At 44.5% G+C, this 71,659-nt stretch overlaps 4 protein-coding genes across 5 annotated transcripts; 1 reads left to right on the top strand and 3 right to left on the bottom strand.

Moving 5' to 3' along the window:
- Positions 1 to 13,577: 13,577 nt before the first annotated feature.
- Positions 13,578 to 17,207, bottom strand: LOC127337140 (pyruvate kinase, cytosolic isozyme). Its single transcript, XM_051364027.2, has 3 exons — positions 16,759 to 17,207; positions 15,303 to 15,764; positions 13,578 to 14,737 (listed from the first exon to the last, which is right to left on the bottom strand). The coding sequence occupies exons 1-3, from the start codon at positions 17,032 to 17,034 to the stop codon at positions 13,925 to 13,927; spliced, it is 1,551 nt and encodes a 516-aa protein (XP_051219987.1). The 5' UTR covers positions 17,035 to 17,207; the 3' UTR covers positions 13,578 to 13,924.
- A 7,546-nt stretch (positions 17,208 to 24,753) lies between these two features.
- Positions 24,754 to 25,824, top strand: LOC127337139 (uncharacterized). Its single transcript, XM_051364025.2, has one exon. It carries the CDS (start codon positions 24,820 to 24,822, stop codon positions 25,504 to 25,506), a length of 687 nt encoding a protein of 228 aa, XP_051219985.1. The 5' UTR covers positions 24,754 to 24,819; the 3' UTR covers positions 25,507 to 25,824.
- A 187-nt stretch (positions 25,825 to 26,011) lies between these two features.
- On the bottom strand, positions 26,012 to 34,177 carry LOC127337138 (katanin p80 WD40 repeat-containing subunit B1 homolog KTN80.4). 2 transcript variants are annotated; one of them, XM_051364024.2, is made up of 18 exons: positions 33,927 to 34,177; positions 33,362 to 33,492; positions 32,763 to 32,880; positions 32,429 to 32,655; positions 32,163 to 32,265; positions 31,427 to 31,497; positions 30,810 to 30,884; positions 30,577 to 30,720; positions 30,291 to 30,480; positions 29,291 to 30,175; positions 28,777 to 28,833; positions 28,589 to 28,704; positions 28,260 to 28,382; positions 27,382 to 27,456; positions 27,180 to 27,292; positions 26,940 to 27,059; positions 26,789 to 26,857; positions 26,012 to 26,674 (listed from the first exon to the last, which is right to left on the bottom strand). In XM_051364024.2, exons 1-18 carry the CDS (start codon positions 33,958 to 33,960, stop codon positions 26,608 to 26,610), a joined length of 2,718 nt encoding a protein of 905 aa, XP_051219984.1. In that variant the 5' UTR covers positions 33,961 to 34,177; the 3' UTR covers positions 26,012 to 26,607. The 2 variants fall into 2 exon arrangements, with proteins under 2 accessions (XP_051219984.1, XP_051219983.1); XM_051364023.2 differs by having other exon boundaries at positions 29,291 to 30,193; positions 33,927 to 34,175.
- A 20,841-nt stretch (positions 34,178 to 55,018) lies between these two features.
- On the bottom strand, positions 55,019 to 55,812 carry LOC139835907 (uncharacterized). The gene is made up of 2 exons (XM_071825805.1): positions 55,422 to 55,812; positions 55,019 to 55,128 (listed from the first exon to the last, which is right to left on the bottom strand). The coding sequence occupies exons 1-2, from the start codon at positions 55,810 to 55,812 to the stop codon at positions 55,019 to 55,021; spliced, it is 501 nt and encodes a 166-aa protein (XP_071681906.1).
- Between the last annotated feature and the right edge of the window lie 15,847 nt (positions 55,813 to 71,659).

Below are 71,659 nucleotides of genomic sequence, written 5' to 3'. Positions count from 1 at the left end.
AATTGATTTGAGCAGGATTAAGCACTGAAGTTTTACAGCAATGTCGACATATTCACTGGTTCATCGGCAAAATCAGCATAAGTAGTCTGGACATTTCAACAATTAACAGCAACTCCACACCAACAAATCCTAGTAAAAGTAGTTCACGATTTCACCACCATAGCTTACTGATCAGAACTTATATTTCCTAGTTTTGATTCAAACATTATTCGCGAAAGCACTACTGATATTTGATTTTAAGGTCTACACAATTACAACAACAAATTATCACAGGTTGTAGTAGAAAAAACATTGGTTTTACTTAATGCTTTCAGGATAGCAACATTCATTAGCAATGCTACGATTGTGGTCTTCACTAAAAAAAAGTTGGTGTATTCATCCGAAATTTGCAACAGCTCATCAAGAATTTCAGAAACACAACCGAAATCATCCACAGAACCATATACACATGAAAAAAATAAAATAAAACAGGGAAACGGCTTTGGACACACAAGGAAATGAGTACATGGGCCAAACTCTATACGGTAACACTATTAAAAAGATTGTATTCAAACTCCTAACCTCTGTTGGACAAGGCGACGCCTAGGCACCGCTTAAGCACGCTTAGGCCCTAGGCGATGGATAAACGCCTCGCCTAGGGCATAAGCGGAAGTCTAGGCAGTCTAACCAAGAAATTATCTTCCACAATAAGAAATCATGTCATACTTCACGATCGAGCTAGATGAGCAATATTATAAAGGTAGTTATTACAAATTTACACATCTACATGCTATAAATTAATGTTTATTCACATATAATAACAAATATACACACTTGATGGTATAAACTATGCCCGCCTAGGCTGCGCCTAGGCCGCTTAAGCATCACCTAGGCACTAGGCGAATGCCAACCGCCTCGCTTACGCCTAGCGCTTTTTCCAACCTTGCTCCTAACTAAAGGAAAATAGCCTTTAGCCCAGATCGTGAGACCTAAGAAACGTCCGGGATTACGAGGTATGTGTAGCTTGTCCGCCATATCGCTGCCCTCAATTAGATATCTCTTTTATTTCATCCTAATTTACTCCTTTATTTATGTAGTACAAGTTTTTTTATACTTTTTTATAACCACTAGTATTACTAAATCATTCTTTTGCATACACGATTAAGAACAATTTTAACTAGCTAGTAAATATTTATTAGTATGAAAATTTAACTGGCTAGTAAATTTCCCATGTTACCTAGCAAAATTAAGAATGATTTATAACTAAATATAAAAAATCAGTGCTTATTTTTCTATACTTTTACCATTTGTTGTCTTAAATACACATTTGCCAAAAATAAACAAGTTTCCGTCCAATACAATTCGATTGTTCTCAAGTTTACTCCGCTACTTTTAACTAGACTAAATTCTCCAAATATAAGTAAAGTTGCAAGTAAGACAAATCATGAATCTACCCAGATTAATGGGTAGCATCTAAGTATTATATGTTTTATTCATTTTAGTTCTTGTAGTTTCCTTATACTAGAGGATTCTAGAGCATATATAAGTCTAATAAATATCTTAATACAAGTTTATAGAGTACAATTATTTAGTTAATGTGTCATTATAAAAGTGTGTGTGCGCACAACATATCGTGCCATTTTTCCTTGGTCAAGCTCTTTTTATGGTGATTGCACGTAACCTAGGTTCTGTGTGGTTCTATCAAGTCTGAATTTTTCTGACCGTTGATAAAATCAGTGATTAGTTTTGTGTAATTCCTACGATGCTTCAGTAATTCAAAACATGTGTTAGAGGGGTCAAAAGTGATGAACAACCATCATCAAATTCAAACCATTGCATATTGCTTTAAGATGTGTATTGCTTGTTGCTTTAAAATTGGTGCAGTTTCATCAGATGCTTCGGCCTTTCAAAAGGAGCTAGTCTTTTTATAATTTTTGTAAAATATATTAGATGTTCCGGTCCTGCAGATTTTGGTTCTGGTCCCACACTTTTGGTTCATCAATTTGGTTCAATCTATTTAACACTATTAGATTGGGGTGGCTAGACGGTTATTAAAAATGCCAATGACTATAAAAGTTGTATAGTTCATAACCAGTTGAACTCACAACTCAGATTCACATATTGAACATGTAGATTCTCCCATCGCCCGCAACTACAAATTCCATGTTCAAGTCCATAAAACAAAGATGCATCGATCGAGACAAGCAAAATCAGAGTTTAAAATATGAAGCAAGTTACAAAATGTAGGTTGCTACTTCATCATAAAAAGAATCATAATGATGGAATATTTGCATTAATACATCATCAAGAAAGATCAGAGATATGTCATGTCTTGTTTCCTTGAGAACCCACTTTTTATTCACTCTTTGAGGCAATGTCATCAAGGAATTGAACTTGTGATCATCTGAAACAAGAACGTCATAAGAACTTGTTGAAATATTGGGCCCACACTTAGTAGCCCATAATAGATTTCAGATTTTCCCTATAAATCTCAAAGCCCACATAGTGGTAGCCTTGTGAGTTTGAGCCCAAGTTGGTGGCAGCTCACTAGGGAGTGGCAAGAGGTGGGAAGTTTAGTCCCACATGGAAAGTTGGGAGGAAGTTAGACCACCTTATAAGGTGGGTTGTTCCACCACTAGTAAGTGAGTAAGAATAGGAGTGGTTCACGCGCGCTCCTCCTCCTCCTCGCTCGCTCGTCTCGTCTCGTCACGACGCGCGCCGCGCTCGTGGTGAGTGGATTGAGTCTAACCGACTCGAAACGTGCGTGCGACGTGGACGTGGGCGTGGCCCACGTTGCCTAGGGTTTCCTGAGCCTATATAATCTCTTGCCCGGCTACCGCAGAAACATATCTAATACACGAGTTAGGGTTTTGCCACCTCTCTCTGCTTGCGCCGCCATCGTAGCCTACTCCATCCCGCACGCCGACGTGCATCGGCAAACGGGAGAGCAGGTCTCCGGAACCGCTCGTCCTTGCGATCCTGTATGGGAGAGGGCGAATTAGGTTTTTGGGAAGCGCTCTGCGCGACTGCTCAAGCTCTTCATCACGGGTCGTCTTCCGTCCAAGTCGGGCGGTGCTGCCTACCGTCGTCTTCAACGCCGTCTACTCCGACCCGTCGTCCCTGTCGTCAACAACGTTGTCATCAACAACGTTACTGCTGCGACATCATCTACTACACCTCCACCGCCACCTCCACCAGATCGGTACGTGCGACATATCTCGATCTGTTTAGAGATGGATGCTTTACCGTTTGCGCTGCTGCTGCTCATGTTGATCAATGCATCTAGTATGTTCGAGTTTCACATGTTACTAGTTGCTGTCATCATGTTTTATATTCAGGAATTAATCATGAAAATTGTGCCTAATTATCCAACAATCCAAAAACCTAATTGTAGGTAATTTCCTGAGTTAACAATGGCTGGTTTTGCTGATGCACTGAGGCCGGATAAGTTTACCGGTGTGCACTTTAAGAGGTGGCAGGTTAAGGCCACGCTCTGGCTTACTCATCTAAAAGTATTCGAAGTTAGTAATGGTTTACCTGAAGGAACTATATCTGACCAAGATCAGAACAAGTTCAAGGAAAACAATACTCTCTTCATCGGATGCGTTCTGAGTATTCTTGCTGATCGTCTGTGTGATGTGTACATGCACATAACAGATGGTAAAGAGCTCTGGGATGCACTGAATACTAAATTCGGTGCAACCGATGCGGCGATGAAGCGTACATCATGGAGAGCTTTCATGACATCAGGATGGTGAACAACCGTTCTGTAGTCGAACAAGCTCATGAGATACAGTGCATTGCGAAAGAGCTTGAACTCCTTAAGTGTGCCTTACCTGACAAGTTTGTGGCTGGATGCATCATTGCTAAGTTGCCCCCTTCATGGAGGAACTTTGCCACAACTCTCAAACACAAGAGACAGGAGATATCGGTTGAAAATCTGATAGCGTCTCTTGATGTTGAGGAGAAAGCTCGGGCTAAGGATACTACTGAGAAAGGAGAGGGTCAGTCTAGTGCCAACATGGTGCAGAAGAAACCCTACAGCAAGAATAAAGGGAATAACAAGCCCTCCTTCAATAAGCCTATGAAGACTACAACCTTCAAGAAGAAGAAGATGATAAACAAAGCAGATCTGAGCTGCTTTACCTGTGGAGAAACTGGCCACTTTTCTAAGGACTGTCCAGAGAGGGCAGACCGCAAGAAAAAGGCGAGGCAAGTCAACACGGTGACCGCTAGCAATGCTGATGGGTACGGTAATCTTTTTACTGTTCTTTCGGTATTTCAATCTCCATGTTGGTGGATTGATACAGGTGCTAATGTTCATGTGTGTGCTGACATATCCATGTTCACTTCTTACCAGGTCGCCCGGGATTCTTCCGTCTTGATGGGGAATGGGTCACATGCTTCTGTTCGTGGTGTTGGCACGGTAGATCTGAAGTTCACTTCGGGGAAGATCGTGCAGCTGAGGAACGTGCAGCATGTCCCTACTATGAACACGAATCTCGTTAGCGGCTCCCTTCTATGCAGAGATGGGTTTAAGGTTGTTTTAGAGTCAAATAAAGTAGTTGTTTCCAAGTTTGGATAATTTATTGGTAAAGGCTATGAGTGCGGAGGCTTGTTCCGCTTTTCGCTTTCGGATTTCAGTAATAAGTCTGTGAACCATATTTGTGGCAATGTTAGTGATGATACCAGTGTTTGGCATTCTCGTTTATGTCACATTAATTTTGGTTTAATGTCTCGGCTATCCAGTTTGAGTTTAATTCCGAATTTCACCATTGCCAAAGGTTCTAAGTGCCATAGTTGTGTGCAATCAAAGCAACCTCGGAAGCCTCACAAGGCGGCCGAGGAGAGAAACTTGGCACCTCTAGAACTCATACATTCTGATCTATGCGAGATGAATGGTGTGTTGACAAAAGGTGGAAAGAGATATTTCATGACATTGATTGATGATGCGACTAGATTTTGCTATGTTTATTTGTTGCGAACTAAAGATGAAGCTTTAGACTACTTTAAAATTTATAAGGCCGAAGTTGAAAATCAACTAGAGAGAAAGATAAAGCGTCTTAGGTCGGATCGTGGTGGTGAATATTTTCCTAAGATCTTTGATGAATTCTGTGAGGAACATGGCATTATTCATGAGAGGACGCCTCCCTATTCGCCCCAATCAAACGGGGTTGCCGAGAGGAAAAACCGCACGCTGACTGACTTGGTGAATTCCATGTTAGCCACTGCTGGTTTATCAAAGGCATGGTGGGGGGAGGCTTTATTGACTTCATGTCATGTCCTGAATAGAGTTCCTAACAAGAATAAAGATAAAACCCCTTACGAGGAGTGGGCTGGGAGAAAACCATCACTTTCGTATTTGCGCACATGGGGATGTTTGGCGAAAGTCAATATTCCAATTACTAAGAAGCGCAAACTCGGACCAAAGACAGTGGATTGTATCTTTCTAGGTTATGCTCCGCGGAGTGTAGGCTATAGATTTTTAGTAGTTCAATCCGAGGTACCTGATATGCATGTTGATACTATTATGGAATCTCGTGATGCAACATTTTTTGAGAATATGTTTCCTATGAAAGATATGCATAGCATTGCTAGAATTTCTACTGAGATAATTCCTGAGTCTAGTCCATCTAATGAGTATTTTGAACAATCATATGAGAATGTTACTGAGAAGGATGACAATGAAGCTCCTAAACGGAGCAAGAGACGGAGGATTGAAAAATCCTTTGGTGATGATTTCGTTGTGTACCTTGTGGATGATACTCCCACGTCCATTGCAGATGCATATGCATCTCCAGATGCAGATGACTGGAAAGAAGCTATCCATAATGAGATGGACTCGATTCTTTCTAATGGAACTTGGGAGCTATCAGAACGACCCCATGGATGCAAGCCTGTGGGCTGCAAATGGGTGTTCAAGAGGAAGCTAAGGCCTGATGGTACTATTGAAAAGTACAAGGCGCGGCTTGTAGCTAAAGGCTACACACAGAGAGAAGGCGAAGATTACTTCGACACCTATTCACCTGTCGCTAGACTTACCACCATTCGAGTACTACTGTCCATGGCTGCCTCATATGGTCTTATCGTTCATCAAATGGACGTTAAGACAGCTTTTCTTAATGGAGAGTTGGAAGAGGAAATCTATATGGATCAGCCTGATGGATTTGTAGTAAAAGGTGAAGAAAGAAAGGTGTGCAAGTTGCTGAAATCTTTATATGGCCTAAAACAAGCACCTAAGCAATGGCATGAGAAGTTTGACAGAACTCTAACTTCTGTAGGCTTTGTTGTCAATGAGGCTGACAAGTGCGTTTACTATCGCCATGGTGGAGGCGAAGGTGTTATACTGTGTTTGTATGTGGATGATATTCTGATATTTGGTACAAACATGAAAGTAATACACGAGGTCAAGTCTTTCTTGTCAAAGTGTTTTGATATGAAAGATCTGGGAGAAGCTGATGTGATTCTGAACATCAAGCTTATTAAGAACGAGAGTGGGATTACTCTAACGCAATCCCATTATGTTGAGAAGATCCTGAGCCGGTTCGGCTATATTGATAGCAAGTCTTCTCCAACACCTTATGATCCCAGTGTGACATTACGCAAGAACCGGAGGATTGCCATAGATCAATTGAGATATTCTCAGATCGTTGGCCCACTCATGTACTTAGCGAGCGCGACTAGACCTGACATCTCTTTTGCTGTTAGCAAGTTGAGTAGGTTCATGTCAAACCCGGGTACTGATCATTGGCATGCACTTGATAGAGTCATGCGCTACCTATGTGGTACAATGAGTTATGGGATTCACTATTCAGGGCACCCAGCTGTGCTTGAAGGATATAGTGATTCAAATTGGATCTCTGATGTAGCTGATCTCTACGCCACTAATGGGTATGTATTTACCTTTGGAGGTGGCGCAGTGTCATGGAGATCTTGCAAGCAAACCATATTGACGAGGTCAACTATGGAAGCAGAACTTACTGCTTTGGACACAACCACTGTTGAATCAGAATGGTTGCGTGAGCTCTTGATGGACTTGCCTGTGGTTGAAAAACCTGTACCGGCAATCCTTTTGAATTGTGACAATCAAACTGTAATTGTCAAAGTGAACAATTCTAAGGATAACGCGAAGTCATCAAGACACGTCAAGAGACGTTTGAAGTCTGTCAGGAAATTGCGAAACTCCGGAGTAATAACTGTTACATATATTCAAACAGACAAAAACCTGGCAGATCCCTTTACAAAGGGACTATCACGTAATGTGATAGAAAGTGCATCGAGGGAGATGGGTTTGAGACCCGTTGATGTTACACCATAGTGGTAACCCAACCTTTGTGATCGGAGATCCCGTGAATTAGGACCTGGGAGGAACAAACTAGTGGTTTAATTGAGGAGAGTGTTATGTAACCATCTCTATGTGAAGATGCACAACTCTTAATTGCTGTAAGACAGGTTGGCAACAAGCCTTAATGTGTTTATGTTGGCTATTTTAGCAAAGATGCTGTCCTACAGAGTATTCTTGAAATAACACACCTATATGAGTCCGATTGTTAAACGTCGCAATCTATGAGATTTTGGTGATCTCTAGTAAACTCATGAAGAGACCACGAAGTATGACGCATATGCTTCACCCGCGGGGTAGGCTACTGGCAGCCATGTACTGGTTATGACTTTGAGTGAAACCCTGTTCACGCAAAACTTGCAATTCAAGGCTTAGTCCATTGTTCAAGTGTGAATGGATGTAGCTTAAGGTTCTAGGCGGAAGTTCAACTTAACAGTCTCCGCTAAAACACTGGTATATAAACAAGCAGCGAGTTTTGGTAAATCTCTAAATGGGGATTTGAGATCTGGTGGGGGATTGTTGAAATATTGGGCCCACACTTAGTGGCCCATAATAGATTTCAGATTTTCCCTATAAATCTCAAAGCCCACATAGTGGTAGCCTTGTGAGTTTGAGCCCAAGTTGGTGGCAGCTCACTAGGGAGTGGCAAGAGGTGGGAAGTTTAGTCCCACATGGAAAGTTGGGAGGAAGTTAGACCACCTTATAAGGTGGGTTGTTCCACCACTAGTAAGTGAGTAAGAATAGGAGTGGTTCACGCGCGCTCCTCCTCCTCCTCGCTCGCTCGTCTCGACTCGTCACGACGCGACGCGACGCGCGCCGCGCTCGTGGTGAGTGGATTGAGCCTCGAGCCGAGACTTTCCTTTCTTTTTGCAGTTCAGGAAAACGAACAGAGTCCTAGATGGACGCGTCGCAGTTAGTCGGTTCGGGTCGCTCCCGGACCGTGGGCTATCTGTAAAACGTGGGCGTGGCCCACGACATATCTAATACACGAGTTAGGGTTTTGCCACCTCTCTCTGCTTGCGCCGCCATCGTAGCCTACTCCATCCCGCACGCCGACGTGCATCGGCAAACGGGAGAGCAGGTACCGCTCGTCCTTGCGATCCTGTACGGGAGAGGGCGAATTAGGTTTTTGGGAAGCGCTCTGCGCGACTGCTCAAGCTCTTCATCACGGGTCGTCTTCCGTCCAAGTCGGGCGGTGCTGCCTACCGTCTACTCCGACCCGTCGTCCCTGTCGTCAACAACGTTGTCATCAACAACGTTACTGCTGCGACATCATCTGCTACACCTCCACCGCCACCTCCACCAGATCGGTACGTGCGACATATCTCGATCTGTTTAGAGATGGATGCTTTACCGTTTGCGCTGCTGCTGCTCATGTTGATCAATGCATCTAGTATGTTCGAGTTTCACATGTTAGTAGTTGCTGTCATCATGTTTTATATTCAGGAATTAATCATGGAAATTGTGCCTAATTATCCAACAGAACTTAGCAAGGTGGTTTATATGCATTCAATGAACTAAGCTCACAATGTGCTTAGTTATGTAGCACCTCCATTCAATGAGTGCCATTTTTATGTTGTATATAAACAAAATGTTGTATATAAACTCTAGTGAGCAACTGTTAAAGGAGATAAATTGATTCAAGCGGAGGATGCGTAATGATTCTTGAGATTCAGCAAAAAAACACTGCTAAGATACATAAATACTTATATTCAGACATCACCAGGTGAGACACTGCACTTGCTTTCAACAAAGGCGGTATTCTTCTTTTTTGCAGGCAAAACTAGATCTTTATTAAGCAATCGGGCTTACAAGGCACGAAGCGGACTTTTGGCTCTCGGGTGCAACGCACCCCCATAGACCCAAAAAAATTATAGTAATTTAAAAAAGTTAAAAAATTTGAATCTTCCTAGAAATCAAGGATGATCAAGTTTGTAGTTGTAAAAACAATGTTTGGAAACGAAATAATTCCCATGATCTCCAGGGCAAAAAAACAAAATTATGACGAACATGAAGTGAATAGTACCTGGTCATGGGGTGTTTCGAGTTTGAATTTTTTAAAACTTTTTTTAATATTTTTTTATTTTTTTTCAAGTATAGGGGTGCGTTGCACCCGAGAGCCAATCTGTATTTCCCTTACAAGGTACCCCAATTCTAGCTCCTGAAGAAACACAAGCTAGGCCAGAACTGAACGGGAAAAGATATTAGCGCTCTGCCCTTGCCCAGTTAGCAAGACAATGACTAACCCTAACCTGAATAAAATCCACTTTTACAAAGTTGCAAACACGAGTAGAACTAGCTAAATTCTTAATCCCTATGATAACATGCACAAAGGCCAATCGGTCTTGTGATGGATCATTCAAAGCTGACACAAGTTGTGCGCAATTAGAATCAATGAGTATTGGTAGCTAACAATGCTGGATGGCGAGGTCGAAACCTTCGGAGCAAGCCAATATAATTCGGCTTCCAAAGCTTCCTCACAAGAATTAGAAAACCGGCGAGCTGAAAAGATAACTTGACATGTATCAGTACCACTCCGGTTCTGCTGTGCCATCCTCCACACGGAAAGAACCATCTACTGTTAACTTGACCTAGCTAGTCGGGGGCTTAACCAAATGCACATCCGGCTGTTTCTCCTTGATTGGAATAAACCTCGCTTGAGGACCTAGGAAGAGTAATGGTTATATACCTTCGAAAATCGGCTCCATAGAGAGCTAATTAATATCACGAAGTGTTTTTACGTAGCTGCACAAAAACCTTTTAGACCCCATTTGTTACTTCATTCCTTGCATAGTTGCATGTCAAGCCCTCCAGGTCACCGACAGTATCTACCATATTGCTTGGGATTTCCATCACTATCGTTATTAGAGCATCTCTAGCAGAGCCCGTAAACATGCAAATTGTAAAACGCGAGTTCAGGCCACTAAACTCGTGTTTACGGGTCGAAAAAGTGCCAGCACAGATCAGAACCCGTAAACTAAAACTGTAAAAAAGCATATTCCTAAATATGCCATTTGACCCACATGTCAGTCTTTTTTTTTCTTTTTTCCTTCCTTCCTTCTTCTTCCTCTCGCCACAAGCGTGCGTCGCCGCCCGCCGCCCAGCGTCGCGCCGCCCGATGCTGGGCCCCCCGCCGCCCCGCGCCGCCCCGCCCCACCCCACGCTTCGCCGCGCCGCCGCTTCTACGCCGGCCGTCGCCGCTTCGCTTCGTGTCGGCCGTGCGCCGCCCCGCCACCGCTCCCCCGCATCGGCCTCGCGCCGCCCCGACGCTGGCCCCACGCCGGCCGCCGCTGGACCCGGGTAAACCCAAAAGAAGGGTCTAGCTTCTAGTCCGCAACAGCATAAGCCCAAAAGAAGGGTCTAGCTTCGATAGTCCGCTTATTTCTACCGTGAAGCCCAAATTGTACATGAATCCAGAATCGGTCGGCGACCTCCTTCTGTAGAGATTCCCGAGCTTCTCTAGAATAGGCCGAAGTGGTATCCACATGTGCCCTTATTGTTGCTAGTAATTACAGAAGATTGCCACCGCATTGCTTGGTGGCCATTGCTCACAAGGAAAGACAGACAGAGAATTGGGGAAAGAAGAGACGTCAGGGGAGGAAGATGAGATGAGATGGGACACGCGTCGCGGCGCTGAAGCGGATGATGGAAAAAAGCGCTGAAACGCAAGGGAAGGGAGCGTTTTACTTTCCTTGTGCGTCGGAAAAATCCGTTTCCGAGTTCAAATTGAATTGGAATCGAGCCTGTGGGTCGCTACCTAAGTTGGCTTACCAAGCTTAAGCTGGTCGACGCGTTTCCGAGTTCTTCGAATCTCGCCTGTGGGAAGTTAATTGGCTTACCAAGTTTAAGCCGATCGACGCGTTTCCGAGTTCTACTCGAAATCGAATTGCCAAGTTTAAGCCGATCGATGGAGTTGTAACCACCAAGTCGGTCGGTCGATCGGTCTATATTCCTATTTATACGCGCGACACAACAAGCCTCACAGGCAAATCGATCCAACCAGTTGGACCCCAAGCTTTCTAGCTAACACGCAGCAAAGCGCAGCTGAGAGAGAAGGATTACCAATGGCGAACGCGGTGCCCAACTGGCGTCTAACGGGGCAAGGTCTGCAGCTGGGGAGTGCCAAGGAAGTCGCCAGAGAGCTGGATGTTGTGCTCAAAGGGAGCTATGTCGACGCGGTTGATGGGCCAAGCGGCTTCCACGAGCTCCATGGAAGCGAAGATCACGTCATTGTACACAACGCAGCTGCGGCAAAAGATTTCATCAAGTTCGCCAATTTTCAGAGATTTGCGGATGTCTGCATGGTGGGTGAAGCCCAACGGAACGGCGGCACGCTCGTGGTGGTGATAATGCCTTACTCTGACCTCAATTCATGCAGACAACTCCAGGAGTTGGATCCGGCTGCTGCCCATTACGGGTACGCGAGGATCGAACTGGCCAACTCCGACATGTTGCTCTGGAAGCACCGTGCCTCCAATGCCCTCAAGGACGAAGTGGCAAAGTGTGGCACCCTGAACACAAGGTTGGATGGCGTGGTTCGCGAGCTATTCCCCGCCAACAAGTACCGGAAGCACGCCCTTCCTCTCGGCGAAGACCGCAGAATAGCCAAGGAGCGCTTGCTCAAAGCTCATCTCGATGCTAAGAAATATGGCGACGCCCACCAACTAATGCTGCTCATTGACAGGCCAAGCCATGATGCTATTTTCCGCGCCGCGGGGTGCTACGACCCATGCCTCCGTAGCACGACTAACACAGCTCCGCGGAAACTCCAGTCAGCCGCCAATCTGGAGGCGTACAAGGTACAGCTCCAAGGCAGGCTTGGAACAACAGTACTGCACGCCTACCCTGAACAGTCGGACGTTCTTAACCTGGAAGCACAGTACAAATACAAGAGAGATATGGCCGATGCACGTCGACAGATACAGGACATCATTGATACAGCACAGGAGGAGATTACCCGTATTAGCCAGACGCTGCTGGCAATGGGGGATCAGCCCAGCCTTCTTGGATGTGGGATCTGATTCATCCGATTGATTGATCACCTTAGACTATTAGTATTACTAGTAGTACTCGTAGTATAATATTATTAGACTCCTGCTAGTCCCTAGTTATCAGACATTGTATTATCTACATTATTTATTAAGATCTTATCATGTCGTCATGTAGTATACAAGTAAGTTAACCGTATACATTTATCACAAACGTTCCTACATAGCCATCTGCCACTGTTGCCGTATATCTCGTCAACCCTCTTTTTTTTCTTCTTTCCGGAATTCACGCAAAAAAATTCATTCCCGACAATCGCTAAATGAAACGACAGGTTTGTCAATTGCCGGAAAACGCTCGGCCTCGGCATACATTTGCTCGGCATAACGCACAAAAACTTGTGGCAAACAAAAATGCTCGGCAAACACGGTGTATGCCCTCCAGGATCATATGGTGCTCGGCAAAATTAGGCGACGGAGGAGTCAATAGCATAAAAACTACATTCCGACCAAGAAAAGCATACCAGATTAACTACAGCTCACAACTCAACCCCGAAAAAATAAGATAAAGGAGGAAGAGGATCTTCCCATACTAAGTACAGCTCGCATGCACCAATCGAACACGGTGCATCATCTGCAGCTTATATTTCAAGAAGAGTAAAGCCTCTATGATGCAAGGATAATTGCAATATGGTACTGAACCACTGTCAGGGCACTATGGTACTTAACCAGAACACAGATGATATCATAGTAAACTAATTCGATGGAAATTGGTAACGAAATGTTTGCCAACATACGAAACACAAGTAAACCACAGGGATTTAGTTATGTTCGATGAATAGTCCTTGCATTGGTTTGCACTAGTAGGAAACAGAACTTGTTGCTGCATGTCTTAGAGACTGCAGGTACTAGCCGCGCCATTCCGTCAGCAAGCAGGAAGAGACGGTCGTGAGATCAATAAAGGATACGTGCTCACCGGCGTGCTGCAGCCGTGGTAAGGGGGTCGGTCAGCAGCAGCAGTTTGAGGATGGCATCGACAGCACCGTCATCGCCTTCTGCGGAGAGCACCAGCGTCACAGCAGCGGCCGCCAGAGCCAGGAGTGCCTGGACCAGATCACCGGGCTGTGACCGGGAGAAGGCGCGCAAGGGCGCTTTTTGTTTGGACAACGGCATAGCTTCAGCATCAAGATGGTGTAGCCAACTGTTCGATTCATGCGGTTTGTTATAGGACTTGTAATCCTAGAACACACGTCTCACAAATATGAAGCCACTAATCAAAACACATCTCAACGCTCTGCTGGAAGCATACCGACGAAGATTCCAATCTTATTCTGGTACATACTGACATAGCTACCAAACGAGTACTGACTGAGTACCTTCAGAATACAAACAACGCAGAAGCTAGGAGAAAATTTGCGCAGGCATGAAACGGAACCACCTGTCAAATAAATACTACAGGGCATCAACGGTAAAAAGAGCTCTATATATAACGGGAGTCCTCCCTCCTAATTTACCAGCTCGGATCTATGCAACAAACTGCAAGGTAGAAGATTAACAAGCAACGAAGTTTTTCCACAGCAAGGAAGTACCGTGGGCACCGAGTCACCGTCCCTGATGATCACTTCACGGTGCAGATCTTGATGACAGAAGCTACGCCGATGCGGTGCAGGACGACGACGGAGTCGCCGGCCTTGCACAGCTGCTTCTGCACAGCCGACTTCAGAGCAGCCTGAAGGATCTCGTCCGTCGACTCTGAGTCGGTGGCCTTGGCAGAGCCCTCGGCGAGGAGTGGGATCAGGCCTCTGTAAATCAGGCTGTCCCTCGCCGGGCCCTCGGAGCTGACGGTCCAGTCGAAGGAGTCGGTCGTCAGCACCGGGACGACCACGGAGAGGATCGGGACCCTGGGACGGTACTTTGCGACCAGTTTGGCCGTGGTGCCACCACGAGTCAGGACGACGATCAGAGTAGCTCTTGCCTTGTTGGCAGTTCGCACAGCCGAGGATGCAAGAGACTCCAATGGGCTCATCGGAAGGGGCGCGGCCTTGATCATCTCTTTGAAGACAGCGTCGTTGTCCAGGGAAGACTCTGCCTCGACGCAGATACGAGCCATGATCTTCACAGCCACCTCAGGGTACGCTCCAGCAGCGCTTTCACCACTGAGCATGACACAGTCAGTTCCATCAAGCACGGCATTTGCAACATCAGTAGCCTCAGCACGAGTTGGCCTAGGAGACTTGATCATTGATTCAAGCATCTGCGTAGCTGTAACAACAGGCTTGCCAGCGAGGTTGCACTTGTAAATCATCATTTTCTGTGCAAGGAATATCTTCTCAACTGGAATCTCCATTCCAAGATCACCTCGGGCAACCATAAAGGCATCGGTTTCCCTCAAAATTTCATCAAAGTTTACAATGCCCTCTTGGTTCTCAACCTACACATTCAAGAAAGAAGCCAGATCAATAAGACCATTACTAACACACTTAAAAGCAAGCACATATATACAGAACAGATTTTGTCACCATAGCAGTCTAAAGCATTTCATAGCAAATTCGCAAGATTATCTGAACAACTTCACAGTATCAGGCAAAAAATAAGGAAGCATTGGCAGGGGAGATGCAGGCGAAAAGAGGCAAAGCTCGCTTTATGTTCTTCAAGGAAAGCACATAGAAGAGACTAATTCTGTTTTCTGCCTAATATAGCATAGGATAGACTATAATGTCGTTTACAAACAGGAACAGAAACAGGGCAGAGATGAAGAGTCAAATAGTTCATGGGTTCCAGAATTCTAGTGTGTCAAGTATCAACAAAGAGCTTGAGGGCAAAGCACTAAGGCGGCTCAATGAACAAATGAAGAAAAATCATCTATGGATTGGCCTGGTACTTAACTAAACATGCAGAAACATTTCATCATGGCAGAGAATATCAAAGGTTTTAGCTAACTATTGATAGGGGAAAACACTAACATAATAAACCATAAAATAGCACAACAGACAAACCTTTGACATTAACTTGATGCGCTTTGCATGCTGTCCAAGGAGCTTTCTGACGGTCACCAAATCTGACCCTTTGCGGACAAAAGACAGAGCAATCATGTCGATGTCATTTGGCACGCCCCATCCCAAAATATCTTCCTTATCCTTCTCCGTCAGCGTGGGGAGGTCCACAACAATTCCTGGCAAGTTGCAATTCTTCCTCTCTCCAAGCATCGCAGTGTTCTCACACATACACCTCACGGTTCCAGCCTCTGGATCGCAGGACAGGACAGTCAACGAGATGGTGCCATCAGCACACAGTATGACATGCCCAGGCTTAACGTCCACAGGAAGCTTCTTGTAGCTCATAGAGATGGTGTTGGAGTCGCCCTTGATTTCGTAATCGGTGGTAACAGTGATCTCCTGACCCTTGGTAAGCTTGACCGGCTTGCCGTCCTTGAGAAATCCAGTACGGATCTCAGGTCCCTGATGCAATGGAGAGGATACTCAGTACATGTAAAATCAACTGGGGGCAGGACCAGTCTCATTGAAGCTGACTGGAATGACAAACCAAACATTCAAATTCGAGCATGTGAACCGTAATGAATAAGCATCACAAGATGAATAGCTAGTTATGCATGTGAGACGATCAGACGGCACACAAAGCTGTTACATAATGAACGACTACTCTGAACATGACTATTGTACTACCAGTTAAGCGTTATCTATGTTTGCACTAATCACATCATCCAATATTGGATGCTCAAACCGAAGCTCCTACAAAAGTCCGCGATACTGGAACTCTGAGATCTGGAGAAACATAATGATTTGGTAGCATAAGCTGCAGCTTACAGGTAGTGTAATGGTCAGATAATAAACACCCAACAAAACTAGCAGAGGACAAAATAGCCGAAGTTAACACGCAGCCCAATTCCAAAACCAGCATCAGCGGAGAAAATGTATCGGCTCCTTTTCACCAGCATCGTAACTGGCAGCCAAATTCTGAAACTAGCATTAACCGGGGGGGGAAAAAACGTTGTCGACTCCATTTCACCGGAGGGAGATGGTGACTAGCAGGCACCGCAAACTAGGAGTGCTTCACAATCCATGATGACCGTCTCAGAAGATCCAGAAGTACCGATCATGGAGGCGCAAGCGTGAGCCCGGTCCTAGATCCTGCCTTGTGCATCAAGGCGAAGGCGGAACCGCAGGCCAATCTAACTAACTAAACCACACGTGCATGTACTAGTAGCATTCCGTGGTGGAAAAGTCAAAATCGCCGAAGCTGGGATCCTGAATCCGACCGCGCGGCTACCCAAAAGGCCCAATCCAGTCCCGATCACCAGATCAGCAGCAAGATCCAGGGTCCAACCCCTCCCCTCCCGGACCAACCCAGGCATCCCGATCCGACTCACTCACTCACTCGCACGCACACCGACACGGAAGCAAGGGCGGGGGAAGGCGTAGGGGGGGAGCGGACCTTGGTGTCGAGCATGACGGCGCAGAGGATGCCGGTGCTGTGCATGGCCTGGCGGAGCGCGTCGAGCGTCTCCTGGTGGTACTCGTGCGTGCCGTGGGAGAAGTTGAAGCGCGCGACGTTCATGCCGGCGCGGAGCAGCTTCTCGAGCATGGGCACGGAGCGCGAGGCCGGGCCGAGCGTGCAGACGAGCTTGGTCCGCGGCGTGCGCGCGTCCGCCCCCGACGCCGCGTCCCGCTCCAGGTCCGCCAGCACCGCCTTCATGTCGATGTTCGCCATGGCCGCCCGCGCGCGATCCGCCGGGGAGGTGAGGTGGGAGAAGAGAGTGGTGAGATTGGGATTTGGTGGTGGGATTTGGTTTTGTTTATAGGTGAGGATGGGAGTGGGGAAATATTTTGGGGTGGGCGATTCGGTGGGCGAAGGGACGGAGGAAGAAGATGAGAAGGAGGACACGTGGTTTTGTGGAGTGGAGAGGTGGACGCGCGCGGCCACTCTCGGCCACCAGTCGATCACTGCCGCTACCGTTCCGTTAGTGTGGGTCGTTTTCTGGTTTATTCCATGTCTTCTTCTTGGGGAAGAAGTTGTACTTGTAGAGGGCAATTCCTTCCCACACAAAATAAATATACTCCCTCGACCCAAAATAAGATGCCTATAATATTTGAATAAACTTAAACTTCTCGAAGTTTGACCGACTATATAGAAATAATCCAAAATTAATAATTTTAGAACCATCATAAAATATTTTTTCATATTATGTGCATTTAAAATTTTACATGTCGATATTTCTATATACAGTTGCTTAAACTTTAAAACCTCTGACTTTGAGTGAAAACTATAGGCATCCTAATTTGGGACGGAGGGAGTATTTTGCAAAGCTACTCTAATTAAGACTCATTTGCGGTTGTTAAACCTTGTGGCATGTTTATTTTACTCGAGTATGCACTGTTTTCTTTTTGTGTCACCTGTGTTAATTATATTTGAGTTTTTTGTGGTTGCTAAAATCTCCACGACCGAAGGGGCAACGACACCGACGATTTGTAGGTACTCCCTCCATTCCGGTGGGTTAGGTATACACGTATTTCTAGTATGTCAATTTAACCAACGTAATATAAATTGTAGAACACAAAAAGTACACCATTAGAAAGTATGACATCCGAGCTTTCTAATGATATGCTTTATAATATATAACTTGTATTATGTTGGTCGAATTGATAATCTAGGTGTCGTTGTCTACTCGACAATACCTCGGAAGAGGGATCCTCACGAAGGGGCGGGGGGGAGAAGTGGGGTCATAGGACGGAGAGCACTCAGGACGGTGATACGCGATTTACCCGGCTTCGAAACACCTGATCAAGGATAAGGCCTACTGCTGCTTGTCTGAAATTATCTGGGCATTTTTGTGTTGTATGAGTTGTGGCTGTGCCTCTAGGGCTCCCAGAATCCGGTTTATAAAGGCGCCATAATATAGGATTTCTACGGAGAGTCATAGCCAGAATGCAATTTTGGCTAACTACGGAACATTACATTGTCGTGCACGTCAAAGATCCGCCTATTCCTAATATGCCGTACTGGATCGGGCTACCCCTGATGGGCCAGGCCGGATACGACTCCAAGGATTGGTCGGTTAGGATCCGGCTCCTCCTAAGCTGGACATCCTCCATCTTGATCAACAGCAATTGGGCCACTCGATGGACCGTATGCCACCATCACCGTCTATGGGCCACACGGACTTGCCGGATCTAGCCATTGTCGATGGTACACCCATGAAGTATACCCACAACACTAGGGATACGCATTGGCCCAACGGACTAGGACTAGGATAGTACATCGATGATAAAGTCATTCATGGAAGAATAATGATGGGTCCGATAATAGTGACTTCATCGCACCTAGATAGGAAATGTGAGAATAACTAAATAGTGGTAAAAATAACAACACATTATGAGTGACATAGGTACCACAACTAGAGGCATGACTCTAGTGCGAGATTTTATTGATTTTTAATAATAGTTAAACCGTCTATATATTGACTGAGATAAGTAGGGGTCCATCAACCTAATTATAAAATAAATAAGAAAAATAAACCCTATCTTATCCATGTGCAACTCCATTTTCTTCACCAAGACTGCCTATAGAAGTTAATTTTCGGAGAAGAGTTATTGAAGTTATTTTAGTGTTTTTAAAAAATTTACAGGGATCGTTCCCTGGCTCCATTACTTGCGGATCGGATCAGTCTGGCATCAACTCGAGCGGGTGATTGAGTTTTCTGATTGGATGATTCGGGAACTGCCCCACCACAGGCCAATGCTGGTCTTTGAATGGTACAACCTAATTCCTCAGGTAAGACATGAATCAAGCTCCTAAATTGTTTCACATTAAGCACAATACTTCCAAATGCCTCCAAAGAATAGCAGAAGTAACAACATCGAGCCGTAAAAACCTCTTACCGCACAACCATTTTGAAAGTTATTTCAAAGTTTTTCAGAATGATTTTTTTTTTTACTTATGCGGAAAAGTTGTAGCAAAGCAGTGTTTAAAGTTCTGGTAGTATGAGCATGTTTGGTTCAATGCGCCGTTCAACCGTACCAAATGTAGGCTGAAACATTTGGAAAAAAGCAGAGCAGGTTGAAATAAAGAGAGCTTGACTCTGATGGTTGGAACCAGTCCACCTAGGTTCAAGTTCTAGAGTTGGCATGGGTGTTTGTATTTTCCTGGATTTATTCCATGATTTAAATGGCGCTATGCTTTCAGTGGTAGGTGACGTGGTGGCTCAGTCCCTCGAAGGTGCTCATAGGGGTAGGTGTGCGTGTGTGTGTTTATAGAGGTGTTTGTACGTACGTGTTTGTGAACGTCCCGCGTTGTAATGTGTTTAAAAAAAAAAAGTGACGGCCGTTACGGTTCAAATGCACTCCACTCGGCCCGGCGCACCACCGATGGAGTGGATGATGGGAGAGCACGTGCGTGGGTTCCTAATCCTACCGATGGATCTGGTTGCGAGGTGGGGCCCCGTTCTAGTACATCTAGTATCTGGAATTCTGGAGGATCATTCGTTCGTACGCGACGGCATATGCCGCGGCACGCCACCGTCTCCGTCACGGTGGGCGGCGCCTTTCCCCAACCAAACCAGCGAGGCCAGTTCAAAAACCGGGACCTGAACCCCGGTTTCACTTTCACCGTCTCCCGTTCCCGACCCGACCCCGTTCTTCTCGCTTCACCGTCACTCCCCTCCACGATCGTGCGCATGTCACTACGAAAAGCGCACATAAAATATGAGTTCATTATTTTTTTTTTTTTAAAAAAAATAAAATAAAAATAAAATATGAGTTCATTATTACTACTCGGCCGGAACTTTACGAATCTGTTTCGTCTTTCCAATTTTTCTAAGTAGCAGCAACTTCTCCCGGCCTTGACTTTCTCAATCCGTGTCACGGGTATATTAGACTTTGCAGCCGTCGTTTTCTTTGATAAAGACCGTGCCGCTACACAATACAGAGAACCCACCATATAATCGGTTTATTTTTCTCCGAAACTAGGCACACAAAAAAATAGCCGTTTTTATTGATAGAAAAAAAAAAGTTCAGAATTTAGTATAAAATAAATGCCTAGAAGACGTACCTAGGACTTTAACAAAAGTCTACTCTCCCAGAATTACATTTTTCGGTACAGGGATTATATTAATATCAAAAGATACCAATTTACATCTATCCTTTGCAACAACATAATGCCCTAATAGCATTACGGAAGCACACATCCAAAAAAGGAGAAAAAGAAAGCTAAGAAAAAAATGGTTCCGCCACAAAATCCTAGCCTTAATTAGCAACAGCAATACATCCACAACCAAGACAACACCTGAAATTCAGACTCTCCAAAAGCAACGCCTTCAAGAAGGAAACAGTGCACCAGATCAAAGATATTAGGTTTTCACCCTGAATATAGTCCCCGCTATCAAAACAATGCCTTCAACAAGGATATTGACAGGTACAACCAGTTAAGCGCATACATTGGGTTTCACCCTGAAAAGTAAAGACTACGAACTTCACCGCCCCCACTTTCATACCGCTGCTGCGAAGTCCGGAACACCAAGCAAGTCCCTCAATAGCGCACAGACTTGTACCTCTCTTAGCCAGTCATTCAATCTGGCCTTCATGATATTCTCTTCTTCTGACTTCACCATGGATCGAATGTCACTTGATGTCAGCATAGAACAGAGCTTCGCGCAGCTCCCTCCAGAACCAAACGGTCGGAATAAAAGCATGGGTGTGCACGACCGAATACCACCGATCCAGCAAACTCCAGGCAATAGAAGCACTGTTACATTCACTGGTGGCGCCTTCCAAAACTCAACACTCCAGCCAGATCGAGAAGGGCATGCCACAAGTAGGTCTTCATCTTCATCCAAGAGAGACCCTAGGACCATTGCCTTTATTCAGGTCGGGCACCCACGCCGGCGACCATCCCAGGCTGGCCAAGGTTGCCGCCGGATACACCAAGTGCATATCGCGTAGTCCAGAGACACCGCACACGCCTGGGCACCGCCAGCCCTCCACCGTCGACCGCTGAGAGGCGAGGAGAAGAGGACCTAGGGTTTCCCCTGCAGCCTGTCCCACCCATCCCTCCATCGTCGATAGGGCTCACCACCACCACCTCGTCGTCCATCATGCCGCCGCCGAGCCGAGCCCACGCGCCACCACCGAGGCCCCCAAAAAGAGGGCCGCGCCCAGGCCCGAGGAGGAAGGCCCGTGTCCCCCTCCCCCGCCCCCCCCCCCCCCCCGCCGCCGACCAGGCTTTGCCTGGCCACGCCCTCTTGCGACGGTGAGGGAGGGGAGGGGGAGAGGGGGGTGGCGGTGGCGCGGTAGGGTTTCTCCCGGCCACCACGCAAGGGCGACACGGGAGTCCCGAAATTATATAGCTCACATACTTCGCACCTGCCTTGCCCCACGCATAGGCCTCATCCTTTTTTATTTAATGACCATACACACGGTGGATTGGTGGTGGCGAAAAACTCTAGCATTACGTTCCTTCCAAATTTCCTAAGAAATAAGCATGATCAAGCATGTTATCACTTTCTACGTTGTCCTCTTGTCAATGCGATATTTGTCCACCATACATCAACGGAAGGCTCATCGTTTCAAGTCTCCATGGTTTTCTCAAAATCTACATGTACACAATATTATGATTAAAAATATAATAGAAAATTTCAACTCGAAATACCTTATATTTGGAGCCGTGCAAGATTTTAAAATCTCAAAATCTGTCATATTTTGCTATTTTCGTGAGGCCCCGAATATAACGTATCTCGAGTTCAAATTTTACGGATAGGTAGACCACATCATTGTCTACATCTAGATTGCTTCTCGTGTTTAAAAAAAAACTTTGAAATTCCATTATCGAATTTTACAAAGAAAAACTACATGTAGCTCGGGCTACACAAATCCACTCCCGCAAGGAGCACTGCTAATTTATGAGTGTTCCCTTTCGCTACCGTCGTTGTCCTCCCTTTCCTTTGGAAATACAGTCGCTGTGCTTTGACAAAACAATGGAACAATATACTAACACGATCGGGGGAACAAAAAATGAATATGCAAGTCAATCTCTGCTTGCTGTGAGACGTGGTCCGTGAATGCTTTTGGAACCAGACAAAAGAAGCATTTGAGGCGCCCATCAATCTTTGGAGGATAGCAGTACCGTCGAATTAATTCACAGCTACAATCAAAACAACGTACGCAAGGAGGAAGGGTTGGAGGACCGGTCGTGGTCTAGAAGCCCATCTCCGTTGAACACATCAACAGCAGCAAACTTCTAGGCTCTATTGTTGGGTTGAATTATGCGAAGCTATGACGTGTAATAGACTATTAGTTATAAAAGAAGCTCTACTGTTGTTGGTTGTGAATTCAAGGATAATACTCCCTCGTTCCTTTTTAATTGACTCAGATTTAGTACAAATTTGTACTAAATCCGAGTCAATTAAAAAAGAACGGAGGGAGTAGCAAGCATCACAACTATTGGGTTTATGTTTTCCAAAACCATAACAAAGAAGAAAATGTCTCAAGACCACGAACTATTGGGGTAAGTTGGTTCAAACAACCAAAATTTCATAGTTTAGTCAGTTTGACGCTATTTCGGATAATCATGGCACACTAATCAGTAGCCATGAAATAGAGAAGGTGGTTCCCTATGTCTTATTTCTGCACACCAGACTAGATTTGAACCGAGTTTTTACCCTTTTTTAAGATTTAGGTCAAATTTGTCAAAAAATTCAAAAAACCAAAAGTCTGAAAAAATCCAATAGTTTAGACTAGATATAATAAGTAAACCGAGAAAACTTTGGAAAATCCAATTCGGCTCACGGGTGCATATGAACTCTTTGTGTGAAAATACATTTTAAAATGTCAAAAAACTATGAAATAAAATTTTACATGTATATCTAGACATTCTATGTTCGCACATAGGTTCTCGGGAAAAAAGGACGTTTTTATGTCCCGTGTGAAAAAAGATAAAATTTAATGCTCCAACACAACTATGTACTAGCCATTTTTTGTGTTTTTATACATGGCACGTAAAATGTTGTTTTCCCACGAAAACTTGCGTACGAACATAGAATGTGAGGATAAACACGCAATATTTTATTTTGATTTTTTTTGACATTTTTGAATTTTTTTAATTATATTTTTTTATAATAGGTTAATATGCACCTATGAGCCAAAACACCACTTCCGAAAGCTTGACCTTATTTTACGCAACAATTTTGAAGTTTAAATATCTTCCCTAATTTTTGAATAAATTTCGTTCAAAATTTAATTTTTTTAATAAATAAGTCCAGTAGTTCCTCCCCTCATTGAACTTCGCGTGAACCATTAGTCCAAATATGGTGGGTTGGGATTATAAGAAAAAGTGCCGAAATGTTAAAGTTCGAGCCAGATGTGTTGGAAAAACATTTAGCGTACAAGTTGGGGCTTTGTGATGAAATTGTGTTACATTGTGTTTCTTCCAAACCCTACCCTCTGTGGTTGCTTTTTACATTTTATCCTAGAATAAACAAAACGAGAGACTAGTCAATTACTAATGTGTCAAAAATACTACTGTAGTAATTCAAATATCTTTCTATGGTGTGTTATTACGGGCAAAGGGTCATGCATGGCTCTTATTTCTTGAGCCAATCCCACATTTGCGGACCCGACTTTGATGCACACAGGGCACCAGTGTGCCATTCTTTTGAAAATAAGATCAAATTTATACTCCTAATATTTTTAAAAATATCAAAATTTATCTTGGAAATACATATACATTGTCCGTATATCCGTGCAAAGTTTTTGTAAAAAAAAACTCATAGTGTTTTGGGTTATAGGTAAATAACAAATTATGACAATTTGTCAGAAATTTGTTTTTTGTATTCCCAAAATACAATGTATTCTGAACAAAATTTCTGGCGTACAATCTTGATGTATATATATGTATCTACTTATTTTTTGCAGATGTTTTGGAGACCGAAAAATACGGTTTTAAAAAAAAAAAAGGCTAACTTGTGCTCGAGGAGAGCACCGATGAGTTTTCGCACAGTTGCATGTCTAGATTCCGATGTTTAATTCTGTCAAAAAAAAAGATTCCGATGTTTAATTGCCCAGTAGTCCACATTACAATCGGGCTTTGGAACTGTTGTATAACTGCCCAGTCAAATGGCCCAGAAGACGGGCCCAGCAGGCTCCCGGTTCCCTGTCGAGCGAAGCTCCACGCCACGGCCGCGCGGGATGTTCACGCATGCTTGCTTCGCCGGTTCCGGCGTGCCCTGCGCCCGTCCGCTCGGCGCCGGCGACGACGACTCGACGAGCATCGCACGCATGCACGCGCGCACGCGCCTCGCGCCTGGCACCGATCGATGCCGGAAGGAGGTAGTTGCTCCACGCCATGGACGCCGCTCGGCGCCCCAGCCACACTCCCCGAAGCCATTATAAGTACGTGACCACCAACTCGCAAATCATACAGAACCAAGGCGCAAGCTTGTCAGTGCCAGTAGTTCACTCCAATCGCGCCGAGAAACCGAAGCCTCCCAGCTCCGGCCAGGTAGCCATGTCTCGCTCTCGTGACGTCGCGGTGGCAGCAGTGCTGCTGCTCCTCGTGCTCCTCGCCGCCACGGCGACCGCGGCGATCAACCCTCAGGCGGAGGCGCCGCAGGACGACAAGCCGCTGGACCACCTCGCCCACCGCCTGCCGCTGCTGAAGGAGGAGCCCGCCGCGCGCATCGCCTCGACGGAGCCCGCCGCGCGCCTGGAGTCCGTCCGGCCGGCGGACGACGGCCTGCCGCTGAAGGAGGAGCCCGCCGCGCGCCTGGAGTCCGTGCCGCCGGTGGACCACGCCGCCCAGGGCGTGCCGCTGAAGGAGGAGCCCGCCGCGCGCACCGCGTCGTCGGAGCCCGCCGCCGGCATCGCGTTGGTGGAGAAGAAGGACGGCGGGGGCGACGCGGCGCTGCCGATGGAGGCGGCGAGGCCGACGAGCGGCGTGGCGATCCAGGGCGGCGACCCGGGCACGGTGCCCAGCGCCGGCAGCGACAACGGCGGCAGCGCGAGCGGGGAGCACGGCAAGGAGCAGGGCGGTGGCAGCAGCAAGGAGGCGGAGAAGTCGGCGTCGGCGGCCAAGAGCTGCCTGACCAAGGAGGAGTGCCACAAGAAGCGGCTGCTCTGCGGCAAGGGCTGCACCATGTCCGCCCACGCCAAGTGCGCCGCCAAGTGCTCCAAGGCCTGCATCCCCACCTGCTAGGCTGCTGCTCCACCTACTTACCATGCCACCGCCGGCGACTCACGCCGCCGGCGTCCACGGTGGCGGATCATTAGGTTGTTTTGGTCAAGGGAATAAGGTAGGAGAACGCACTCGCGCTCGCTCGCTGGTTCATGCATGCGAGTGTGTGTGCCTCTCGTCTTCGTCTTCGTGTCGTTGCGTTTTGATTGGTCTTCATGTTTGTGTTTAGGACTGATATTCGTTTAAAGTTTTTCCTGTCAGTGTTGTCGGTGCTGTTGCAACATAGGTCAGTCATGTGTCCTTGTGGTGAGAAATTTCAATGGAACTTGAATAAAAATGTACCGCCCACTTATTTTTGCTGAAATTCATGTTTCTTATAGTACAAGAAAGCAGACAAATGAGAACGATGGTTCAGCCTTTTAGTGTCTTCAGGTACAGATAACAGCATGCGAGTTCGAAATAGCCAAAACACAGCTATATATTAGGCCACGATTTAATTGACAACTAAGCGAGACATTGTAGAAAATTCAGACGATCACAACGCACAAACGTTTCATTGCATCAGACATTTTGTGGCATCGTTCCACACTTCAAGGACACAGTACGAAGAATCAAGAGTTCAAGTGTCAACTCTGCAAAAAATGGCGTACACTTGTAGATGGATCACATGCACTCGTCAATCTTTCCACTGAATCGACCAGGCATACAACCTAACAACAAACTACCAAACCCAATCTGACACACAGAACCGAGAGCGGCTACAGCATTTACAAGCACCGGCAAACTAAAGGCCTTCTGACTTCGAGGTCGAGACCAAACAACGCCTCCAGAAGCCGGTAAAACAACCATGCGAGGAACACTGCCCCGCACTTGGCCAGAGACATTGTTTTGGTGGCTTCTCTTTCCAAATGGCAAGGACGCCAATCAATAAGGGTTAGTGTTGTACAAAGGGAATAAAACAGTAGCAACAAAATGTTACTACTACCAAGGGCGTGACCTCGGAGCTTCACGGCAGCGCAAAGGCAAGCAGCGCTCCATAGCAACAGATCTCCAGTCCTGGGAAGACCGGCAGGAAAGCATGTCCCGTTTACTTGTGTGTTTGTATGAGGATGTGTGGTCAGTCTACAACATAATTTCCTGGAAGACGAGAATGAGCTCCTGGGCTGTGTTTGCAGCTTGCCCTTTTCTTCTGTTAATAATACAAAAAAGAACGAGATATGAACATCATGAGGTGCAAGCTCAGATAAAAGTTTAGTTCTGAGTAATGCTGGTCCAGAGCTCCAATAAGTAGATCATCCAGTACCTTGTAAGAAAAGGTAGCTTGTTTTTTACTTTCTCCAGTTCAATGAAGCATACGTTGCACCTCTCCCGCCTAAGATGACAACAAAACAAGTTAAATAACATAATGTAATCTAGTAATACCATATCAGGAGAGCAGTTCACTGAAATAGTACCTTTGCTCCATTTGAAGATCTACACCAACACAAGACGGACTAGCCGATACTGTTGAATGTATCACGGCCCCAAAAGTCCTGACAAGCTTCACCACCAGTTCCAGTGATACAGCTACATGCCTGCAAGGATTTATGGCAATGTAAAATAAATAACAAATGGATGACAAGTACGCTAACATGGCACTTGGCAGTAACTACGCAAGCAAAATGGCAACGATTGACACAGCTACAAGAGCTTACCTGTCAGTTTTACTTTCCAGAAGGTCAGAAAGGACAGGCAGGACAGTAGTACATAGATCTAGTGTGATAGCTTCGCTTTTCTCCATCATAACACTTGCCATATCAGCAGATACCTGGAGTTAGCAGAAAGATTATAATAATGAATAATCAATCTGACAGTTGTTCCATGCATAAGAACAAAAAGGTGTTGCAGAGTACTAACAGCATGATCAGACATCTTCTCCATTGCTGCGAAAACACCCCTGATGTCATTTCTTTGCCACATTTGATGAAGAATCTGCACAGCTGAAACTGTAAGACTTTGGGTGGGGGTGGGGAGTAGGATACTGAGAAATCTCAATGTTTTTCGTCAAACCGCATTTTGTATTAGAAGAGAAGAGTAAGGGTTTACTTTTCTCCATCAGAATACAAGCATTTTGTATTACAACAGTAAGACCTGCGTGTGTGTGTGTGTGTGTGCTTGGTGCGTGCCATTTTGTACTCCCTCCATCCCATGAAACAAGTCTTTAACTTTGTCTAGATTTGGATGTATCTAGATGCTAAATAATGTCTACAATTCTACATACATCTAAATTTAGATTAAGTTATCACATGTTTCATGAGACAGAGGGAGTATTAGAAGTGGAACACCAAGGCACCAAGACTTACAAACTCGGAGTAAAGCCAAACAGAAGAGCTAAGCTAGCCTAACCAAAACAACCAGAGGGACTAACCTACAAAAGTCAAAACAAACAAAGGGAAACAAAGGCCAAGCTAAGGAGAGCAATCAAATTTTGAAAGACTATCTGTGCACTCTTGCTGACTACTGAGGGGTTGAGATGTCTTAAGATTGTGGTAGACTGATTTCATTCTGAAGAAATGAACTTTATTAAAATCCAGAATACCATGACATAGGACAAGGCATATACTATTTATATATTTAATACTGTTCCACTCTATCAATAACATGAAGTCATGAACCATATATCTTAGTCAACTTAAATGTAACAGTGACAGCGTAAGAATAGTTGGGATTATGAATTCCTACTTTCCAGCAACATAACAATATTACACCCAAAAATACTCAAGCACCATACGGACCTGCAGTTTTGTCAGCCGAGATCGTGTTGAGCTGATAAATAGATCATGCTCTTCAAGTAGAACAGATAAAACATCCTCCTCACTTGTTACGGTATTAGTTTCAGCCGCTTGACTGCTTCCTCTCTGCAAAAGCAAAAAAGAAGTTGCAGAAATCAGTTTGTTTATGGTTTTCCTTCTTTTATAACAAATCCAAACTCCAACTTGCTAAAGATGATATAACACCATTATCAAGTAGAACTGCAAAAGAGAAATGGTTTGTGCATCGAATATAACTTTAAGAACAGAAATTGAACAGAATGTTATAAAAGCTTATTGATTGTCTCACATACAGATGAATAGGATCGCCCTCTAGGAGGCCCCATTGCAGAATTGCTTGTTGTTGGTTCTTCGTGGCTTGGGGACTGATCCCTGCCTTCCCAATTAGAAACAATTGATCTTGTTCGTCCTGCATTATACTTTAAGATTCAGACTTGCAGAACAAATTATTGAAAGCACCAAAGTATAAAAAGTGATGTACCTGCTCGTGAAACTTCAACGTAGCAATTATCTCTTGGCTTGCGCATTCTAGAAACATCTGTGAAGGAGTAGAGATAGTCAAGCAGTTACAACTTAGTTATACATGAAATTTGCAGGCAAGTTTAAAATGTGACAGGTGATTTAGGAACATATGTACAGGAGTACCAAGTGCTAAAGCTGTTGCAACTTAGTTAGACATAAAATTTACATGTAATTTTAAATTGTGACGCCTGATCTGTCAAATGACAAGTTCCTAGTTAAAACTGATACCACAACAACAGAACAGATGTCTAAAAAAAACAGAACAGAGAACATGTTGCTAAAGCATTTAGAACAGTCTTTCACAGACCAACACAGACAACAGGGGAATGAAATTTCATCAATTCATGTGAGAATGATTCTTTCTAGCACATGATGTTAGAAATCAGGCGCTACTTTCTTTCAGGTAAACTAGCTACTATTAATGGTTGTGAAACAGTAATGAAAGATAAGCAACTTAAGGGCAAGGATCGTACAACTATCACTCCGTTGGCCCGCATTTGATTCTGCTGAACCTGAAAATCCCGACCTGTAAGCTGTACCATGTTTTGCATCTTCACGAGTGTCTTCAGAATTTATTGTTTGGACACCACCATTCCTCCGAGGAAGAAATATTTGGCAAGTAAGGTCATTAGTTTCAGTATCTTTGCTTCCCACATCAACTTTGTCTATATCAACTTTCGCATTGGTCACCTTCCTTGGTTCAGCATATCTTGATTGGATCCTAAATGGAGACACTCTTCCGGCAGAAGGTTCTCTCCTAGAATCAGAGGCCATTTCCATTCTTGAAGTTGCTCTGGGACCAACCGGTGCCGCATCAGTGCTTTCTTTTCTTGAATCAGTAGCAGACTCGAACCTTCTTCCTGCCTTGGAAAGAACAGGTACAGAATCAGAGGCCATTTCCATTCTTGAAGTTGCTCTGGGAACGACAGGTGCTACATCAGCACTTTCTTTCCTAGAATCAGCAGCGGATTCCATCCTTCTGCCTGTCCTAGAGACAACATCAGGTGCTGAATCAGAGGCCATTTCCATTCTTGAACTTGTTCTAGGAGCAACAGCAGGCACCACATCAGCACTTTCTGTCCTAGGATCACTAGGAGGCTCAGCCCTTCTGCTTGCCTTCGAAAGAACAGGGGCAACATCAGCAGCATAACTTCTTGAACCAGTATCAAGCTCTGCTCCTGAGCTAGTTCTTGGCATGATCACAGCAGGTATTACCACGTCAGTTTTACTGAAATTATGAAGATTGGAAGCACTGGTACTCTTCACTGAACTTCTCTTCAAAGTGGTGCCACCAGATGCAAAAGTTGAATGTCCAGCAATTTTAGTACTAGAGCCAGTTCCAACCTTTTGAGGAGTGCCTGGAACCAAGCCACTTGCTTCATTATTGTAACAACAGAGAAAGGGAAGATTAGACAGATGAAGTTGTTCATTGCAAGTACAAATATGTCTAAATAGAGGAGATCAGTGGCATACAGGCTGCTGGCTTTATCTCTTTGGGTGCAGAATCTGAATTTTGAGAAACTGAGAGTCTTCCTGCAGAAGCTTTTAAGTTATTCTCTGAATTTTGTAGAGCTGATGATCGCCCTATGTTAGCCCTTGAACCACTATCATTTTGTAATGGCATAGTGCCACTTGAAGTACCTGTTGCGTGTGGCTCAAGGCGCTGACAATTTGTTGTTTGGTTAGCATATAGTCAACTAAAAACAAGAGACTCCAGTTGAGAATTAAATACAGTGTTAGAAGATGATAAGCCACATACCGTTAGATCAACAACCCATATTCCAACACAACTTTGATTAGAAGAACAACCAAGAAGTTTTCCCTCATGGACATTCAGATCAGACAATCTAGACCATCCCACATCAACAGTATCATGGCATCTTATTGGTTCCCAAGAGAAAACCTGCTTAATTTTAGAGAAGTTATCTCTGGAAAACAAGGGGAATGAAAAGTCTCTAGGTCCATGGTCACATGAGGAAAGTGCAGCGCTACCTTTAAGCTCTCATGCAACCCACATAACAGAGATCTTCCATCAGGATTGAACGTCATAGACCGTACACCTGTCATCTGATATTCAAGTAGAAACATCAACAAATAAATCTTATTGTGCTGTTACCAAATATAACACTGGATTAAGGCAAAGACAGTATTCCATCCATAATTACCTATCCCTGACTCTGTGAGCGCTAAAGCACATGTACTACTACTAGAACATCCCAAGAGGTAATTACTTTGTAGAGCGAACAACATAAAGACATGATACTCAACACATTGCCACAACATATGACAATGTAATTTAATGCACTGAGTATCACAGAAGTCGAGCAATGACATGAGCACTATGTCCTGTGTTATTTCCTATTCAGTTCTATTTTCCTTTGGTTTAAAAACACAAAATAAGCTTTGAGATGTTTTCCCCATGTGTATTCTTCTAAATGGTACTTGCTGCACTAAACAAAAAAGGTTCCAACATTTATTCTCCTACATCATGGTTCTGAAACCAGTGACCTAAAGTTCAAAGAAAATCATCTGTTGCATAAAATCCTTGGCAAAGTTGTACTAAATAGGGTGCATAATCTACACAATAAAAAACAAATACATAGATATACCTCAGGTCCAGTTGATCCAATCAGCTCAAAGGTCTCCAAATCCCAGAACTTGACAGTTTTGTCAGCTGAACCTGAGTGAGGCAAAGCAACCAGTGTCATGTAGGTGTAACAAATCCGTAGTTGCAAATCAGACGTAAAACATGACATGAGAACTATACATCTCTGCGGGAACCGAAATAGAATGAGGGTCCTATTCTATGTCATCAAATCAGAAGTTTCTACTAAACAATAGTACTACATTATTTTAACTACGTAAAAGCTTAGTAGCTACATAATTATCAACACCTTCAAACACAGATGTGATTCCAAGTGACAAAATGGAACAAACAAGATAACTCACAACGAAATTGAGGTTGAGATATATGTCAGATGCAACAATTTAAAATATGTGAGAACAAGACAATTGGCATTTTGCAAACCTGGATAGTAAACATAAGAGCAATTAATTAATCTGGCAGAGTGGCAGGTGGACCTAGTTCAAAAACTACTGTATGTTGGACAGTATGCATGATGTACGAGGTATAACTTATTACCATAATGATAAATTTCCGTGGCAGGTCATAAAATAGCATGGACATTCTCAATGAACAATAAGTGTTTTCACTAAACAGGTGGAAAGGTGTAGATTAAATAGGCAACTAAAGTATTAAAAAGTGCATACTAGAGTCTAAGAGGAAAAGGAAGTTAACACATAGATGACAGAACAGGATTATTAGCTAATAATTGTGAACCTAACCTGTTGCCAGAAGGAACTCATGGGGATGGAAATCTATGCACTGAATTTGACCCTCGTGGGACTTGAACTCGTGTAGTAACTTTCCAGCTGTCAAATCCCAGATCTACCAAAGAAAAAGTGATTATGAGTTGTTCAATACAGTAGGAGATATAATGATCATGTTGAGTTTAGAAAGAAGAAAAATAAGCTGCATGCTATAAGCCATGAAACCAGGTGACCCTAATTAGCAACTGAAATACATACAGTGTTGCTAAAAAAATGTTCACCTTCACTGCACTATCTTCGCCACCAGACACAACCCAACGGCCATCGGGTGTAAATCTAATAGCATTCACCCCTCTGGTGTGACCCTTGTAGGTGTGGATACAACCCTTCCTTCTTATATCCCATATCTTTAGATTAGTGTCCAATGACCCAGAGGCAAAGAATTCCCCGAACGGATGGAAATCAACGGACATACAGTTTGACCTGTGTCCAGTAAGCGTGCGGACGACTACATACATAACAAGCCAAGTTAAGCAGTTAATAAAATAAAAGATAATGGCATAGCACGATGCTCCTAAATACAAATAGCTAAGTCATGCATCCATAGTTACGTACTCTTCGCCTCCTCTAAATCCCATAATTTAACTGTTCCACTGGCTGCTCCTGCAGCCACAAATACTTCTGTGGAATCAAAAGCAACCGACTCCACAGCACTTGTATGCCCCGGTAAACTCTGTAAAACCAAAAGATCAGAAAAGGTAAACCAAGTAGCCCGATAAAAAGTATTTCATCAACATAAAGACGTTATTTACGATACTTCTGATAACAACAGTGGCATTTCTCAAACATAAGGGTATATATCAGCATTAACCCAAAAACCAACATAACAAGAACCACTCTGAAGTGCTAAACCTGGTGATTTTCAAGTAGCGATCAACTCAAGGTCAGTCAAGAGTTCTATTGGGTTGAGTTCAGAGTTGTATTTCCCTACTACTTTGCTGCAAATCCACATTCTACGAACCATGTCGATAAAGAGAACCACGGTGAAGCCATGAACAGCTAAACTGGTGAAAATATCATTTTGCAGTCAACTCAAGGTTCAGTCAAGACTTCAGTTGGATTGGGTTTACAGTTCTATTTCCCTACTTAACTGCAAAGCCACATTATATAAACTAGGGGATACTTTAAAAAGCCAGCACAAGAAAAAATCTTACCGCAATCGAATTGGGCTTCCCGATAGCCCAAAGATTAACCTTATGGTCCTCTCCCCCCGTGACGAGAACCCGGGAGGTCTTCCTGCCAATCTTGAGGCAGTTGACATTGGACGAGTGCGCCACAAACTCCTCTACGCCGAACGAAAGTCAAGGCACCGCAATGTCGCAAGTTTACCAGCCAAATTACCCCCCCCCCCCCCCCCCCCCAAAAAAAAAACCGCATTAGCAACTGCAGCAGTTCAAACCTCCTAACCAGCGAGCACCAACAACTCCATCCGAAGCAATATCGCATAACTGAATCTCAGCTAAGGGCACTAAATCGTGCGCCCGCTCTACAAACCATGTCAAACGGGGGTGGAGAACTTGGGAGCGCGTAGCAGGCTGTGAATCCGTCCAGCTACCGGGACGAACGAGCGCGACACCACTGACGGATCGGTCAAACGAACACAATGCACCTCCCCTCCCTCCCACCCTCCCTCCCTCGAGTAAAACAATTTAAAAAATACAGCTAAGCCAGCGAGAAAAAAAAGAGGAAAAATCGTTAGCGGAAACGCGAGGAGGATACGGAGCTTGTAGGCGCGCTTGGTGTTGGTCGTCATCCCTGGAAGGCGCGCCTCACCGTCGCCGCCGCACCGAGCACCCCGCCGCCGCCGGCCCCAATCTCATGCCCCAGATCGCACCGCGCCGCGCCGGATCTCGCGCCGCCGCACTGTCCGCGGCGCCGCCGACTTCCCCCGCCCTAAACCCGGCCGCCGCAGCCTCCCAGCCGCCGTGGGGGAATAAACCCCGCCGCCGCCGCCGCTGCGCCTGGTGGGCCCGCCGCCGCTCCGCCGTACGCCGCCGCAGCCGCCGCCGCGCCGGGAGATGCGCTGGGGCGGTGGGAGGAGGTGTGTGCGGGGAATGCGGTGGCGAATTCGAGTTTGGTGGAGGTGGCGGAGGGGGAAATGGAGCTGTCGCGGCTGGGGCCGGCGGGTGGTGGTGGGCGGAGGAGGAAGAAGCTGGGCTGCCTCGAAAATTTTGAATTAAAAAGGGTTGGGTTGGGGCTGGAGGGCTCGCCAACAGTTGTATGGATCTGGTCTCTGCCCATAGCCTTGCTCACCCAGTTTTTGAACTTGCCTTCAAACTCGGCGAAAATTTCTGTCATTAAGTTACACATAAGAGCATGTAGCGTGTAATTAATATCATTACATTTACATTTAAAAGTAGTAGTAGTACTATCTCTTTTTATAAGATGATTAGACTTGTGTAAAAATTTACATGTATCTAGACACTAGTGTAATGGATGGTCAGTGTATTATCTTAATCAAACACAATTTGATTTGTACTAGTTTATATCCAAACACAAATAGTATGTAACATCAAGACAACCTGAACTTTATGCATTTCTACATGCCCTTATCCTATGGGCGGTAGCCCTGTGGCATGTTTGGTTCGCATGATTTAGAAAATGGAGTTGGAAAAACACAAGAATGACATATAGCATCATGTGAAATCTACTGGAAATAAAAAAAAGCAGGAATTTGTATCAGCAAAGGCAGGAACTTGTGTGGAGAAAGAGGTGCATGTCACATTTTTAATTGAGACAAAAGAAAATTCTCATGAGGTAAGACCTAACGAAAATTGAGAGTTCTGAGTCTTACGAGAAAACCCTAGGTAAAAATAAAATTACAAGCAAACTCAAGGAGAATTCGTCGCCCTCTCCGACATGCACAGAAGCTTGTCCCCGGAACAACGGAGTCCTAGTAACTGGAGCTAGGAATTTAGTGGATGTTGCCCAGAGGCCCATCGACGACAACCTGAAGCACGGTCCATCAACTTGGAGAAGGCGGCGAGAATTCGAGGTCAGGCGAGTACACTCAAAGCGTCGTCGCAACATCTTCTGAAGATACACACATGAACAGAGACCTATGAATTCGGTTGACGAATCATTAGCGCTTTGTGTTTATTTTGCTGGCGGGGAGGAAATATCTCGTGGTTGTTGGAGACGATAATGCGCCATCTAACTCCAAGAATGCGCAATCCCATTCGTTTGAATGATTGCCATGTTGGGGTTTGTTGCTTAAGGTGAGTGTCTAGTTTCCTAACTTGATTGCATTAAAAGTTAAAACATGTCCATTTTGAGTTGTTGTGTTATAGAGAAGTGACGCAAGTGTATTAACAAAATGTGATCGTCTTGTCACGTTGAGTGAAGTGTTGGAGGAAAACATGGGGTTGAACTGTCATTGTCATGTGAAATCCTACCGAAAATGAAAACACTAAAATTTGTAGCAGTAGATGTTTGGTTGCATCACAAAAAAATGCAGTGTGTGAAGAAAAGGGTCCATGTCACTGTTTTTTTAGGGAGATTGAGGGTTTTGGCATGGTGAGGAACTTACTTCTTTTTTAATTTAACAGAAGGCCATAAACCATGTACAGAGCCTTGCAAGAACACCCTAGGTAAAAGTAAAAAATTACGAGAAAACTCAAAGGGAGAATGAAGAGGGACCTATGGACTCGGTTGACAAATCGCTAACTCTTTGCGTTTATTTTGTTGCCGAAGAGAAAATATCTCGTGGTTGTTGGAGACGATAATGCGCCATCTAACTTGAAGAATGCAATGTTTCAATGATTGCCATGTTGGGTTTGTTGCTTAACGTGCGTGTTTACAGTTTCCTAGTTTGATCGCTCGTAGCTAATTAAAACAGGTCCCGTTTTCAGTTGCAGTGATACTAGATGAAGTGACGCGACGTGTAAGCAAACAAAACGTGATTGTCTTGTCACGTTGAGTGGAGTGCTGGAGGGTACAATGCACTAGTGTACGTGTATTATTATGGTACAAGATGCGATCCAGTAGGCTGTCTTAATTAGATCGTCTCGTCTGGTCCAGTGGATCCATCGGTTCCATAATAATCCGTTCAAAACGGTCCAAATCGACGGCCCCGGCAGGGTCCGACTCCAACTGCTGATGACCAACGACCTTCCTTTGACGTGGCCGCAACCATCGATCCTTAACACTCACCATCTCCTAGTGCTACCTAGCTAGCTAGCCACCATCTAATCCACCATCCAGGTTTACCTTTGCATTTGATTACTAGAAACCATTGCACAAGCTCGCTAGCTATCTGCCGCTGAGATCACGAGCTCCTTGTTGGTCACTCACCAAGTCACGAGCAACAGTAAACTAGTAACTCGTGCACGAGCTCTCTGCTGCTAGCTGCTGCCTTGAAGCGTTAAACTACACGGAAGCCCAGGTAACCATGGTGGCCGCCTGATCTGTTGAGATTAACAATGTGTATGGTTGATTCAATCGAGTTTTTTTACCATTCGACAAAACTAATGCCCCGCAACTGATCTCCCAGCAACTTCTGTGACGTGTGCGTTGGTGTGCGCTGAGAGTGTACTTGACTGGATGTGCTTCCCACCTGCTATTGGGCGGTTTGATAAGGCATTTGATTTTTTGGATGATGTGAGTTGGTATATTGTCATCCCCTTCATCCAACTGTAGGTTTAATGAGGCGGTTTAGAGGTTGATCTTTTGTAATGTTCTTGTAAGGTTTTGTGAATAATCTAATAAAAAAAAGTCGTGTGCATCCTTTGGATGTAGAAGCTAGGGTGATATTTTCACATTTCGAAAAAAAAACTGATCTCTCAGCAAAAGAATCTAACCCCAAGATTCGGCACCATAAAGGGCAAAGTTAAAAGTGTGCAGGTCGGTGCTAAAGTTTTTCGTTGGCGCCACGTCATATGGGGCCAAAGGAAGATCGGCGCCAATGAGCTTCGCCCCAAAACACTTAGACCGAGAAATCTTGGCGCCAACCTGCACGATTTTGGCTCCAACCTCTGTGGCGACGAACTTCAGATAGTTTCAACAAGGGACCAGATGAGACATTTGTTTTGTCGAAGTGTTAGATATATCAAAAAGTAAGTACTCTACTTCCTTCGGTTTAAATTAATTGCTGAAAATAAATGGCTTCAATCGATGATGATCGTATGGTATTATGCGTGCCATTGGAACTGTGTTCGGTGGCCTAAGCCTGTCATCAGTCATCAGCCGCTCCCTCCTGCTCCAACATAACTTTTTTCTCGAAGCACGCCTGCCCTCCCGCTCTAGCATAACTGCAACTAACACGCACGGGCAAGTTAACTGTCCCTGTCCTTGACACTGTATCCAACTATCCAAGTCGCGAGTTTCAGCTCAGACAGCTCGATCGATCCGTCGACGTGCTGATCGACATGGCCAAGCCAGCGACCAACGACCGCAACAACAGACGGAGCGGCCACGTGGACCAGTCAAGCCAGCGAGGAATGCTGCCAACAAACAGGCACGGCCCAACAAAATAAAATTACTTTGAGGAAGAATAACAATGGTGCATGGGCACGCAGAGGAGACGTCCCTGGATAATTGTACGGATCAATTAAGCTCTCAACTGCTGCATAATGGTGGCTGCCGCATGATTATGTCGTGAAAACCCATGTGAAGGTGTGGAGCTATGGCCATCTCATCAACAAAACTACTCCAAAGCCAGGGGAGCGAGCGTTCAATCGGCACACAATTGTGGAAGAGGAGATGGGGAAGTAGAAGGTAGATGAATCTCGGCTATATATCCTTGTTCATACAAATTTTACATTGGTTGACTTCTAAAAAAACATAAGCCTTATTCATTGGAACAGAGATAGTATTTGCTTTTAAGAAAACACATGTAACGGCGGAAATGGTGAATGGAACCTGGGTGCGCGCGCACCCATTTACGAAAAGTTCAAAAAAATGCTATTTAAAAGTTTTAAAAAAATGTGAAGTAAATTTTTGCATGTATATATTATGTTGATACTTACTCGTGTGTGTTTTCACGGAAAAATATCATTGTGTGTGACCTACACAAAAATGACAAAATGCAAATTCCTATTCCTGTGAATAGTAAAATTCCTATTCACTATTCTCATTTGGACATTTTGTCATTTTTATGCAGGCCACACACAATGGTATTTTTTCATGAAAACTCACACGAGTAAGTATAAACATAATATGTACATGCAAAATTTTACTTCACATTTTTTTGAAACTTTTAAATACCATTTTTTCGAACTTTTCGTAAATGGGTGCGCGAGCACCCAGGTTCCAAACGTCCGGGTCGCATGTAACGGTACTTTTTTTCCTAAGAAGTAGGAGTACTCCACCGTTAGGGATTATAACGTTTGTAGGTCAACTCGCTGGGACCAAAAAATCCATAAATCCCCTTATTAATTACTACATACACCAACCATTTTAGCTCAACTGGTTAACCCATCACTTGAGTTCAAATCTTCGTAAACGTGAATTTAGGTTTCTATTTATATTTGAGGCCCAGGCTAGATGTGGTACTCATGCAATTTATCTTGAGAACTATGCTTTAATCTTTCATCAAGATTACAAAAATCTTAGTACTCATGCCTATGACTGTGTGTATCCCTAATTGGTGCAGAGCAAAGAAGTGAAATTCTCCCCATTTTAAACACGACTGGTCTCTTTTACTGTCGAGACGCAACACGAGCCTATGCATGCTGGATGCCGTTGGCTGAAAGCGGTGGCACGGACTATATATATACAACCAGGTTGGTTGGCGTCCTATTAAACTACTTTCAGATGCATAAGTCGTGTCTCTTTTCTATTCCGTTGGCAAGTTTATGTGTACATGCTTTGTGATTCATGAGTTGTAAAACTAAAGATTATATTTCATTGGGTAATGGTTGTATGCATCGATCGATGTAGAGGCCAGCCCTTTCGAGAGAAAAACATACACCAACCTTTTTAGAGAAAAAAGTAACATGCATTAGATGAGAGATGATGATAAATGAGAGAGCCCTTATAATATTTAACAATTTTAAAATCTTGTACTCCTTATAATTTATAATCCCTAACAGAGGGAGTATCCCTGTTTGAGATTAGTTCAGACAATAATGAAATGAGTAATTATTACATTATTGTCATTATATTTCAGATAAGGAGCTTGCAGCATGTAACTAATGCCATTAAATTAATATTTAAAATTAAATGTTTGGGATTTCATATCAAATCACATACTAATGGACTAATAATGGATGATCAATGTATTATCTTAATCAAACAAAACATGTACTAGTGTAAATTCAAACGCAAAAGGTAGTATGCAAGATCAAGTCGACCTGAAACGTATGCATTTCAATACTCCCTTTCCTACGGGCGGCAGCCTCCTGGTTCGTTCACTGGATTTTGAAAATATCGAAATTGAAAAAAATAGGATTGGCATTGCATGCCATATGACATTCTATAGGAAATAAAAACGCAAGAATCTGTATCAATACATGTTTGGTTGGATGCTAGCAGTAGGTGGCGGTTTAGTTTCCCTGTATTTTATTTTTCAGCACCTGGAAGTTTCAGGTCTTTTCAGTTATGTGTTTTCATAAGATGTCGCGATGAGATTTTCATCACAACATCTTATGAATTATGAAGACTCTCATGAAGAGAGAAATACAAATAGCGAATGGTTTATGTTTATTTTTTCGAAAAAATGTTTATTTTTTCGACGGTGAGAAAATATCTCGTGATTGTTGGATGCGATAATGCGACATCTGAGAATAAGCATTCCCATTCGTTTCAATGATTCCCCTTGTTGGTTTTGTTGCTTAAGGTGAGTGTTTAGTTTCCTAACTTTTTTCACGTTGAGTGATGAAGTGTTGGAGGATACGTCCAGCGACCGGTGATGATGCATATACAGAACTTAGAGCAATATAATGTACTATACCTGTATTGGTACAACACATGCGATCCAGTAGGCTGTCTTAGTTAGATCGTCAGGTCCGGTGGATACGTCGATTCCACATTCCGTTCAAACTTGTACAACGGCTGGTTGGATCGACTGTCCAAATCGGCCGGGTCGAGGTCTAACTGCTGCGAACAACGACCTTCTTTCGACGTGGCCGCAACCATCGATCCTTGGCACAATCGCAGTATCTCACCATCGATCTCCCTTTTACCTTTGCATTTGATTGCTAAAAATCATTACACGCACTAGCTGAGATCACGAGCTCCCTGTTGGTCACGAGCAGCAGTAAACTAGTAACTGATGCACGAGCTCTCTGCTGCCCTCTGTTAAACTACACCAGAAGCCGAGCTAACCATGGTGGCCGCCTCATCTGTTGGGGCTAATTTACAAGCGTCCCAACATAACTTGTTTTCCAAACCATGTCTAACTGCTCCAACATACTCACAGGTGAGTCAAGTCTTGAGTTTCAGTTGTTCGCAGTTGTGCCCAGAAAATAGATCTCGCATACACCGCTCTCTCCTCAACCTCTCTCTCCCAGGCGATAAGGGAGGCGACAAGGAGAGCCACTTTCCTTCCGTCCGCCGCCGCTGAAGACAGGGGCTTTCTCCCTCTCCTCTCGTCGCTCCGGCGGTGGGGGGCGGGGGAGGAAGCCTCGGTGGTCTTTGGCCGGCGTGTAGATAGGTGTAGGTTAGGGTTTGCGGGCGGTGCTCGGTCGGTGTCGACGCCGCCGCCGCGAATAAGGTATTCCGGGTCACCGTCTTGGCGGCGCCGTCGTGTGTCGCTGAGGAGCCGCGGATCTAGGTTTCCCAGGCGAGATCGTCGAGGCGACGGCGGGGATCTCGTCGGGGGATTTTGCTTCTCGTCTTCGTCCTCGTCACGTTGGCGTCTCCTCCGCCGCCGTCGGGAAGACGAGATTTGTACAGGAGCTCTCATCGCTGGCCTCGTCGGGCTGGCGTTGGTCTTCGAGGTGGCGTGGTCCGTGCTGGGTTGCTGGTCCGTGGCAGGCGGATCTGGTGCTCTCTCTCGACGTTGGTCGACGAGGCTGGCCGGATCTGGAGGTCGACGAAGAGCTTGGGGCTGGGCCCCGACCGACGAGCCCCAACGACAAGGTGAGCATCTCCGGTGCTCCGCTTTTGAGGTTCTGAAAGCCCAAGTGTGGCGATGGAGCTGCGTCGACCTCGGGCATGTTGGTTTCTGCCGCTCCGTCTCTTGGTGTTCGCCGTGGCGGCGCCGGAGTTCGGCGGTGGATCGGATCTGGTGCAGAGTTCCCCGAGGACTACTGTGTAATTTTTCTTTCTTTTGGGGTTCTTTCTGCAAATTGTACGGGTCTACGTGTCCTTCTGGACCATTCCGTGTCGGTGTGTACGTTCTGTGTACTCAGCTTTGATATAATGAAATACGTATGCATCTCAAAAAAAAAGTCTTGAGTTTCAGTTCAGACAGCCCGATCGATCAACGTGCTGACATGGCCAGACAGGCGAACAACGACCTCAACTACAGACGGAGCGGCCACGTGGACAAGTCCAGCCAGCGAGGCATGCTGCCAAGCCAACAAACAGCACGGCCACAACAAAATTAAATTACTCTGAGATGACACTGGTGGAAAAACAGGCTTCGGGTGAGCCCCATAAGTCGCGATGCTGCAGGATCCGCGACAAATGGTACCTTTAGTCGCGGTTCGGGAGGAGAACCGCGACCAAAGGCCTGGGCCCAGGGCGCTCGGTGGCCAGCCGGTGCACGTGGGGGGTCTTTAGTCGCGGTTGGCCAGGCCAACCGCGACTAAAGGTGCCCGAAGGCCTTTAGTCGCGGTTAGCCGGGCCAGCGGGACTAAAGCCCCTCCCCTATATATACCCATCCAGCAGCCAACACTTAGCCATTTGGTGCCATTCTCTTCACAAGCTCACAAGTGGGTGTTAGGTTTGCTTTTGGTTCCTCTTATGCACATAAGGTGTTTGATGAAATGCCCCAAGAGCATGAAACAAACATGATATGAAGTGTTGGAGCCACACTTGAGCTTTCTCATTTATTTTTTCCTCCTCGATCGCGGTTAGCAACTTGAACCTTTGATGTGTCGTTGATAAAATGTGCATGTGTGTGTAGTTCATTGTTTAATTTATATTGTTTGTAGCTAGTTAGTTTAACAAATGCATGATGGTTAATTATATATTTTATATTATAATAATGCAGATGAATCGACAATGGATGTACGGTAACCGACTCTCCGGCGAGTTCAGTGCGGGTTTGAAAGATTTCCTCGTAGTGGCTAATGCGAACAAGCAGGAGGGTTTTGTTATCTGTCCATGTGTTAAATGTAAGAATCGGAAGGTTACTCATCCTCAAGAGATGTTCACATGCACATGATTCGGCACGGTTTCATGCCAAGATATAATTGTTGGACCAAGCATGGAGAAAGATGGGTTATAATGGAAGAAGATGAAGAAGGGGCTGATTTAATCGATGAAAGCTATCTTGCTCATTTCGGTGATACTTTCATGGAGGATCTTTGAAGGTGAAGGGAAGGTGAAGGGGAAGGTGAAGAAGAGGCCCGTGATGATCCCGTTGATGATCTTGGTCGGACCATTGCTGATGCACGGAGATGCTGCGAAACTGAAAAAGAGAGGGAGAATTTGGATCGCATGTTAGAGGATCACAGGAAGGCGCTGTACCCGGATGCGATGATGGTCCGAAAAAGCTGGGCTGCACACCGGATTTGCTGAGATGGAAGGCACAGGCAGGTGTAGCTGACTCGGCATTTGAAAACTTGCTGAAAATGTTGAAGAATATGTTTCCAAAGAATAACGAGTTGCCCGCCACTACGTACGAAGCAAAGAAGGTTGTCTGCCCTCTAGGTTTAGAGGTTAGAAGATACATGCATGCATCAACGATTGCATCCTCTACCGCGGTGAATACGAGAATTTGAATGAATGCCCGGTATGCACCGCATTGCGTTATAAGATCGGAGGCGATGACCCTGGTGACGATGTTGAGGGCCGAAACCCGGGAAGAGGGTTCCCGCCAAGGTGATGTGGTATGCTCCTATAATACCACGGTTGAAACGTCTGTTCAGAACAAAGAGCATGCCAAGTTGTTGCGATGGCACAAAGAGGACCGTAAGTCGGACGGGAGTTGAGACACCCCGCAGATGGAACGCAATGGAGAAAGATCGACGAGAGAGTTCAAAGATTTTGCAGCTGACGCAAGGAACATAAGATTTGGTCTAAGTACGGATGGCATGAATCCTTTTGGCGAGCAGAGCTCCAGCCATAGTACCTGGCCCGTGACTCTATGCATCTACAACCTTCCTCCTTGGTTGTGCATGACGCGGAAGTTCATTATGATGCCTGTGCTCAGCCAAGGTCCGAAGCACCCCGGCAACGACATCGATGTGTACCTAAGGCCATTAGTTGATGAACTTTTACAGCTGTGGGGCAGACCTGGTGTCCGTGTGTGGGATGAGCACAAAGAAGAGGAATTTGACCTACGAGCGTTGCTTTTCGTAACCATCAACGATTGGCCTGCTCTTAGTAACCTTTCGGGACTGTCAAATAAGGGATACAATGCATGCACGCACCGCTTACATGAGGCGAAAGTGTACATTTGCCAAATTGTAAGAAGAACGTGTACCTTGGGCATCGTCGATTTCTTCCGAAAGGTCATCCAAGAAGAAAGAAAGGCAAGCATTACAACGGCAAGGCAGATCACCGGCCGAAGCCCTGCGGAACACACTGCTTGGTGCCGAGGTATTTGATATGGTCAAGGGTTTGAAAGTCATCTTTGGAAAGGGTCTGGCGGACAATCGATTCCGAAGGAGCCGACGGGCACGTAGCCATGTGGAAGAAGAAATCTATATTCGGGAGCTAGAATATTGGAAAGTCCTAGAAGTCCGCTCTCGCAATCGACGTGATGCACGTTACGAAGAATATTTGCGTGAACATCCTAAGCTTCTTGGGCGTGTATGGGAAGTCAAATGATACAAAGGAAGCACGGCGGGACCGGCAAAGTTTGAAAGACCCCGATGACCAAAGATCCGGAACGGTTTCAAGGTCGTGCCGGCTACGCTCGACCAAAGAAGAGAAGGTCATCTTTTTTGAATGCCTGAGCGAGTATGAAGGTCCCGTCAGATTCTCGTCCAATATAAAGGGAATAATAAACATGGCGGAGAAAAAGTTCCAAAACACGAAGTCTCACGATTGCCACGTGATTATGACGCAATTGCTTCCGATTGCTTTGAGGGGGCTCTGCCGGAAAATGTTCGAGTAGCCATTGTGAAGCTATGTGCATTCCTCAATGCAATCTCTCGAGAAGGTAATCAATCCAAGTTCTACCACGGTTACTGAACGATGTGATCCAATGTCTTGTCAGTTTCGAGTTGGTGTTCCCGCCATCCTTCTTCAATATTATGACGCACCTCCTGGTTCACCTAGTCGATGAGATTTCCATTCTCGGTCCTGTATTTCTACACAATATGTTCCCCTTCGAGAGGTTCATGGGAGTATTAAAGAAATATGTTCGTAACCGTGGTAGGCCGAGAAGGAAGCATCGCCAAGGGCTATGGAAATGAGGAGGTAATTGTGTTTTGTGTTGACTTTGTTCCTGACCTTAAGCCGATTGGTCTTCCTCAATCGCGGCACGAGGGGAGACTAAGTGGAAAAGGCACGATCGGAAGGAAATCAATGATATGTATGGACGGCCATTCTCAGTCAAGCACACCACACGGTTCGACCAATTCCAGCTTGGTGGCTCCGTACTTTGAGAAACACAAGAATATTTTACGCTCGGACAACCCCAGGAAGCCCGAATCCTGGATTAGGAAGGCCCACATGGAGACTTTCGGCTTGGTTGAGAAAACATTTAATGAGTGACAATAAGGTTGTAGATCAGCTGTACATGTTGGCCAAGACACCATCTTCGACTATAACGACTTTCCAAGGGTACGAGATAAATGGGAATACATTTTACACGATCGCCCAAGATAAAAAGAGCACCAACCAAAACAGTGGTGTCCGCTTTGATGCAAGAACCGAGAATGGGCAAAAGGTCACATATTATGGTTACATAGAGGAGATATGGGAACTTGACTATGGACCCTCCTTTAGGGTCCCTTTGTTCCTGCAAATGGTTCAAGCTAACAGAGGTGGGGTAAAGGTGGACCAGCAATACGGAATGACAATGGTGGATTTCAACAATCTTGGTTATCTTGACGAACCATTCGTCCTAGCGAAAGATGTCGCTCGGGTTTTCTATGTGAAGGACATGAGTAGCAAACCGAGGAAACGGAAAGATAAGAAAACGATCGATTACATCGTTCGATGATCCAAAGCGCCACATTGTTCTTTCGGGGAAAAGAAACATCGTGGGAGTGGAGGACAAGACAGACATGTCGAGAAGATTATAATATGTTTGCTGAAATTCCGCCCTTCAAAGTGAACACCGACCCAAGCATTAAGTTAAATGATGAGGATGCTCCATGGATACGGCACAATCGTAAGCAAGCGGGGACACAAGGGAAGAAATGATGTGTAATAATTTATTGTACCAAACTTTGTTGAATGAATCATGTGAATTATATTACCCGTGATGTGTTTGGTGTCCATTTTCGAATGATTCAATTGACTCGAGATAGCACTGATGATACATGAAATTTGGAGTGACTAAGTCATACTCCCGCATACATGTAATGTGGAGTGACTAAGTCATACTCCTGCATATAGGAAATTTGGAGTGACTAAGTCATACTCCTACATACATGAAATTTGGAGTGATTTAGTCATACTCCTGCCTAGGCGTATAATATGCATACTCGTAGTCTTCATAGCCGCCGCCATTGTACTGGTAGTCGTCGCCTTCTAAGTTGCGGCGTCGTCGTCGCTGCTTGTCGTCGGCTGTCGTCGGGCGGCGCTCGTGGCTCGAATCGAGGGTAGCGCAGCGGGGGATATCGCCGGCCGTGATGTAGTCCATGACGCTCTGCAGTCCGGCCGTACCACCATAGCCGACGGCCGGCCTCGTGGAAGTTTCCGGGAGGCGGACCGTCCTCCTCATACAGCGAGCGCCCTCTCACGCCGATTGATGAAGAAGGCGTCCCAAGTATGCTGGTTATCGGGATGCCGGCGGATTCATCCGCTGCTCCGGCGTGAGGTCGAGGTAGTAGTGGTTCGTGATGGCCGCCCGGCGCGCAGCACTCGAGGGACGGGAGGGACCGGCACGCCGCCGGCGCTAGGCTCCGGCCGCGAGGACGCGGTAGTCCGGAGGGCAAGGGTAGTTCGAGGCGCAAAGCTCCTCCACCCTGGTAGGTTAGAGTGGGTGCGGTGGAAGCCATGAGAGAGTGATGAGAGATTGTAGAGATGTGATGTCGCCAAGCCGGGCTACCTATATGTAGTGACAAATGGCGGGAAAAATGGGAGCGGGAAGACAGAGGCGGGAAGAAAGAGGCGGGAAAAAATTGGCGGGAAGAAATTGGCGGGAAAAAATTGGCGGGAAGAAAGAGGCCGGAAGACAATTGGCGGGAAGAAAGAGGCGGGAAGACAGGGAAGAAATGGCGGGAAGACGAGGAGGGAAGAGGGGGTCGGCGGAAAGAGGCGGGAAGAGGGGGCCAACGAACTTTTGAATTGAATTAGTTTTATTTTTATGAATTTTTGATAATTTGTATTTTTAAATTTTTGAATTGAATTAGTTTTATTTTTCTGAATTTTTTGATATATTATTTGTATTTGTAAGATTTTGAATTGAATTAGTTTTATTTTTATGAATTTTTTGATATATTATTTGTATTTTTAAGATTTTGAATTGAATTAGTTTTATTTTTATGAATTTTTTGATATATTATATGTATTTTAAACATTTTGAATTGAATTAGTTTTATTTTTCTTAGTTTTTTGATATATTATTTGTATTTTTAACATATTGAAATGAATTAGTTTTATTTGAATTAGTTTTATTTTTAAATTTATTGATATATTATTTGTATTTTTAACATTTTGAATTGAATTAGTTTTATTTTTCTGAATTTATTGATATATTATATGTATTTTTAAAATTTTGAATTGAATTAGTTTTATTTTTATGAATTTTTTGATATATTATATGTATTTTTAAAATTTTGAATTGAATTAGTTTTATTTTTATGAATTTTTTGATATATTATATGTATTCTAAACATTTTGAAATGAATTAGTTTTATTTTTCTTAATTTTTTGATATATAATTTGTATTTTTAATATTTTGAATTGAATTAGTTTTATTTTTCTGAATTTATTGATGTATTTTTTGTATTTTTAAAATTTTGAATTGAATTAGTTTTATTTTTATGAATTTTTTGATATATTATATGTATTCTAAACATTTCTGAAATGAAATAATTTCGAAAAAAGCCTTTAGTCGCGGTTGGCCAGGCCAACCGCGACTAAAGATCATTTTCCGCGGGAACCTCAAATGGGGCGAAAAAAGGCTTTAGTCGCGGTTGGGGTCACCAACCGCGACTAAAGGGTAGCCTTTAGTCGCGGTTGGTGACCCCAACCGCGACTAAAGGTCATTCGCTATAAATATCGCGCGGCCGAACGGCCGCGCTAGTTCCTTCTTCCTCCGCCCGTTCGTGTCTTGAGACGATCTCTGCAGCGCGCCTCGACGACGCCGCCGACGCCTCCTCGACGCAGACGCCGCCGCGCGTCATCGACCGCCGCCACCCGCCGCGCACATCGACCGCCGCCACCGCGCGCCATCGACCGCCGCCACCCGGCTCGCCGTAGCCCCGTAAGGATCCAAACCGCCCCGCCGCCGCCGCCAGCGCCGCGCCCCAGGTCATCGCCGCAGCCGCCGCCGCGCGTACCGTACCCGCGCCGCCAGAGAGAGAGGCGCGGGCCCCGCGCGCCACCGCCCAGAAGAGAGGCGCGCCGCCGGCCGAGAGAGCGCGCCGGCCACGATAGGGGGCGCCGCGCGCGCGGCGCATACCGGCCGGCCCGGCCAAATTTTTTTCTTTTTTTTTTAGTTTTAGTTTTTGTTAATTTCGAAATTAAAATTAACTAAAAATTGAGACGTATAATTTGTGACTTAAAAAACTACAAGAAGACATAAAATTTGAGACTTAAAAATTTGAGACTTAAAATTTTAGACTTAAAATTTGAGACTTAAAATTATCTAAATAATTGAGAGTTAAAATTTTGAGACTTAAAAAACTAAAAGAAGACTTGTAATTTGAGACTTAAAATTTTGACTTTTTTTGACTTAATAATTTTGACTTAAAATCTTGACTTAATAAAACGTACTAGATCTAGGGGAGACGGAGGCCCGAAGGCCGGCCGGGCGCGCGCCACACACACGCATTAGGACGGCGTGCCACACACACGCACTAGGGCGCCGAGGACACATAACTTACCCACCGCGCGCGGGTTATGTGTCCTCGGCACCGCCACCGCCCTTTCGCCACCGCCCGTTCACCACCGCCACCGCGCGCGTATCCTGAGGGGGGAGCGAGCCCCTCGTCGCCCCCTCCGCATACGCCTCCCTCTCCGTGACGCCGTCGTCTACCGCCCCGTCTCGCGCTCTTCCGCGACACCCTCTCCCAACCCCTTCCAGCTCGCCGGCCCCTCCTTTTGCCACCGCCCTTTTGCCACCGCCACCACCCCTTCTTCACTTAATTAATTTGTTTTGACTACATGTTTTCAGGATCGACATATGGCGGACGATAGAGCTGACCCGATTCTGGACAACTATGATCCGGACGCTGAAGACCATATGTTCGGCATCATAAAAGGCGATATTCCATATGTGCCGACCGGAGAAGAAGAAGATGATATCTCTTCTTATCCGAACCTTGAGTGTGAAGATGAAGGGCGCCGTCGACAAGCGAGATGATGCCGAAGAAACGTCGATAAACGACGATCTTCAATTGGAAGTAGCAACCACCTCCGCGCCGAGGTATATATATATATATACATATTGAGCGTCTGGTGATACAACTAACTGATTTGAATAAATGTGTGTGTACTAACGCGCGCGACTCTCTTTCTTATTTTAGCCCTCGGCCGGATCGTCGAAAAATCGAGTACGTCGTCAAAGCGTGGCGCAACCAAGACGATGAAAGCAGGAGAAACATGCACCATCGATGTTGTCGATGAAGCAACCGGCAGGCCGCTGGAGCCCAGCAAGAACGCCACCAAGTTTGTCAGCCAATGCGGAGCCGTTGTTAGAGACAACGTCTCGATCACCCGCCAGAGTGGAATGAGCCAAAGAAGGCACGTGTTGGTTTCACTTTTGTCGATAAGAGAGAAAAAAAAGATTGCTTCAACAAGCTTATGGAACATTTCGTTCTACCTCCGGAATACCGCAAATACGATGAGGAGGGTAACAAGATTGCGGAAAACAAGGAGAGGCGCAAGCTAGTCAAACGATTCGCTCTTTCTAGGATGGCCAACGCATTCCGGAAATACAAGCAAAATCTAGCCCATGACTTTGTCAACCAGGGCAAGACTCCGGATTTCATAGGACAATATGAGAAACTGCAACATGATTGGCCAGAATTTGTGAAGCAAAAGAAATCGGAGCAGTTCCTTGAACTATCGAGAAAAAATAAGGAAAATGCGGCCAAGAAGGAGTACAATCATAAAATGGGGCCAGGAGGGTATCGCTTTTGGCAGCCTAAGTGGGAGAAGATGGAGAACGAGCGAGGGCGCGAGGAATCCGTCCGGTACGGAGGGATGGGACCCAAGGGCCAAAAGCTGGTGGTACGGGCATGGGGATCGCCGAACCCGGAGACAGGGAGTGTGTTTATCGGGCAAAATAATTACACCCACCCAAAAGCTTATTGAGGCAATGAGGGAGGCTCAAGAGGGAGGATCGGGTTCAACAGAGAGAACGACGCCCGACAAAAGCCCTCGGGAATCCCTGAACACGGAGGACGTATACGAGGCATGGGGCCCATTCCGTGGAAAATAGGGTTCCCGGAACGATGACCCGTACGGTTACGTGAAGCCGTAAGATAAATTTGGATCGGGATGGAGATGTTGTGGCGAAGTTGTTAACTTAATTGGTTGTGATGAAGAAAACCGTGAGTGTACTAGTCGCCGAAAGAGATGCAGCTCGGGCGCAGCATGTGAAGATCATCCAATGGATCTCGGAAGCCAGCGAGAGAAGAAGCAGCGTGGCTTCCACGGAGGCCTCACCGGCTGGTGCACCGACGATAGAAATTACCGCACCGGAGCCTCGGTGGTCGAAATTACTGCACCGGAGCCTCCTCGCTACCCCGTGGACGATATCAAGGAGATGAAAGCATGTCATCTGTATTATCCTATCGGGAACATGTGCATGAAGGTAGCCATCGGCAGTGCTTTACCACCTGGAGCACTCCACCACAACAACCCCATTCAAGATGGCTATGCTCGTGTGACGGTGGAGGAGATAGTCCAACGGTTTGAGGACCTGGACATTGACATTGCTACACCCGAAGGGGTGAAAAGACTTGGAGATGTCAAGCGCCGCTCATTCTATGGCGTAAGAAATTTATCAAGTTTCCAGCGAGGCGCCAACAAGTCCACCCCGTACGGTGGTGGTGGTGGCGGTGGCGGTGACGGTGGCGGTGGCGGTGGCGGTGACGGTGGCGGTGGCGGTGACGGTGGCGGTGGTGCTTCACCTAATACACCTCATTCACGTCAGCCCACGCCGCCGCCCCCAGTCCTCGTCCGACGGGTGATCGACACCGGTACCGCCCCAATCCACCTCCGGCGAAGAAGCGGCAGTCCTGGGTTATTAACCCGGACCCTTACGTACCTAAGAAAACAAAGGTACCGGAGGTATCATCAAGCCTCTCCCCACGAGGCCTTGGGAAAGTAGTGCCGAGGAAGTCGAGGCGGGCGCGGCTGCTGATTTAGAGAAATGGAAGGCGAGCGTCAAGAGGAAAATAGAGGGCGAGCCCAAGCCGGTATATTCGACAAGGAAAAGCAGTGGGCTAAGTCATTTTTGAACACACCGTCCCAAGCCGCGAAGAATCTGCCTCGACGACTATTTACGTGAACTTCGTAGGCAAGCACTCGCGTTCAAGAACAGGAAAGAGTTGGCGGAGAAGAAAGCCGTGAAGGACGAGGCCGAGTCAAAATTAGAAAGGGGGCAAGAAGTTGCCCAGCTCGGGGAACAAAGTCAACAATCGAGAGCCCGCTCATAGTGCAAGCCGCCGATCCGGATGCCCCGATATCATAGCAGCTGCGGCAGCACATGGATTGACGTAACGAGTGCCGAGAGAACAAGCGGCCGAGTTAGGTATCACTCTTCGTGCACCGCTAGGCCTTGATGAGGCGCCAATGAAGGACGTAGTATTTACATATGTGAAGAATGGCCCTCTCGTCGAGCCTGCGCAGAAGGGGATCTACCTCGACAAATGCTAGGTCTGCTAAATTGGTACAAGGGTTACATAAAACATAAAAACGCCAAAGACTATATCTATGCGGAAGTTAGATATGAGCATCACTTCAAACATTACTGGGTACAAATTCCTCTCGAGTGAATTGTTCCAGCTGTTCAATCTGCGCGACCTCGACAAATCTATCATCGATTGCTACGTTACGTAAGTGATTTATTAATTTCTACCCCATCTCGTTCATTGCCTGCACCGTCCTAACTATCTTGTTGTGTACGCTATTATGCGAGAATGAAGAAGCGGGAAATGCGAATAAGGAACATCCATGATGTTGGGTTCATTGACCCACACATCGTTAATTCACATGTGTTAGAACACCACCCCGCCGACGTGGAGGATGACCTGTGGCGGTTTATTAGAAAACAGCAACAGAAAAGTGATATTCTATTTCCTTACCATTTTGGGTGAGTGTTTCTGTCTTGAGCACATTCTCTTTTGTTTACTCCATGCATGGTATGTGGCTAATCGATGAGTTATGCATGACTGTGCATGTATCGTGTCCGCAGGTTCCACGGGATTCTTATGGTAATTAAAGTTCAGACCTCCTCAGTTCTCGTCCACGACTCTCTGAATATGGATCCGGCGCTTTGGGGCGACATGAGAAAAATGATGCAAAAGTAATTATTTTCATTCATTTGCGCTCTATATCGATCGGCCTATTTCGTTCATCATTTCCTAATATCAAGTAACTAATTAATAACTCTCTTGTTTATTTAATTTTCTTTGCCTCGTAGGGTTTGGAGACGGTTCGTAGATACCAAGGTCGGTGAATTCAAAAAGAGCTACATTTTAAAATGGCAGTGCGGACGACTGGGGATACTCAGCCACCGGGGACCAACCTATGTGGATACTATGTTTGTGAGAGGATCCGGAGATACTGCAATGAGCGGGACCAGACGTGTGAGAACAACATCCTGAGGAATAACCTCCGGAAGACGCTTAGTCCAGAAGCTCGCTTCCGACCACTTCAAGAGGAACTAGCTGGATGGTTGGCGAGGGAAGTCATCGATCCTAAAGGAGAACACTATTACGATGACGTAGAACTTTATATGCACCAGAATTTGTAACTAACTTGTTCAAAATTGTATATGGTCATCCGATATTGAATATATATTGTATATGGTCATCCGATATTGAATATATATTGTATATTCCTCTTGAATTCTTTTTGGTTCTAATTTCAAATTTGTTTGAAATTGTACATTCATATGCATGTATGTATACAGTACCGTAGAATATGTGAAACTCCTTCAAAATTAAAACCCAAAAGAAATAAAATAATACAAATTAAAAAGAAACCAGATTTAGGGGGAGGGGGGCTAAAACCCTAAACCCTGCGGAGGCCTTTAGTCGCGGTTGGCCTAAATATGTGAAACTCCTTCAGAATTAAAACCCAAAAGAAATAAAATAATACAAATTAAAAAGAAACCAGATTTAGGGGGAGGGGGGCTAAAACCCTAAACCCTGCGGAGGCCTTTAGTCGCGGCTGGCCAGAAGAACCGCGACTAAAGGTCCTCCGCCTCTGGCGCCGCTCGCGGCCCACGTGGACGGGCCTTTAGTCGCGGTTCGTAAGGAACCGCGACTAAAGGGGGGGGCCTTTAGTCGCGCAGCTTTGGTCGCGGTTGCGCCACCGCGACTAATGGCAGTTGCCAACCGCGACCAAAGCCCTTTTTTCCACCAGTGTGAGAGATGCAGGGAGAGACAATATATGGTGCCTTGCACGCACAAGAGACGTCCCTGGATAATTGTACGGATCAATTAAGCTCTCTCAGCTGATGCATAATGGTGGCTGCGCCGCACGGCCGGCGACGATTATCCATGCATGATTGTGTCGTGAAAACTCATATGTGAAGACGGAGCTATATGGCCATCCCCCCCCTCCCATCACGAAAACTATTCTAAAGCCAGCCAGCGTTCGATCATATAATTGGAGCATATATCAGCTGGGGAAGTAGTAGAGGGATGGATCTTGGCTTTATCCTCGTTCACACAAATTTAAAACTCGAATTATTGTTCAAATTCCACTAGTTTAGATTGTTTTAGGGATAAAGGGATTTCATTAATTAAAATATGGATTATATCCCACACATAGGACCGCCACGGTGGAAAGCGGACCATGAATATTCCACTTGCACCGGCATATTGGCCAAGTTAGTTTGTGGGCTACCTTTTTTTGTCGTAGATGTTAAGCTTCATGCACTAGCCACTTGAACCAAAAGTCTGAACTGATGGAAAGGGCTAGGCAATCTACTTATACACTTCACAACAGTAGATACTCTTCATCTCTTGAAACACGGGATTCCCGGACATTGTTAGATGTGCTAATAAGACAACATTAATTGCATGGAGTTCCATACCCCCTTTGGTATGTGTTCCGAAATGAGGATGCACATCGAAGGAAGAAATGTATAATTTTGTGTATCGATTAATACAAAAGTCGGGTTATCTTACTTTCTGAGAAAGAATATAGATCGAGGAAGAGTTGTGAACTCAGATGTCTAATACATCATGCTAATTTTGTTCCCATGGGAAACACATCTCGCGGTTGCTGAACACGATGTGCCATCTAAATATATGCAATTTTATCTATTTCCAAAATAGGAAAGCTCCGGTTCGTTGCTTAAGGCAAGTTTTACTTATCACTTTAATTAATTTAGAGAAATGTGTTTTCAATCAGTTACCAGTGTTGTCGCGCTAGAAAAGTGGCATGACCAAACTCACTATCTGAGGAAACAAACAAAAGACGATTGTGTCTTGTTACGTTGCGTGAAGTGCTTGAGGATACAAAAGCATTATGCACGATGCATTAGAATCAACCTACGGTTAGGTGGTTAGGAGGGCAGTGTCATCTTTAGTCTATCAGAATTTAAACCATAAGTTTAACATTTTGGTGTCTCATAAAGACAAAATATTTTTTAGTGGGAGACGACGTTTTCATCAATAGCGAGGTGACTGTGATAACTTTATCAGTCTCGAGACCCACGAAATCAAATTTATTGGACTCAGTTTCTCGAAGATGCTCGTAGAAATAGGATGTGTATACATCCGTAAGGCAGGCGTAGTATTCCGTCTCAGTGAAACGAGTATACACATTAAAACGCGTCTAAAATCATATTTGAACCAAATATGGCAGAAAGTTGCACCGGTTAATTTGAAACGGAACCGGTAATAGCCAGCCGTAATCCACCATCGTGATTTACCCAGGAATCATTACACGCACAGCGAGCTTCGTGTTGGTCGCCTCACGAATCACGAGTAGCATCGGTAAACTAGTAACTGGTGCACGAGCTCTCTGCTGCTAGCTGTTTTTTTTTTTAGAGAACAGGCAGCAATGCCCGACTTTAAATTAATAAAGCCACAAGGTAACAAGTTAAGGGTTACACACTGCTGGGCATTACAGCTTAGCCGAGACCAGAGTTCAAGAAGACACAAAGCACACACATAAGATAGATCATGGTGAAGGGACACACGCAGAAGTCGCGCCCCGGACCCCTCCGCCTACTTCTTCACACCGCCGGCGGCTTCAGCTGCACGTACAGCTCCCTTAGCTCGCGTGCCATCCAGCTTAGCCCCTCCTTTTCTCTTCCCTTGGCCTTTAGGCTCCACAGCTGCAAAAAGATAATGGTTTTGTAAATAATGTCAGCTGGGTTAGAAATAAGTTTCTTTTCAATCGCAAACTTGTTGCGCACAGTCCAAAGCGCCCAAGATTGGGCTAAGAAAAGCACCCACAACAGCCTCCTAGGATAACCCGAAAAACCAGAGAGGATGGCGTGAAACTGAGCAAAGCTGGCCGGACACCAGTTGCACCCAAGCAGCTGGCGCAAAACCGACCAAGAGAACGAGGCCAAGGAACAGGCAAAGAAAATGTGGCTGGCATCTTCCGGTGCGCCGCACAACGCACAAAGGCCATTGGAAGCGCCGTGTCTGGTGAGGATCTGTTGGCCTGACGGCAGCTTGTCAAGCGCCAGCTGCCAAGAGAAGATCTTGATTTTGAGCGGGAGCTTCGCTTCCCACAAATCTTTGGCGTGGGCGATAGTCGTACCCTGAGAAAGCTGGGCGTACATCGATTTGACTGTGTAGGAGCCAGATTGTTCCAGGTGCCAGGACACCAAATCTTGACCAGGGCTAAGAAGCACGGGGGTGAGCATCCCTTGCAGCTCCCCCCACTGGCGCAAACCCTCCTGATCAAGGGAACGACGGAAGCGGACCTGAAGGGCCTGATGATGGAGAGCATCTGCCACCGAGATGTCAGGGTTATCGCAGATGGCAAAGAGCGAAGGGAAGGAATCCATGATGGGGCCTCTCCCTAGCCACCAGTCCTTCCAGAAGTTGGTGCGGATGATACGTCTCCGACGTATCGATAATTTCTTATGTTCCATGCCACATTATTGATGATATCTACATGTTTTATGCACACTTTATGTCATATTCGTGCATTTTCTGGAACTAACCTATTAACAAGATGCCGAAGTGTCAGTTGTTATTTTCTGCTGTTTTTGGTTTCAGAAATCCTAGTAAGGAAATATTCTCGGAATTGGACGAAATCAACGCCCAAGGTCCTATTTTGCCACGAAGCTTCCAGAAGACCGAAGAGTCAACGAAGTTGGGCCACGAGGTGGCCAAACCACAGGGCGGCGCGGCCCAAGCCCTGGCCGCGCCGACCTATGGTGTGGGCCCCTCGTGACGCCCCTTGACCTGCCCTTCCGCCTACAAATAGCCTTCGTCGCGAAACCCCCGATCGAGAGCCACGATACGGAAAACCTTCCAGAGACGCCGCCGCCGCCAATCCCATCTCGGGGGATTCAGGAGATCGCCCCCGGCACCCTGCCGGAGAGGGGAATCATCTCCCGGAGGACTCTACGCCGCCATGGTCGCCTCCGGAGTGATGTGTGAGTAGTCTACCCCTGGACTATGGGTCCATAGCAGTAGCTAGATGGTTGTCTTCTCCTCATTGTGCTTAATTGTCGGGTCTTGTGAGCTGCCGAACATGATCAAGATCATCTATCTGTAATTCTATATGTTGTGTTTGTTGGGATCCGATGAATAGAGAATACCATGTTATGTTGATTATCAATTTATATCTATGTGTTGTTTATGATCTTGCATGCTCTCCGTTATTAGTAGATGCTCTGGCCAAGTTGATGCTAGTAACTCCAAGAGGGAGTATTTATGCTCGATAGTGGGTTCATGTCTCTAAAGTAAATGCAGGGGAGTGAGAGAAACCTCTAAGGTTATGGATGTGCTTTGTTGCCACTAGGGATAAAACATTGATGCTATGTCCGAGGATGTAGTTATTGATTACATTACGCGCAATACTTAATGCAATTGTCTGTTGTTAGCAACTTAATACTGGAGGGGGTTCGGATGATAACCTGAAGGTGGACTTTTTAGGCATAGATGCATGCTGGATAGCGGTCTATGTACTTTGTCCTAATGCCCAATTAAATCTCACTATACTCATCATAATATGTATGTGCATGGTCATGCCCTCTTTATTTTTCAATTGCCCAACTGTAACTTGTTCACCCAACATGCTGTTTATCTTATGGGAGAGACACCTCTAGTGAACTGTGGACCCCGGTCCAATTCTCTATACTGAAATACAATCTACTGCAATATTGTTCTACTGTTTTCTGCAAACAATCATCATCCACACTATACATCTAATCCTTTGTTACAGCAAGCCGGTGAGATTGACAACCTCGCTGTTTCATTGGGGCAAAGTACTTGGTTTGTGTTGTGCAGGTTCCACGTTGGCGCCGGAATCCCTGGTATTGCGCCGCACTACATCTCGCCGCCATCAACCTTCAACGTGCTTCTTGACTCCTACTGGTTCGATAAACCTTGGTTTCTAACTGAGGGAAACTTACTACTGTACGCATCACACCTTCCACTTGGGGTTCCCAACGGTCGCGTGCTGTACGCGTGTCAAGCTAAATTTCTGGCGCCCTTGCCGGGGAGATCAAGACACGCTGCAAGGGGAGTCTCTACATCCCAATCTCTTTACTTTGTTTTTGTCTTGCTTAGTTTTATTTACTATTTTGTTTGCTGCACTAAATCAAAATACAAAAAAATTAGTTGCTAGTTTTACTTTATTTGCTATCTTGTTTGCTATATCAAAAACACAAAAAAATTAGTTACTTGCATTTACTTTATCTAGTTTACTTTATTTACTACTGCTAAAATGGGTACTCCTGAAAATACTAAGTTCTGTGACTTCACAACCACAAATAATAATGATTTCTTATGCACACCTATTGCTCCACCTGCTACTACAGCATAATTCTTTGAAATTAAACCTGCTTTATTAAATCTTGTTATGCGAGAGCAATTTTCTGGTGTTAGTTCTGATGATGTTGCTGCCCATCTCAATAATTTTGTTGAACTATGTGAAATGCAAAAATATAAAGATGTAGATGGTGACATTATAAAATTAAAATTGTTCCCTTTCTCATTAAGAGGAAGAGCTAAAGATTGGTTGCTATCTCTGCCTAAGAATAGTATTGATTCATGGACTAAATGCAAGGATGCTTTTATTGGTAGATATTATCCCCCTGCTAAAATTATATCTTTGAGGAGTAGCATAATGAATTTTAAACAATTGGATACTGAGCATGTTGCACAAGCATGGGAAAGAATGAAATCTTTGGTTAAAAATTGCCCAACCCATGGACTGACTACTTGGATGATCATCCAAACCTTTTATGTAGGACTGAATTTTTCTTCGCGGAACCTATTGGATTCAGCTGCTGGAGGTACCTTTATGTCCATCACTCTTGGTGAAGCAACAAAGCTTCTTGATAATATGATGATCAACTACTCTGAATGGCACACGGAAAGAGCTCCACAAGGTAAGAAGGTAAATTCTATCGAAGAAACCTCTTCCTTGAGTGATAAGATTGATGCTATTATGTCTATGCTTGTGAATGATAGGACTAATATTGATCCTAATAATGTTCCGTTAGCTTCATTGGTTGCACAAGAAGAACATGTTGATGTAAACTTCATTAAAAATAATAATATTAACAACAATGCTTACCGGAACAATTCTAGTAACAACTATAGGCCATATCCTTATAATAATGGCAACGGCTATGGTAATTCTTATGGGAATTCTTACAATAATAATAGGAATTCACCCCCTGGACTTGAAGCCATGCTTAAAGAATTTATTAGTACACAAACTGCTTTTAACAAATCTGTTGAAGAAAAGCTTGGGAAAATTGATATACTTGCTTCTAAAGTCGATAGTCTTGTTGCTGATGTTGATCTTTTGAAATCGAAAGTTATGCCTAATGAAAATCATCATAATAAAATTGTTACTACATCAAATTCCATCCAAGTTAGAATTAATGAGAATATAAGATTGATGGCCGAATTGCGTGCTAGGTGGGAAAGAGAAGAAAATGAAAAAGAAGATAATATAGCTAAAGTTTGGACTATTATCACCGCTAGTAATGCTAATGCTACACAAGTTGCTGCACCTCCTACTATTACTAATAAAAGAATTGGTGTTAGCAATGTTTCCACTTCTAATGCAAAGCGCGAAAAACTGCCTGAAACTGCTAAAACTGCTGAAACTGCATGTGATAAAGCTGCTGAAATTTTTTCCAACATTGGGGATGATGATCCCATTGCTTTAGATTATAATGGTTTGAATTTTGATGATTGCCACATCTCTGAAGTTATAAAGTTCTTGCAAAAACTTGCTAAAAGTTCTAATGCTAGTGCTATAAATTTGGCTTTCACAAAACATATTACAAATGCTCTCATAAAAGCTAGAGAAGAGAAATTAGAGCGCGAAGCTTCTATTCCTAGAAAGCTAGAGGATAGTTGGGAGCCCATCATTAAGATGAAGGTCAATGACTTTGATTGTAATGCTTTATGTGATCTTGGTGCAAGTATTTCTGTTATGCCTAAGAAAATTTATAATATGCTTGACTTGCCACCATTGAAAAATTGTTATTTGGATGTTAATCTTGCTGATCATTCTACAAAGAAACCTTTGGGGAAAGTTGATAATGTTCGCATTACCGTTAACAATAACCTTGTCCCCGTTGATTTTGTTGTCTTGGATATTGAATGCAATGCATCTTGTCCCATTATATTGGGAAGACCTTTTCTTCGAACTGTTGGTGCTATCATTGATATGAAGGAAGGTAATATTAAATATCAATTTTCTCTCAAGAAAGGTATGGAACACTTCCCTAGAAAGAGAATGAAGTTACCTTTTGATTCTATTATTAGAATAAATTATGATGTTGATACTTCGTCTCTTGATAACACTTGATACACACTTTCTGCGCCTAGCTGAAAGGCGTTAAAGAAAAGCGCTTATGGGAGACAACCCATTTTTTTTACTACAGTATTTTGTTTTTAATTTGGAGTCTTGGAAGTTGTTTACTACTGTAGCAACCTCTTCTTATCTTAGTTTAGTGTTTTGTTGTGCCAAGTAAAGTCGTTGATAGTAAAGTTCATACTAGATTTAGATTACTGCGCAGAAACAGATTTCTTTGCTGTCACGAATCTGGGCAAAATTCTCTGTAGGTAACTCAGAAAATTATGCCAATTTACGTGAGTGATCCTCAGATATGTACGCAACTTTCATTCAATTTGAGCATTTTCATTTGAGCAAGTCTGGTGCCTCAATAAAATTCGTCAATACGAACCGTTCTGTTTTGACAGATTCTGCCTTTTATTTCGCATTGCCTGTTTTGATATGTTCGATGGATATTTCGATTCCATTGACTTTTAGTAGCTTTGTGCAACGTCCAGAAGTGTTAAGAATAATTATGTCACCTCTGAACATGTATATTTTGATTGTGCACTAATTCTCTAATGAGTTGTTTTGAGTTTGGTGTGGAGGAAGTTTTCAAGGATCAAGAGAGGGAGATGATACAACATGATCAAGGAGAGTGAAAGCTCTAAGCTTGGGGATGCCCCGGTGGTTCACCCCTGCATATATCAAGAAGACTCAAGCGTCTAAGCTTGGGGATGCCCAAGGCATCCCCTTCTTCATCGACAACATTATCAGGTTCCTCCCGTGAAACTATATTTTTATTCCATCACATCTTATGTGCTTTGCTTGGAGCGTCGGTTTGTTTTTGTTTTTGTTTTGTTTGAATAAAATGGATCCTAGCATTCGTTGTGTGGGAGAGAGACACGCTCCGCTGTTGCATATGGACAAGTATGCCCTTAGGCTTTACTCATAATATTCATGGCGAAGTTTCTTCTTCGTTAAATTGTTATATGGTTGGAATTGGAAAATGATACATGTAGTAATTGCTAAAATGTCTTGGATAATGTGATACTTGGCAATTGTTGTGCTTATGTTTAAGCTCTTGCATCATATACTTTGCACCCATTAATGAAGAAATACATAGAGCATGCTAAAATTTGGTTTGCATATTTGGTCTCTCTAAGGTCTAGATAATTTCTAGTATTGAGTTTGAACAACAAGGAAGACGGTGTAGAGTTTTATAATATTTTCAATATGTCTTTTATGTGAGTTTTGCTGCACCGCTTCATCCTTGTGTTTGTTTCAAATAGCCTTGCTAGCCTAAACCTTGTATCGAGAGGGAATACTTCTCATGCATCCAAAATACTTGAGCCAACCACTATGCCATTTGTGTCCACCATACCTACCTACTACATGGTATTTCTCCGCCATTCCAAAGTAAATTGCTTGAGTGCTACCTTTAAATTTCCATTCTTCACCTTTACAATATATAGCTCATGGGACAAATAGCTTAAAAACTATTGTGGTATTGAATATGTACTTATGCACTTTATCTCTTATTAAGTTGCTTGTTGTGCGATAACCATGTTCCTGGGGACGCCATCAACTACTCTTTGTTGAATATCATGTGAGTTGCTATGCATGTTCGTCTTGTCTGAAGTAAGGGCGATCTACCACCTTATGGTTAGAGCATGCATATTGTTAGAGAAGAACATTGGGCCGCTAACTAAAGCCATGATCCATGGTGGAAGTTTCAGTTTTGGACATATATCCTCAATCTCATATGAGAAAATTAATTGTTGCTACATGCTTATGCATAAAAGAGGAGTCCATTATCTGTTGTCTATGTTGTCCCGGTATGGATGTCTAAGTTGAGAATAATCAATAGCGAGAAATCCAATGCGAGCTTTCTCCTTAGACCTTTGTACAGGCGGCATAGAGGTACCCCTTTGTGATACTTGGTTAAAACATGTGCATTGCGATAATCCCGGTAGTCCAAGCTAATTAGGACAAGGTGCGGGCACTATTAGTATACTATGCATGAGGCTTGCAACTTGTAAGATATAATTTACATGATACATATGCTTTATTACTACCGTTGACAAAATTGTTTCTTGTTTTCAAAATCAAAGCTCTAGCACAAATATAGCAATCGATGCTTTCCTCTTTGAAGGACCTTTCTTTTACTTTTATTGTTGAGTCAGTTCACCTATCTCTCTCCACCTCAAGAAGCAAACACTTGTGTGAACTGTGCATTGATTCCTACATACTTGCATATTGCACTTATTATATTACTCTATGTTGACAATATCCATGAGATATACATGTTACAAGTTGAAAGCAACCGCTGAAACATAATCTTCCTTTGTGTTGCTTCAATGCTTTTACTATGAATTATTGCTTTATGAGTTAACTCTTATGCAAGACTTATTGATGCTTGTCTTGAAGTGCTATTCATGAAAAGTCTTTGCTATACGATTCAGTTGTTTACTCATGTCATTTACATTGTTTTGATCGCTGCATTCACTACATATGCTTACAAATAGTATGATCAAAGTTATGATGGCATGTCACTCCAGAAATTATCTTTGTTTATTGTTTACCTGCTCGGGACGAGCAGGAACTAAGCTTGGGGATGCTGATACGTCTCCGACGTATCGATAATTTCTTATGTTCCATGCCACATTATTGATGATATCTACATGTTTTATGCACACTTTATGTCATATTCGTGCATTTTCTGGAACTAACCTATTAACAAGATCTTAGAAGTGCCGATTCTTTGTTTCTGCTGTTTTTGGTTTCAGAAATCCTAGTAAGGAAATATTCTCGGAATTGGACGAAATCAACGCCCAGGGTCCTATTTTGCCACGAAGCTTCCAGAAGACCGAAGAGTCAATGAAGTGGGGCCACGAGGTGGCCAAACCACAGGGCGGCGCGGCCCAAGCCCTGGCCGCGCCGACCTATGGTGTGGGCCCCTCGTGACGCCCCTTGACCTGCCCTTCCGCCTACAAATAGCCTTCGTCGCGAAACCCCCAGTACCGAGAGCCACGATACGGAAAACCTTCCAGAGACGCCGCCGCCGCCAATCCCATCTCGGGGGATTCAGGAGATCGCCTCCGGCACCCTGCCGGAGAGGGGAATCATCTCCCGGAGGACTCTACGCCGCCATGGTCGCCTCCGGAGTGATGTGTGAGTAGTCTACCCCTGGACTATGGGTCCATAGCAGTAGCTAGATGGTTGTCTTCTCCTCATTGTGCTTAATTGTCGGGTCTTGTGAGCTGCCGAACATGATCAAGATCATCTATCTGTAATTCTATATGTTGTGTTTGTTGGGATCCGATGAATAGAGAATACCATGTTATGTTGATTATTGATGCGTGTAGTTGACACGTCCGTTGGGAACCCCAAGAGGAAGGTGTGATGCGCACAGCGGCAAGTTTCCCTCAGTAAGAAACCAAGGTTTAATCGAACCAGTAGGAGTCAAGAAGCACGTTGAAGGTTGATGGCGGCGGGATGTAGTGCGGCGCAACACCAGAGATTCCGGCGCCAACGTGGAACCTGCACAACACAACCAAAGTACTTTGCCCCAACGAAACAGTGAGGTTGTCAATCTCACCGGCTTGCTGTAACAAAGGATTAACCGTATTGTGTGGAAGATGATTGTTTGCGAAAACTTGATAAAACAAGTATTGCAGTAGATTGTATGCAATGTAAAGAATAGGACCGGGGTCCACAGTTCACTAGAGGTGTCTCTCCCATAAGATAAACAGCATGTTGGGTGAACAAATTACAGTTGGGCAATTGACAAATAGAGAGGGCATGACCATGCACATACATATTATGATGAGTACTGTGAGATTTAATTGGGCATTACGACAAAGTACATAGACCGCTATCCAGCATGCATCTATGCCTAAAAAGTCCACCTTCAGGTTATCATCCGAACCCCCTCCAGTATTAAGTTGCTAACAACAGACAATTGCATTAAGTATTGCGCGTAATGTAATCAGTGACTACATCCTCGAACATAGCACCAATGTTTTATCCCTAGTGGCAACAGCACATCCATAATCTTAGAGGTGTCCCTCACTCCCCCCGATTCACGGAGACAGGACCCCACTATCGAGCATAAATACTCCCTCTTGGAGTTACTAGCATCAACTTGGCCAGAGCATCTACTAATAACGGAGAGCATGCAAGATCATAAACAACACATAGACATAACTTTGATAATCAACATAACAAGTATTCTCTATTCATCGGATCCCAACAAACGCAACATATAGAATTACAGATAGATGATCTTGATCATGTTCGGCAGCTCACAAGACCCGACAATTAAGCACAATGGGGAGAAGACAACCATCTAGCTACTGCTATGGACCCATAGTCCAGGGGTGAACTACTCACTCATCACTCCGGAGGCGACCATGGCGGTGAGGAGTCCTCCCGAGATGAATCCCTCTCCGGCAGGGTGCCGGAGGAGATCTCCGAGAATCCCCGAGATGGGATTGGCGGCGGCGGCGTCTCGGAAGGTTTTCCGTATCGTGGCTCTCGATGCCGGGGGTTTCGCGACGGAGGCTATTTGTAGGCGGAAGGGCAGGTAAAGAGGCGGCACGAGGGGCCCACACCATAGGTCGGCGCGGCCAGGGCCTGGGCCGCGCCGCCCTATGGTTTGGCCACCTCGTGGCCCCACTTCGACTCTCCTTCAGTCTTCTGGAAGCTTCGTGGCAAAATAGGACCCTGGGCGTTGATTTCGTCCAATTCCGAGAATATTTCGTTACTAGGATTTCTGAAACCAAAAACAGCAAAACAAAGAATCGGCTCTTCGGCCTCTTGTGAATAGGTTAGTTCCAGAAAATGCACGAATATGACATAAAGTGTGCATAAAACATGTAGATATCATTAATAATGTGGCATGGAACACAAGAAATTATCGATACGTCGGAGACGTATCAGCATCCCCAAGCTTAGTTCTGCTCGTCCCGAGCAGGTAAAACGATAACAAAGATAATTTCTGGAGTGACATGCCATCATAACCTTGATCATACTATTTGTAAACATATGTAATGAATGCAGCGATCAAAACAATGGTAATGACATGAGTAAACAAGTGAATCATAAAGCAAAGACTTTTTATGAATAGTACTTCAAGACAAGCATCAATAAGTCTTGCATAAGAGTTAACTCATAAAGCAATAAATCAAAGTAAAGGTATTGAAGCAACACAAAGGAAGATTAAGTTTCAGCGGTTGCTTTCAACTTATAACATGTATATCTCATGGATAATCGTCAACATAGAGTAATATAATAAGTGCAATATGCAAGTATGTAGGAATCAATGCACAGTTCACACAAGTGTTTGCTTCTTGAGGTGGAGAGAAATAGGTGAACTGACTCAACATAAAAGTAAAAAGAATGGTCCTTCAAAGAGGAAAGCATCGATTGCTATATTTGTGCTAGAGCTTTTATTTTGAAAACATGAAACAATTTTGTCAACGGTAGTAATAAAGCATATGAGTTATGTAAATTATATCTTACAAGTTGCAAGCCTCATGCATAGTATACTAATAGTGCCCGCACCTTATCCTAATTAGCTTGGACTACCGGATCATCGCAATACACATGTTTTAACCAAGTGTCACAATGGGGTACCTCCATGCCGCCTGTACAAAGGTCTAAGGAGAAAGCTCGTATTTTGGATTTCTTGCTTTTGATTATTCTCAACTTAGACATCCATACCGGGACAACATGGACAACAGATAATGGACTCCTCTTTAATGCATAAGCATGTGGCAACAATTATTGTTCTCATATGAGATTGAGGATATATGTCCAAAACTGAAACTTCCACCATAAATCATGGCTTTAGTTAGCGGCCCAATGTTCTTCTCTAACAATATGTATGCTCCAACCATTAAGGTGGTAGATCTCTCTTACTTCAGACAAGACGGACATGCATAGCAACTCACATGATATTCAACAAAGAATAGTTGATGGCGTCCCCAGAAACATGGTTATCGCACAACAAGCAACTTAATAAGAGATAAAGTGCATAAGTACATATTCAATACCACAATAGTTTTTAAGCTATTTGTCCCATGAGCTATATATTACAAAGGTGAATGATGGAATTTTAAAGGTAGCACTCAAGCAATTTACTTTGGAATGACGGAGAAATACCATGTAGTAGGTAGGTATGGTGGACACAAATGGCATAGTGGTTGGCTCAAGGATTTTGGATGCATGAGAAGTATTCCCTCTCGATACAAGGTTAAGGCTAGCAAGGTTATTTGAAACAAACACAAGGATGAACCGGTGCAGCAAAACTCACATAAAAGACATATTGTAAACATTATAAGAATCTACACCGTCTTCCTTGTTGTTCAAAACTCAATACTAGATATTATCTAGACTTTAGAGAGACCAAATATGCAAACCAAATTTTAGCATGCTCTATGTATTTCTTCATTAATGGGTGCAAAGTATATGATGCAAGAGCTTAAACATGAGCACAACAATTGCCAAGTATCAAATTATTCAAGACATTTTAGAATTACTACATGTAGCATTTTCCAATTCCAACCATATAAACTTCGCCATGAATACTATGAGTAAAGCCTAAGGACATACTTGTCCATATGCAACAGCGGAGCGTGTGTCTCTCCCATACAATGAATGCTAGGTTCCATTTATTCAAACAAAAACAAAAACAAAAACAAACCGACGCTCCAAGCAAAGCACATAAGATGTGATGGAATAAAAATATAGTTTCAGGGGAGGAACCTGATAATGTTGTCGATGAAGAAGAAGATGCCCAAGGCATCCCCAAGCTTAGACGTTTGAGTCTTCTTAGAATATGCAGGGGTGAACCACCGGGGCATCCCCAAGCTTAGAGCTTTCACTCTTCTTGATCATATTGCATCATACTCCTCTCTTGATCCTTGAAAACTTCCTCCACACCAAACTCGAAACAACTCATTAGAGGGTTAGTGCATAATCAAAATATACATGTTCAGAGGTGACATAATCATTCTTAACACTTCTGGACATTGCACAAAGCTACTGAAAGTCAATGGAATCGAAATATCCATCGAACATAACAAAACAGGCAATGCGAAATAAAAGGCAAAATCTGTCAAAACAGAACAGTTCGTATTGACGAATTTTATCGAGGCACCAGACTTGCTCAAATGAAAATGCTCAAATTGAATGAAAGTTGCGTACATATCTGAGGATCACTCACGTAAATTGGCATAATTTTCTGAGTTACCTACAGAGAAAACAGCCCAAATTCGTGACAGCAAAGAAATCTGTTTCTGCGCAGTAATCCAAATCTAGTATGAACTTTACTACCAACGACTTTAGTTGGCACAACAAAACACTAAACTAAGATAAGGAGAGGTTGCTACAGTAGTAAACAACTTTCAAGACACAAAATAAAAACAAAGTACTGTAGTAAAAACATGGGTTGTCTCCCATAAGCGCTTTTCTTTAACGCCTTTCAGCTAGGCGCAGAAAGTGTGTATCAAGTGTTATCAAGAGATGGAGCATCGTTATCACGAGCTCCCCCATCCGTAGTGGTACTAAGGGCTTTGTCAATTTTATACCTATAATAATACTTCTTTGGTTTAGGCACTTTAGAGACATACATAAACTTTTGCTCCTTACCCACATAAGCTTTCTCCTTATATTTAAGAGAAGAAAATATTGAACCCAAGGTTCCCATAGCTTTTTCAAGTTCGTCAATCCTATTGCTTTGATCATTATGGACAACACAAGTTCCTAGGACACTAATTCTTTCATCAATTCCTCCTAAGGATTTATCAAGTTCATCAGTTTTATCAAGTAACATTTCCAATTTAGCTTCAATACTTGGAAAGCTTTTCTCTATGGTTTCCAGTTTTTTCATAACATCTTCAAGAGAGATTTCAGTTTTAACTTCATCGACAGGGGGTATTCCAAATAGACTCTCAATAATGCAGCTAGCTTCTAATGCAGGAGTACTTATGAAGTTTCCTTTCGCGAGACTATCAAGAACATACCTATTCCAGCTAGAGATACCAATATAAAAATTCCTGAGTACGATAGTGGTGGAGTGTTTCTTAATGCACCTATTATGAGCATCACTAATTCTATACCAAGCATCTCTTAAGCATTCTCCCCCTCGTTGCTTAAACGTACGAACTTCAACTTCAGGATTACTCATTTTAGCAACAGTAAATAAAGCAAACTAGATAAAGTAAATGCAAGTAACTAATTTTTTTGTGTTTTTGATATAGAGTGCAATAAAGACAGTAAAATAAAGTAAAACTAGCAACTAATTTTTTTGTATTTTGATATAGTGCAGCAAACAAAGTAGTAAATAAAATAAAGCAAGACAAAAACAAAGTAAAGAGGTTGGGAAGTGGAGACTCCCCTTGCAGCGTGTCTTGATCTCCCCGGCAACGGCGCCAGAAATTTACTTGATGCGTGTAGTTGACACGTCCGTTGGGAACCCCAAGAGGAAGGTGTGATGCGCACAGCGGCAAGTTTCCCTCAGTAAGAAACCAAGGTTTAATCGAACCAGTAGGAGTCAAGAAGCACGTTGAAGGTTGATGGCGGCGGGATGTAGTGCGGCGCAACACCAGAGATTCCGGCGCCAACGTGGAACCTGCACAACACAACCAAAGTACTTTGCCCCAACGAAACAGTGAGGTTGTCAATCTCACTGGCTTGCTGTAACAAAGGATTAACCGTATTGTGTGGAAGATGATTGTTTGCAGAAAACAGTAAAACAAGTATTGCAGTAGATTGTATGCGATGTAAAGAATAGGACCGGGGTCCACAATTCACTAGAGGTGTCTCTCCCATAAGATAAACAGCATGTTGGGTGAACAAATTACAGTTGGGCAATTGACAATTAGAGAGGGCATGACCATGCACATACATATTATGATGAGTACAGTGAGATTTAATTGGGCATTACGACAAAGTACATAGACCGCTATCCAGCATGCATCTATGCCTAAAAAGTCCACCTTCAGGTTATCATCCGAACCCCCTCCAGTATTAAGTTGCTAACAACAGACAATTGCATTAAGTATTGCGCGTAATGTAATCAGTGACTACATCCTCGAACATAGCACCAATGTTTTATCCCTAGTGGCAACGGCACATCCATAATCTTAGAGGTTTCTCTCACTCCCCCAGATTCACGGAGACATGAACCCACTATCGAGCATAAATACTCCCTCTTGGAGTTACTAGCAACAACTTGGCCAGAGCATCTACTAATAACGGAGAGCATGCAAGATCATAAACAACACATAGACATAACTTTGATAATCAACATAACAAGTATTCTCTATTCATCGGATCCCAACAAACGCAACATATAGAATTACAGATAGATGATCTTGATCATGTTCGGCAGCTCACAAGACCCGACAATTAAGCACAATGGGGAGAAGACAACCATCTAGCTACTGCTATGGACCCATAGTCCAGGGGTGAACTACTCACTCATCACTCCGGAGGCGACCATGGCGGTGAGGAGTCCTCCGGGAGATGAATCCCCTCTCCGGCAGGGTGCCAGAGGAGATCTCCAGAATCCCCCGAGATGGGATTGGCGGCGGCGGCGTCTCAGTAAGGTTTTCCGTATCGTGGCTCTCGGTACTGGGGGTTTCGCGACGGAGGCTATTTGTAGGCGGAAGGGCAGGTAAAGAGGCGGCACGAGGGGCCCACATCATAGGTCGGCGCGGCCAGGGCCTGGGCCGCGCCGCCCTATGGTTTGGCCACCTCGTGGCCCCACTTCGACTCTCCTTCGGTCTTCTGGAAGCTTCGTGGCAAAATAGGACCCTGGGCGTTGATTTCGTCCAATTCCGAGAATATTTCGTTACTAGGATTTCTGAAACCAAAAACAGCGTAAAACAAGAATCGGCTCTTCGGCATCTTGTTAATAGGTTAGTTCCAGAAAATGCACGAATATGACATAAAGTGTGCATAAAACATGTAGATATCATTAATAATGTGGCATGGAACACAAGAAATTATCGATACGTCGGAGACGTATCAATTATCAATTTATATCTATGTGTTGTTTATGATCTTGCATGCTCTCCGTTATTAGTAGATGCTCTGGCCAAGTTGATGCTAGTAACTCCAAGAGGGAGTATTTATGCTCGATAGTGGGTTCATGTCTCCGTAAATCTGGGGGAGTGAGAGAAACCTCTAAGGTTATGGATGTGCTGTTGCCACTAGGGATAAAACATTGATGCTATGTCCGAGGATGTAGTTATTGATTACATTACGCGCAATACTTAATGCAATTGTCTGTTGTTAGCAACTTAATACTGGAGGGGGTTCGGATGATAACCTGAAGGTGGACTTTTTAGGCATAGATGCATGCTAGATAGCGGTCTATGTACTTTGTCGTAATGCCCAACTAAATCTCACTATACTCATCATAATATGTATGTGCATGGTCATGCCCTCTTTATTTGTCAATTGCCCAACTGTAATTTGTTCACCCAACATGCTGTTTATCTTATGGGAGAGACACCTCTAGTGAACTGTGGACCCCAGTCCAATTCTCTATACTGAAATACAATCTCATTGCAATCTTTGTTCTCTTGTTTTTACGCAAACAATCATCATCCACACTATACATCTAATCCTTTGTTACAAAGCGGTGAGATTGACAACCTCATTGTTTCGTTGGGGCAAAGTACTTGGTTTGTGTTGTGCAGTTCCACGTTGGCGCGGAATCCTGGTGTTGCGCCGCACTACATCTCGCCGCCATCAACCTTCAACGTGCTTCTTGACTCCTACTGGTTCGATAAACCTTGGTTTCTAACTGAGGGAAACTTACTGCTGTACGCATCACACCTTCCACTTGGGGTTCCCAACGGTCGCGTGCTGTACGCGTGTCAGCGGACACCGTTTCTGACCACATGTTTCGCTCCGACTTTGAACAGGTGTTTTATTTTGTGTAGGCTCCTCCAGAAGGGGGATCCACCTTGGCCTGAGCCCGAGAACAGGTCAGAGGCGTCACCATACTTAGCGCGGATGATACGAGCCCAGATCGTGTCTTCCTCATTATAGAGCCTCCAAATCCACTTGAGAAGCAGCGCCAGGTTCATCTTTTTGGTGTTGAGCAAGCCTAAGCCCCCAACCTCTTTAGGACGGCACAGGGAAGGCCAATTCACCAGGCGATATTTTCGCTTTGGGCCTGCCCCTTCCCAAAAGAACCTGGATCTGTGATAGTCAAACCTCGCATGAATCCCATCATGCAGGAGGTAAAGCCCCATCGCAAAAATAGGGAGATTATCAAGGCAGGAGTTAGAGAGGATGAGCCTCCCCCCGGAGGAAATAAGTTTACCCACCCAGGGTTCGATCTTAGCAGCCAGCTTCCTAACCAAGAACAACCACTGCTCGCACGTTAGCTTTCTGTCTGAAATAGGCAGGCCCAGGTAGATAAAGGGGAAGCTGCCAAGCTTGCAGTTCAACTTGTTGGCGATGGTGTTTCTATCTCTGGCACGCTGTCCCAGAACAAAGACTTCGTTCTTGTGATAATTGATTTTGAGCCCCGACATATCCTCAAAGCACATCAGAAGGAATTTAAGGTTCGCGATATCCTCATCCGATCCCTGGATGAGGATAAGCGTGTCGTCTGCGTACTGCAGGTGCGTGATTCCTCCTGGCAAAAGGTGTGGAACTAACCCATGAATATGGCCTGCCGATGACGCGACTGATAAGATCCCAGAAAGCGCTTCTCCGATAAAATTGAAGAGCAGAGGGGAGAGGGGATTTCCCTGACGAACCCCTCTCTTATTCCTAAAAAACGGTCCCACCTCACCATTAATAGAGATAGCAGTTTGCCCCCCAGAAACAAGCTGCAAAATCTTGTGAATGTA

The sequence above is a fragment of the Lolium perenne genome, chromosome 2, assembly GCF_019359855.2.
Source record: "Lolium perenne isolate Kyuss_39 chromosome 2, Kyuss_2.0, whole genome shotgun sequence".
Classification (NCBI taxonomy): domain Eukaryota; kingdom Viridiplantae; phylum Streptophyta; class Magnoliopsida; order Poales; family Poaceae; genus Lolium; species Lolium perenne.
This window is presented reverse-complemented; position numbering and strand designations above follow the sequence as displayed.

Coding starts and splice junctions, on each gene's coding strand:
- LOC127337139 (XM_051364025.2), top strand. CDS start 24,820: ATGTCTCGCTCTCGTGACGTCGCGGTGGCAGCAGTGCTGCTGCTCCTC.
- LOC127337140 (XM_051364027.2), bottom strand. CDS start 17,034: ATGGCGAACATCGACATGAAGGCGGTGCTGGCGGACCTGGAGCGGGAC. Junction 15,765..16,758: donor CCGTCATGCTCGACACCAAG/GTCCGCTCCCCC, acceptor CCATTGCATCAG/GGACCTGAGATCCGTACTGG. Junction 14,738..15,302: donor GCATCAAGTTAATGTCAAAG/GTTTGTCTGTTG, acceptor TTGAATGTGTAG/GTTGAGAACCAAGAGGGCAT.
- LOC139835907 (XM_071825805.1), bottom strand. CDS start 55,812: ATGGATTCCTTCCCTTCGCTCTTTGCCATCTGCGATAACCCTGACATC. Junction 55,129..55,421: donor CGGCGCTTCCAATGGCCTTT/GTGCGTTGTGCG, acceptor ATCTTTTTGCAG/CTGTGGAGCCTAAAGGCCAA.
- LOC127337138 (XM_051364023.2), bottom strand. CDS start 33,960: ATGACGACCAACACCAAGCGCGCCTACAAGCTCC. Junction 28,383..28,588: donor GAGGGCGATCCTATTCATCT/GTATGTGAGACA, acceptor TTGCTTTTGCAG/AGAGGAAGCAGTCAAGCGGC. Junction 26,675..26,788: donor AAGCTACCTTTTCTTACAAG/GTACTGGATGAT, acceptor TATTATTAACAG/AAGAAAAGGGCAAGCTGCAA.